The 72089-nt window shown below is 34.9% G+C and overlaps 2 protein-coding genes across 5 annotated transcripts; both read right to left on the bottom strand.

Annotated features, from left to right (window-relative positions):
• Positions 1-2064: 2064 nt before the first annotated feature.
• On the bottom strand, positions 2065-3450 carry LOC131163660 (uncharacterized). Its single transcript, XM_058120313.1, has 2 exons — positions 3158-3450; positions 2065-2720 (listed from the first exon to the last, which is right to left on the bottom strand). Exons 1-2 carry the CDS (start codon positions 3309-3311, stop codon positions 2320-2322), a joined length of 555 nt encoding a protein of 184 aa, XP_057976296.1. The 5' UTR covers positions 3312-3450; the 3' UTR covers positions 2065-2319.
• A 24952-nt stretch (positions 3451-28402) lies between these two features.
• On the bottom strand, positions 28403-33448 carry LOC131163659 (uncharacterized). Of its 4 annotated transcripts, none has more exons than XM_058120312.1 (2): positions 33102-33439; positions 28403-28921 (listed from the first exon to the last, which is right to left on the bottom strand). In XM_058120312.1, the coding sequence occupies exons 1-2, from the start codon at positions 33253-33255 to the stop codon at positions 28737-28739; spliced, it is 339 nt and encodes a 112-aa protein (XP_057976295.1). In that variant the 5' UTR covers positions 33256-33439; the 3' UTR covers positions 28403-28736. The 4 variants fall into 4 exon arrangements, with proteins under 4 accessions (XP_057976295.1, XP_057976294.1, XP_057976292.1 ...); XM_058120311.1 differs by lacking the exon at positions 28403-28921 and adding an exon at positions 30647-31090 and having other exon boundaries at positions 33102-33381; XM_058120309.1 differs by lacking the exon at positions 28403-28921 and adding an exon at positions 32224-32708 and having other exon boundaries at positions 33102-33448.
• Between the last annotated feature and the right edge of the window lie 38641 nt (positions 33449-72089).

Here is a 72089-nt window from a genome sequence, read left to right as displayed (position 1 = left end):
AGCATGGTTCCTCCATAAAACTTTTACCAACTGTATTTCTTTAGTACGTAAAGTCTGAACCTTCATGTTCAAAATCTGTACTGGTACTTCTTCATATGCCAACGAATCCTTAAGTTCTATCTCTGCATAACTGATGGTGTGGGATGGGTCTGGGACGTATTTTCGTAACATGTCAACATGAAACACGTCATGAATACGAGCCAAAGTTGGTGGCAAAGCTAGTCTATAGGCAACTGACCCTATTCTCTCAAGTATCTCAAAAAGGCCAATAAACCTAGGGCTCAACTTGCCATTCTTTCCAAATCTCATAACTCCTTTTAGAGGAGCTATCTTCAAAAATACACGATCTCCCATATCAAATTCCAATTCTCTGTGGCGAGTGTCTGCATAACTTTTCTACTGACTCTGTACTGTTTTGATTCTTTCTCTAATTAGCTGGACTTTGTCGAACGCCTGTTGTACTATATCTGGACCCAAAACTCGCCTTTCACCTACTTCATCCCAGAAAAGAGAAGAACGACATCTCCTGCCATACAATGCCTTGTATGGAGCCATGCCGATACTAGCCTGGTAGCTATTATTATAAGCAAACTACACTAACGGCATGTACTGGATCCAATTGCCCCCAAAATCAAGCACAACAAGCATGAAGCATATCCTCTAATATCTGGATGGTCCTTTCAGTCTGACCATCAGTCTGGGGATGAAAAGCAATGCTAAAAGCTAACTGCGTACCCATAGCCTCCTTTTGTTTCCGTATCTAATTTCTCTCCCTCTTATTATTAAAATCTTATTATTCTTCGAGTCACTACAGCACATCCGTTAGATGCCGAGCGAGTACCTTCATTGTCCTTAAGCCCCCATGCATCTTCTTACTATTAATGTTGTCGATGACAACCTTCTCTCTTAACTTGGATACCACAATGCGAACCTTTGAAAGTTTTAAAATAAGTAGGAGGAATTCACAAATCCTCCAAACAAAGAATGTGCAAGGCTTTAAATCCAAATACGTTACTTATAATGGAAGTAAAAGATATTCCTGCTTGGATGTCGGCTCAAAATCAACCTTATGAAAACTTTATAATCCCTGAGGAGGTTCTATCCCATGAAAATGCTCTTTTATGGAACTTTAACTAGTTACAATCGAGAAACTATCGGTTTCTTTTGGTAGGCCTAGGTGCTATTTAGTTCCACTTAGTTTGCCTTTAAATAGAGTTTTAAAGATTTTAATGTTTAAAATTCAATAATTAAATCAACCTTATTTTGTAAACCTTTTGGTTAGTGTTGAATTATTTCTGATTTAATAAGATGTTTATTAAGATGTAATTTTGGACATTTTTCCTCCTACATAATATAAATTCCATAATATTCCAAAACACACTTCTCTTTATTTTCCAAATCCATATATTAATGATTAATTATTTGCTAGTGACTGAAAATTCAGAATTTACGTTGCTTTTAATCTAAATTGTATTGTGTTTAAACCTAATCTCCACAAATTTAGATTCAAATCTTGAAATTAATGTCCCCAAACACTACCTTAAATTCATAGGCAAGTTCCAATTATATTTAGAATTCAGTTTTCAGATTCACAATTGCATTCAACATTTAACAGTTAATATTTAATTTTATCAAAGCAGCTAGAAGTTTGATTTTAATTATTTCGCCAAAAATTAATTAATAATAATTGTCAACTTAAAAGCCTAGTTACTCCTTTACTCCTAATTGCGAAGATCATGCATGTTGGAACATGTCTTTTGTATTTGCTTGCATTCTTCTATAATTTTTTTTCACCCAATTTTTCTGGGCAACCTTTAATTTTCTTGGCCAATTAAGATCTACATTGAACTTTAATTATACAATGATCGGCATCCTATTGACCTCTCATCTCAAGATTCAAACTTGATACTCCAACCAAAATTTTCATTTTTATTTCATGTTCTAGTGTTGTTATATGGAGTTTAGCGGTACTTAAATGAAGTATTCTTCTGAACTATTACTCGAAAAGCTTCTTCCAAAAATAAATTTAGTAATATTTAAGACTTAAATGTTAAAACCTTGAAAGATGAAAATACAAATTTATTAGCACAAAACATCTCATTGTACAAAAGGTGCATCAATTTTACATCTTCACATATTATATGATCAAGCACACACATACAAACATAGACATTTATATCTTCTAATTACTAGCTAGCTAGTCAAACATTAAAGCAATCCCACAATAACATCACTTTAAGAGTGATTCACAAATTAGGAAAGATAAATAAGCCAAATAATTATTGACTCTGTGTAATTGTGCATCTGATATCATTCAGCTTAGGGGTGCATGCGAGGGTGCTTGTGCCCGCTACCTAGTGGCTCTGTCAAGCGAGTACGTTTATTGCTATCCAGTGGCTCTGTCAAGCGAGTACGTTTATTGCTATCCAGTGGCTCTGTCAAGCGAGTAAGTTTATTGCTACCCAGTGGCTCTGTCAAGCGAGTCATTTTATTGCTACCCAGTGGCTCTGTCAAGCGAGTACGTTTATTGCTATCCAGTGGCTCTGTCAAGCGAGTAAGTTTATTGCTACCCAGTGGCTCTGTCAAGCGAGTACGTTTATTGCTATCCAGTGGCTCTGTCAAGCGAGTACGTTTATTGCTATCCAGTGGCTCTGTCAAGCGAGTACGTTTATTGTCCTTAAGCCCCCCATGCATCTTGTTGATGACGACCTTCTCTTCTTCTGTGCAATACAATTAATAACATGATTAATAATTATATACACATTCATTCCCTCTATTAATATTTGAGATTGGCTATTTGCTTTGCCTCAAGAGCAAGGCTCTTGGTAGTAAGAGGTAATTTCACAATCTCGCCGATCTTTCATTTATCATGAGGGAGTTGTCAGGTATATCGTGTCCTCTCCTGATTTATAACTCATTTGAGAGGACCTAAATGACTCATCGAAAGTGAAATCATGAATTAGCAAAAAAAGAAAGAAAGAAAGAAAATTAGAGGCCGGCTACATGCATATATATATATATATATATATATATATATATATTTATATGAATGTATGTAGAATATATGTGTGTATATGTGTATATACATATGTTCTGAAATTGAAAAAAATGATATATAGATAAAGAGTAGGCACAAAGAAGAGTTAATATGTATTACTTCTTGACTGCTGGGATGATACTAAAGCTGGTGGAGCTGCAAGCACTGTGGGGGATTGAATCAGCAGCTGGGTGGAAATTAGCAGGAGGGTAACACAGAAGATACTCAGAGAGGACTTAGCTGCTTCTGCTGCTGCCTGCTGACCAACCGCCATATCTCTGTATAGTTGCTGAGCTGTATGTGTTTAATTTCTCTCTTTGTTAAAGAGTACTACACCAGCTGCTGCTGCTATGGGCACTGAGGCCGCTGGGCCTTCGTTTATTTATAGCCATAGGGGATGACAACAGTAGTGTGTTTGATAATTGAGATAAGAAAGAAGAAACTAAAGCATCCAGTCAGCCCCACACTTACCATTGCTTTTTATTTAATTCCCACATCGTTGGGCGTTAATGGTCAGCCTTGTCATGCTAGAAGGTGCTTTCGTGGTTCTCTTTTCTATTTAAAAAAAATATGGGTCACCATATATACCAAAAACTCTTTCTTCTCATATCTTTCCATTTTATTAGAAGTATGACATAATTCATTAATATAACCTGACAAACACAAAATAATATGTAATAATAATGTAAAAAATATTATTTCTTTTAGAATTCGTTTAAAACTTCAAAAATATTAGAGAAAATAAAGAAAAATATCGAAAAATTCACATTTTCATGTTTATTTATCAAGGAAAGTGAAAAAGAAAATAAAAACTATAACAAATTTTTTAACAAAATTTTAATTTTACACATCGTTAATATTAAGTTTTTCTTAATTTCATTTTTTTTTTCTTTTTTTTCTCTAAGCAAAATCCTTAATCTAATTAGACCGCTAGAGAATAGATAAAGAGAAAAAAGGTCAAAAAAAAAAAAAAAGAATAACTTTTAAGGTACGCATCGAATATGAAATTATCTGTTATATTTTTATTTTTAATTATTTTTTGAATTTAATTATATATATAAATTTCATCAAAGCAGACCGGTCAGCCCCACACTTACTTATATATACATATATGATGATCCATGGCCTGTGATGGTATACATATACCATTGCTTTTAATTTAACTCCCACATTGTTGAGTATTAATGGTCAGCCTTGTCATGCCTAATAAATTATCAACTGGGCTCACCAGTCACCCAGCAAGTAGCTAGGAAGGTGCCTCTTTCTTATTTAAAAGGAGTGAATAGAATAAATAAAAGGTGTCATTACTTTTTCTTTTTGTTCTCCCAAGTGATAGAACAAGTCAATGAGTCAAGTTTCAAGTAATTAATTAATTGATGAACATTTAATAAATAGGATTTGCGTTGATTTGGTTCTAAATCAGTAGAAAAAAAAGTCTATTTTACATATTTTTAATATCTTACCATGTTTTAAACAGAATAATTGCAAAAAAATATATTTCATTCATTCTCTATATTCATTGATTTTCTCTTAAAATAATTTCAAATAAAAAGTAATCTTTAAATAATACATTTTCAAAGACATTTTTCCTTTTTTTTAATAAAAAAATGGGTCACCCATATATACCAAAAACTCTTTCTTCTAATATCTTTCCATTTTATTAGAAGCATGACATAATTCATTTAATATAACCTGACAAACACATAAAATAATATGTAATAATAATGCCAAAAATATTATTCCTTTTAGACTTCGTTTAGAACTTCAAAAATATTAGGGAAAAGAAAGGAAAATATCGAAAATTTTCACATTTTCAAGTTTGTTTATAAAGGAAAGTGAGAAAGAAAATAAAAACTATAACAAATTTTTTAACAAAATTTTGATTTTACACATTGTTAATATTTAGTTTTTCTTAATTTCCTATTTTTTTTCTAAGCAAAATCCTTATTCTAAATAGACTCTTAGAGAATAGATAAAGAGAAAAAAGGAAAAAAAATCAAATAAGTCCAACTAGTTGACTGACTTTGGATAAAAGAATAAATGGACATATTTAAAGAGACTGATAGTATGATCAGGTATAAAGGCAAAAATAAGTCCATCTAAAGAAATTTAACAAAATGACATAATCAAACAAGCCAAATAGGCCTAAATATAAAAAAGACCAAGTTAAACATATCAAATATATCTATTGAAGAAAATATGAAATTATAAACAAAATAATTTATAAACAAGTGAAGTTATTTTTTAAAAATTTTAAAATTAATATAACTATAATCTTTTTCGTCATTGCATACTTTTAAAATAAGAAATGAGATGTTACAACATACTTTGATTGAATTTGAATGATCTTACATAATGTTTAGAATATCTTTTTTAGAATATCTTTTAAGGTATGCATTGAATACGAAATTTTCTGTTATATTTTTATGCTTAATTAATTTTTGAATTTAAAAATTTTAATTATTATACTCTGCCTCGTAAATTTAGGAGTTTGAATTTTAAAATTCTAATTTGAACTTGTATAAATTTAAATAAAATATGTAGTATTAAAATATATTAAATTTTATCCAAAATTTTAAATATATTGAATTTTATCCAAATTAAAGATATGTCTTTTGTAATCCCCAAGCATGGCAAAAAAAAAAAAAAACCAAACAAAGGAGTGGTTTTTGTTTTGGGAATATGCCATGCACCACTCCTGATGTTTGGTAAAGGTCTGCGAAGTGAGAAATGGATCAGATGCTTCTGCTTGCTGCCGTCCTTTTCAAGGGTATGCTCCTTTTGCCTTTCTTTTATTATGTTTTTTATTTTAAATATAAAATTTAGTAATCTATATGGAATTATGCAATTTGATTCTTTTTGCCTTGGTTGATCAGGAAAAAGGCTATGGATTTGAGGTTAAAGAAACAAGAATTGCTCTAGGAGTATTCAGAAATTCAAGGAACCCTAGAATGACTGGAGGATTTTTCAGAAACCCAGTTACAAATTTTTCCTAGAATTGGAAAAATAAAGATGGCTACTTTAACCACTTGCTTCCTTTCTCAACACATGAAAAATCCTGTATGGGGAGACATGCAAGGTCCTTAGTTTAACCACTTGAATTTAAAAGCTGATGCTGTTAGATCATGCCAGTAGCTGCAACAATCAAAACTAAAGTAGCATCATGCATGCTTGCCAATTTGTGCAATCTGTGTTGCTGGTTCTACCAACATCAGTTTTGCTGAAAGTAGGAGGGCAATACAGATGATGAGAGAGGCCGCATGAGTCATGTTGATTGTTAATTATGACAAAGAAGTTGCTACGTGCATAGTGTTATTAGACTCTGTAGTAGCACTTCGCTTTTATAACTAGCTAGCTACTAGCTAGGTTGTTTGAGGAAGAACGTACATACAAGTGGGTCTTCTAAGAAATGATCCCTTTTTGTTGCGAATCTTTAATAGTTTTTTTTTAGGTAATTGTTTAATGTTTGCTCCACCCATTTTACTGCAGTACCAATCCGTCATACACCTTAAAATAAAACAGAAGAAGAAAAGCTGCAGGCCACTGTTAAATTTTAAAGTCATTTCTAACATTCAAAGTCTAACATAGGGGTTGTACTATTCATATGGTGGCTGTACTATTTATATGGTGACTGTACTATTCATTTGGTGGCTATACAAGTTTACAAAGGTGGCTACACTATTCATTTGGTGGTTGCACAAGTCTACAAATGTTGTTTTTTGTCATAAAAGGTAAGGCCATAATGTGCTTGACAGAATCATATACCAACCACTAGAGCTGTAGGGGGCTTATCATGATAAATAAGAGGTAGTTGCATGTATGGATCATCTTTAAGGACACATGAATAGAGATCTTTAGGCTAGTTTGAAACACTGATTCTAATCTCATCTTAAAAACCTCATTTTCTATTTCTTATTTAATCTCCATCAATCATTCAAAGTTAGGTATGTCTTTGGTTGCTGATTTTTCTTTTTGGGCTCTTCTTCTTTTCCCCCTTTTTCCTGGTAGGTGAGCAGAGCAATGGAAAAATTTATGTGGTGTTCATAGCTGGCCTAGTGAGTGGTATCTTCATCTACAACCTTTTCCTCTGATGGCCATGTAATTTGTTATTTGGGATTGGATAAAAGTTAAGTAAATGGAAGGGGAGTTTAGGCACAATGGAAAAGTTGTAATGAAGGTAGTGGGTTTGAGATGTGGAAATAGTCTCTTACAAAAGTGTTAGGGAAGGTTGTGTACTATTCACTCATTATGGTCTGCCCCTTCTTGTGACCTTGCATATGTGAGAGCTTTGTGCACCAAACTGTTCTTTTTTTTTTTCTTTTATAAAAATGTTAAGTAAATGAGAGGTTTTGGCATGACGATAAAAAATTAAGAAAATAAAAATCAGAAATGAAAACTAAAAATCAGGGATCAAAACTTCAAATCTAAAACCATAAAGTTTGATTAATATTTTTTAAAAATTAAAACAATTAAAAACATGATTAAACAAATGTTTATTTTCTTCCATGATCAAATAACAATTTAAAATATGTAAAATAATAATAATAATAATAATAATACAAAAATAATGCAAATTGAAAAATTTAATGAATAAAAATTAAAATTATTACAATTATTTTCCTTAATTATTCTATTTCAGAACTCACCTTTAAGCGCTACAAGAACAATTTTGTTGTACATGAAAATTAAATAATAGTAAAAATATTTTTAAATAATTTTTTTTTAATTTTTTGGAAAATTTATGGATGATAACTTATTTTAATTATAGATTAAATTCACAAGGTCATTTTATTTTAATGCTAACTAAAATCTATTTAATTTTAGATGATAAAAGGCAAATTGAACAACAATAAATTTGTTTTAAATTTTTTCAAAGGCAAAATTAGCAACATAAATAGAAAACTAGCAATGTAAACAAAGCACTGTAACACTTTGTATTTTCACCATACGGAAATGAAAATTGAAAATAAAAAATAGAAATGATTCGAGACAAGCTCCCTGCTTTCTTGGAGTTAGTTTGAAAGTTCAAAAATTTTCACAATATATAGTAATTTGAGAATTTTAGAATCCCAAGTGTTCATTTTCAAATTATTTTTTTTATCTTAGCTGCATCTTTTTTTTTTTTTTTCAAAAAATAAATAATAAAAATTTGTCTACTAGGATATTCATACTACTTTATTAATACCCATAGAATTGAGTTGTACACATTTTTTCAGTCCGGTTATTAATTTTTGACATCTGACTATTATTTTAAAATTGTGTCCTAATATCATTCATCCTGAATGACCCTAATATCATGGAAATTCAAAAATTAGGATGGGTTCTCTATTGTTTTGTTTTTTAATAAATTTATTTGAATTCCTTTTGTCATTAAACAAATAGTTCATATTTTAAATGATAGATAATGTTCTTATTCATATTCATTGATTGTTTAAAATTATTCTAACAATATCTTTCTTATTGCGTGTCTTTTCATCAAATTTCAAAGAAGACACTGTCTTTTTATCTATGTGACTTTTTACAATGTTTTTCTTCCTTTCAAATGATAGATAATGTTCTTATTCATATTCATTGATTGTTAAAAATTATTCTAACAATATCTTTCTTATTACAATTTTACGAGATTATTATTTATAAATAAACAATCTAAAAGGAAGAAAAACACTGTAAAAAATCGCATGGATAAAAAAGACATTGTCTTCTTTGAAATTTGATGAAAAGGCACACACCTTCAAAACCCCTTAAATGAATCCCTAGATGTAACCCATTTTGAGTTTCAAGCTTGGATCCAAACCATCTCTACCACACAAATCACAATTGTTTGGTCTTCTGTTGATGAAATTTTATGTTTAGGTTTGGATTTATGTGGATTTGGATAAAACACAATAAAAAGGTGTATTGAGAATTTCTTTCAAATCCAAACTTGAAATCCATGCCACTAAATATTATTCATTTCACAGAAACTATTATGATAGAGACAGAGAGAAGAGCGGGGGGCTTCTAGGTTAACAAAAAAAAAATAAAAAAGGTAAAATAAATACCGAGCTTTGATTTCAAGTGGATGGTTGAAACTCCTTTTTTGAAAATGAACATCAGATAGACGATAATGTAGATCTATACTACTGTTATTGGGTACATAATAAGAATTTTTGAATTGATAGGAGTATTGTGACATTACTAGGAAGGGACATGCATGAAAATAGAGGAGACTATAGAGTCTGAACTTGAAGGGTGGCTTTCCATTTGAGGAGATCTTTCGCTTTCTATGTAAAGGCTAAAGCAATCTTTAGTTAAGAAAACTCACTAAATTAGCAAAGCTAGCAAAACTAGGGAGAGTTAAATGGAGTTCTTAATTTTACTGTTTGCTTTTTTGTTTGTTTATGTTACGTAACTGTGATTATGTGCTTCCTTTCTTTCTTCATGTTGCATGTGTTCATGCAGTTCCTGCAAGCTTTGATGGTATTTTGTTATTGATGGCAAAGTAAAACATGGACTGAGGTAAGTGTTGATTGTGATTTGTGAAATCTAGTTTTGTGCTTGTTTTACACTTAATTTGGTGTCTATAATTTGGGACTTGCAGGTAATGTGGCCTCAATTTGTCCTCTCCACAACAAAAATAATGAAGGAGTCGATCATCTCTTCCTCCATTGTGCTTTCAGTAGGTAGATTTGGATCTCCGTAAGAAATCTATACTTTCATTTGCTATCAACGAAGCATCAAGTGTTTGTCTACCTGAGACAAATGCCAACTGCTGTTTGGAAATGATTAGTGGTAAAACTTCTTTAAGCCTGATTGAGAGGACCTTCACAAGAATTTTATATAAAATACCGACTAGGCTAATAGGCCTGAAATCTTTGATGTTTTCCACCCACCTTTCTTTGGGAAGTCTCAAGTTTTAACCGTATGTCTCTTAGGAGGTTAGTTTTCTACATAATGCATGGTGTGGAAAGGGAGTCTAAAATAATGAGTCATTCTTTAATTTAAGCTAATAAAGGAAATATTCGATAAATAATTGCTTAATTTATTGACAGATTCTAGGCTAACCATCAAGCAAACCTGCAATATCAGTTTGCTATTTAGTTTTCAAAATTTATTCAAAGTTTAATATGACTTTGTCCGTTTATTCTAGCAAAAAAAGTTTTCTTGGTTTTTAGACAAAGTTCTTGGATCGGATTCCTACATCTATGATGTATAGTACTCCACATCCATAAGATATTGAATGAGTATTTCTATTATCTCCGATCCCACTATTCGATAAGTATCGTAGCATATATGTATACATATGAAAAATCTATACATAGAACTTCTTAAGAATGATAGATGGGAGGGAGAATAAATTATTTGTTTGCTGTTAGAATAATAAGATCTAGGCTACAGGTAGATATTGAGATGAACCCATCAGTTGAGAGAAAAGCAAGAGGCAAGGTGGAAGATAAGGGAGGAAGCTTTTTATTGGCATTTTGCAATTTTCACTTTGAGATTTTGCCATTTAATATTTAGAAAAAAAAAACCTTCCTTCAAAATGATTATGCATTACCTAACTTGTATTAATATTTAATTATTATACGTCATACTTCTAGATTTGTAAAGTACTATATTGTGAGGACCATCAATGTCTCTGGGTATGCCCAAATTTGATGTAGTTCTATTTCTTATAGATAATACTTTGATTAGTTGGAGCTAAATGCTCCTCTTTCCTTAGTATGCCCAGTTGGAGCTAAATTATTTGTTTGCTGTTAGAATAATAAGATCTAGGCTGCAAGTAGATATCGAGATAAACCCATCAGTTGAGAGAAAAGCAAGAGGCAAGGTGGAAGATAAGGGAGGAAGCTTTTTATTGGCATTTTGCAATTTTCATTTTGAGATTTTGCCATTTAATAAGTAGAAAAAAAAAAAAAAAAAACCTTCCTTCAAAATGATTATGCATTACCTAACTTGTGTTAATATTTAATTATTATACGTCATACTTCTAGATTTGTAAAGTACTATATTGTGAGGACCATCAATGTTTCTGGGTATGCTCAGATTTGATGTAGTTATGTTTCTTATAGATAATACTTTGATTAGTTGGAGCTAAATGCTCCTCTTTCCTTAGTATGCCCAGTACGTGTAGTTGTACATATTCATTTTGATCTCATATAATTATAATTTTCAAAAAAAAAAAGGAAAGAGAACAACCAAATGTATTTATTCACATAAGGGCAAGTATATTGATTGGAGGAGTAATATGGTAACTAAGAAAAGTATGGGTGCTTGAGAATTGAATTAGTAGATAGTCATAAAGTCTTGTGTCCTTATCTTAGAAATGCTTTTAAGAGATAGGTGATAGCACCTTTATTCTTGCTTTAAGAAAATAAAATAAATATTTAATCTTGTTGTTGGGTTTCCCTCCTTGTGAGGCCCATGCCTTTGGAAAGGTGTTCTTTTATTTTTGAGTTGGCTTCTCTAGGAAGCTTGGGCAGCAACATATCTTGTAATTTTTCAAAACTCTCAGCGCAGTAGCCAGCGCATTCAATTTTATTATGCCATTTTGTTGCTCCTTTTTTTCTTCACGTTAGCACCGCACGTCTACAGCGCCACACCCACAGCAACTGCCTCTCCATTCTGGTTTTACATGCAGCAGCTCCTCACGTCTGCAAGGTTGCTTGTCTTCTTTTTGTAGCAGTTGCGACTTTTTTTTTTCAGCAGCAAGTTGCGGCCATTCCTGCTGCTATTCTGGCTGTGTATTATCATCATATTGGTATTTTCTAATTGTGCTCATTTTGGTTGGTTCTTTCGAACTTTGTTTAAAATATTTGGTGAGACATTTCCATCTTACTCTATTTATTGATACACTCTTGTATATTTGTAAGGCTTATGCCTTTGTTTCCACTTTGTACAACATTTTGGTGATAGTGGATTTGGACCACCATACCCCGTGGATGTACCTCAACATTTGAGGAAACCACGTTAAATTTCTTGTGTCTCACTTTTATTTATTATTTGCATTACTCCATTGATTTACTTGTGAGAATTAGTTCATATATGATATTTTTCTCAACAAGTGGTATCAGAGCCGTATTATTGGGACTCATTAGTTTAGTGTAAATCATGGATGGTAATATTGATTGTATGATTAGATTCAATGGAAGTAATTGGGTAACTTGGAAATAAAAAATGCAAGACCTTTTATTTTGCAAAGATTTGGATGGATCTATTGAGGGTGATAGTCAAAAGCCTAAAGACACGAGTGATGATGAGTGGAATAGGCTTAATAGAAAAATCATTGGTGTCATTCGACAATAGATTGATTATAGTGTTTTTCATCATGTTTCTACTAAAACTTCAGCACATGAATTGTGGAAAAAATTAGAGGGTCTTTATGATAGAAAGTCGACTACAAATCAAGCTTTTCTTTTCCGAAAATTGGTGAATTTGAATTATAAAGATGGTGGTCTTATTATTGAGCATTTGAATGAAAGGAAAAATATTATCAATAAGCTTGCTACTATGAAAATAGTTTTTGATGATGAATTGCAGACCTTAATGCTTCTTAGCTCTTTGCTAGAAAGTTGGGAGACTTTGCTTGTGACAGTTAGTAATTCGGCTCTCGATGGAATTGTTATTATGAACCAAGTAATTAGCAGCCTGTTGAATGAAGAAATTAGAAAAAAATCAGTTGGTTCTTCTCATTCAGAGGCACTTGTGACAGAAAACTGGGGGAGAGGCAAAAGCAAAAACAGATATTCTCACCGCAATGATAAATCAAAAGGCCGATCCATCTCATTTTCGAAAAAAGATATTGAGTGCCACTATTGTCATAAAAAGGGGCATATGAAGCGGGAATGTAAGAAATTGAAATTCAAGGAGCAAAACAAAGAGAAAAATTTTGAGAAAAAGCGTGAAACAATAACTTCAGTTGCATCTCATGGTGATATTATGATTGTTTGTGATGAAAGTTGTATTAATTTGACAAGTCAAGAGACTGATTGAGTTATTAAATCTAGTGCTTCATTCCATGTCACTTATCGAGAAGATTTCTTCACTTCTTATTCCAAAGGAAATTATGAAGTTGTTCGGATGAGAAATGAAGGTTTGTAAAAAATTGTTGGCATGGAAAATGTTTGTTTGGAAACAAATCTAGGATGTAAGTTTGTGCTAAAAAATGTGAGACATGCACTTGACATTCGGTTAAATTTGATATCTATCGGAAAGCTTGATGATGAAGGGTTTGACAACCATTTTGGTGATGGAAAATGGAAGCTCACAAAGGGTAATTTGGTGGTGACTAAAGGTAAGAAGACTGGTACACTCTATATGATTCAAGGTAAAATTGGTAATTGTATTGTGAATGCAATCGAGATTCACTCTTCCACCAATTTGTGGCATAAGTGGCTTGGGCAAATGAGTGAAAAAGGAATGCAGTTTTTATTCAAAAAGAAGCTCCTACCCGGGATGAAAGGTACTCCTCTTAAAGCTTGTATTCATTTGTTTGGCTGGTAAGCAACATAGAGCTCCTTTTCGTACAAAGTTTGATACTAAAAAATCTAATGTTCTAGATTTGATACATTCTGATGTATATGGTCCTTTGAAAGTTAAATCTCATGGTGGTGCACTTTATTTTGTCACTTTTATTGATGATTGTTCAAGAAAAGTTTGGGCTTACACTTTGAAAACTAAAGATCAAGTTTTAGATGTGTGTAAGTATTTTTAGGTTAAAGTTGAAAGGGAGACCGGAAAGAAGGTGAAATGTGTTCACTCGAATAATGTTGGAGAGTACATTGACTCATTTGATGCATATTGTTACAGTTAAGGCATTAGACATCAAAATACCGTCAAGAAAACCCCTCAACAAAATGGTATTCCCGAAAGGATGAACCGCACCATACTAGAGAGAATGAGATGTATGCTCTCTCATGCAAAGTTACCAAAATCATTTTGGGGTGAAGCAATGAGGACGTCGGTGGACTTGACTAATTTGTCTCCTTTAACTCCTTTACTTCGTGAAGTTCCTGAAAAAAATTTGGAAAGGTAAGGATGTCACTTATGATCATTTGAAAGTGTTTGGTTGTCGTGCATTTGTTCACATTCCAAAATATGAAAGATCCAAACTTGATGACAAGACAATGCAATGTATTTTTCTTGGTTATGGGCATGATGAATTTGGATATAGATTGTGGGATCCGGTTGACAAGAAAATTGTCAAAAGTCGGGATGTTGTATTTTTTGAAGATCAAACAATTGAAGATTTTGGCACAGTTGAGCAACCACAATCTAATGGGAATGATTTTGTTGACTTAGAGTCACCTTATCCACCTTTAGCATATGATGAAAATATAGAAGATGTTCTTCCACCTCTTGAAAATGTTGGAAATGATGAAATTATTTGTGATGTTGAAGATGAAATAAGGGAGAGCAACAAGTTCAAGAGCAAGTTCCATTGAGAAGATCTTCAAGAGAGGCAAGACCTTCAACTAAATATCCATTAAGTGACTATGTTACTCTAACAAAACAAGGGGAGCCAGAAAGCTATCAAGAAGCCATGAACCATGAAAATAAAGTTGAATGGATGGAGGTTATGCAAGAGGAAATGAAGTCCATAGTTGGCAATCACACTTATGATTTGGTTAAACTTCCTCTTGGAAAGAAAGCTTTGAAAAACAAATTGGTGTTTAGGTTGAAAAATGATGGAAGGAATCTTCGGTACAAGGCTAGGCTTGGGGTGAAAGGCTTTGGTCAGAAAAAGGGAATTGACTTTGACGAAATATTCTTACCGGTTGTGAATATGTCATCTATTCGGGTTGTTCTTGGCATGACAACATACTTGAATTTAGAAGTTGAGCAATTAAATGTGAAAACTGCTTTCTTACATGGTGAGTTGGAAAATGAAATTTACAAGGAATAACCGGAAGGCTTCAAACAAAAAGGGAAGAGAATTTAGTGTGTAAATTAAAGAAAATTTTGTATGGGTTGAAGCAAGCACCACAGAGATGGTACAAGAAATTTGATTCTTTCATGATTGATCATGGTTACTCAAAAACCTCTTCGGATGATTGTGTGTTTGTGAAAAAATTTTCAGATGGTACTTATATTATTCTCTTACTCTATGTTGATGATATGCTTGTTGTAGGAGAAGACTCGTCCAAGATTGACAAGTTGAGGTTAAGCAAGTCTTTTTCTATGAAAGACTTGGGACTGGCGAAGCAAATTCTTGGCATGAGTATATTTCGTGATCGTGAAAAAGGGAAAATTTGGTTGTCTCAAAAAAGGTACGTTGAAAAAGTGCTTAAGAGGTTCAATATATGGATCAAGCAAAACTTGTTGGTTGTCCACTTGCTAGTCACTTCAAGTTTCGTACAAAACAAAGTCCTACAAGTGAAAATGACAAAGAAGAGATGAAGAAAATTCCTTATGATTCGGCTGTTAGTTCATTAATGTATGCAATGGTTTGCACTAGACCGAATTTAGCTCACGCGGTTGGAGTTGTTAGTCGATTTCTCTCTAATCTGGGAAAAGGAGCATTGGTTAACGGTAAAATGGATTCTATGATACCTTAGAGGCGCTTCAAAGGTGTGTTTGTGTTTTGGAAATGGTAAATATATGCTCCATGGATTCACGGATGCTGACATGACGGGTGATGTTGATTCTAGAAAATCCACTTTGGGTTATTTTATGACTTTTGTAGGGGGAGCTGTGGCATGGAAATCTAAATTATAGAAGTGTATTGCTTTATTAACTACAGAAGCCGAGTTTATTGCCATTACGGAAACTTACAAAGAATTACTTTGGTTGAAGAGATTCTTGAAAGAGTTGGGTATGAAACAAGAAAGGTATGTTCTTCATTATGATAGTCAAAGTACAATTCATTTGTGTAGTAACCGGGAAAATTAAAATTAAAAAAAACATATAAATAAAGAAAAATAATAATAATAAAATAATAAAATAAAATAAATTAATTAAAGTAATTGTGATATTAATATATATATATATAAATATATTGCAAGCTTCTCCAAGAAGCTTTATTTCAAATTCATCAAATCCAATTTGAATTAGATTCCTTTCCTGGGCCAGTGCACTCTCTCTCTCTCTCTCTCTCTCTCTCTCTCTCTCTCTCTCTCTCTCTCTCTCTCTTTGATTCTGGGCCAGTTTTACGTCGAATCAACAAACCGAAGCCACCACGATGCTCCTGGCAAAGTTCTCTACAAATCTGCCGGAGCGAATCGTTGGAGAAAATAATTTAGAAATCATCCCTAAGTTGAGGTAAGACTTTTTAAGTCAAATTTGAAGTTGTGATAGTTAAGAAAAGTGTTATACGCGTTGAAATATTAAAGTTTAATACTAAAAGTTTTCATTTTCAGGGGTGTTGATTGGGAAGTTGGAAATCATCCCTAAGTTGAGGTAAGACTTTATATTCAATATTCGGATTTTTGACAGTTGAAGAAAATGATATGCGCGTAAAAATACTGAATTTTAATTCTGCGAGTTTTCATTTTCAGGGTGTTGAGTTGAGAACCCTGTAGGTACGGGAAAAATTTTCTTAGGAGCTTTTCAGGAATCAAGTAAGGGGATAAACTAAATTTGTTTTGTTTTGAGAAAATGCATGTGTATATATATATAGCATCTGGTTTCAAGAAAAATAAATATATTTATATATATGATTTATATTTGGAAAATACTGTGCAAATGATGATATGTTGAATACGTGGAAAATTTGTTCAGTGTGGCATGAGTATAAAAATGTTGTGAATTACTGTTTTCTGGGAATGGAGATGATATGGATTTCTATGATGGAAAAATCGGTGTACGGGTCGAGATATTTATATATATATATATATATGTGATTTTTCGGCATACGGGTCGTGTTATGTGGATATGTCTGCCGGCGTGCATGTCGTGCTATGTGGATATGTTTGCCAGCGTATGGGCCGTGCTATGTGGATGAGATTTGCCAGCGTACGAGCTGTGCTATGTGATTTGCTGGCGTACAGGCCGAGCTATGTGATTTGCCAGCGTACGGGCTGTGCTATGATAAAATGTGTAATACCGACATACGGGCCGATGATTTTCATGATATACGTATATGTACAAATTGATATGATTGGTTGATAATTAATGATATGAGATTTTTATGTATCACGGTTGTCGCGACGTCCCGGCGCGCGTGTGCCCCGGGCAACAAAATAAAAATCAATTTTAAATTTTCAGAGAAAATAAGGAATGTCGAAGTTATTACTAACCTTTAGTGTGGTTAGAACACATGATTACTGCCCCGTTAGGGGTAGAATGGGCCTACGTTACCAAAGTTGGGCTCGGGAGTTCGGTTACGCGAGAGGAAGGTACGAGTATCCCCTATGCACCCGTTCTTACAAACGGTACCTAATCAATTTAGAATTATCCATAAGTTAATTTAAAAAGTCTTTAAATTACTACTTTTATGAATTTATAAATACACATGAAAAATAAATAAATAAATAAATGTAATATATACATATATATTCCCTCAGAACTTAAGGTACGTGAAGTCCGAAAATTCATACCCTAGCATTAAAATCATAGGGATAAAAAACAAAAATAAATAATAACATAAAATAAATATTGATATCGTAACACATAATACAAAATATAATTATACCCGAAAGACAAAAAAAATACTAAGAATATTAAATATTAGTAAATAAAAAAAATAACCATAATAGTAACAATTATAAAAACAAATCACTATAATAGTAACCCTATATTAATAATATCGTGTCAATAATATAACGCTATGTAAAAATATCACAATGATACTACATAAATAATTACAGTATATTGATTATATACTAGTAATAATAATACATGATCATAATAATATTCCCTTAGTATATATATGGACATATGTATGTATGATTATAATAAATAACAAGTACGCTAATATATGTATGATAATAATAATATACATATGTGTAAGTATATAATAATTATAGCAATCATTATATTAGTAATAAGAGGCCTACCTAAACACCGCAATACCTGCCTTAATCTTAACATGCAATTGATAATAACATACACAATATGGAAATAATTAATGAAGGAAACAAACCTAATTTAGAATTAAAGCACGGAAAATAATAACAGAGTAAGTAAATAATAAAAATGGAAATAAGTTACTTCTACAATGTGTATGGTCACCAAAGTTAATATACAACCCTAAATATACAAATATTACATATAAAATGAGTGCAATAATAACCAAAACCCTAAATAATGTAAAGAAACCTAGACATGCATAAAAACCTAAATAATATCTACACATGATATGATGACAATAAAAACATTACTTTGATAATACATAATAGACACAATTTAAATTTGAATATCTAATTATAAATCAAATACAATAACAATAAAAGAAAAACCCTAAATACAAATATACTATTTATTAAATAAATATATGACAACAAAAACTTTAACAATAATATTCAATTAACCATAATACTACTTATTTAACATATATACAATTCAAAATTTAAAAATTGAAACCAGCCCCAACAAATAAAAGGAAACATACAAAAATAAGAGAAAACCAATTAGTATTTATAGTAATTACTACAAAAAATCTAAACAAATATCGCAGCAGTAAAATGAAACCTAAAACACAATATTTAAAATTTTAACGTATATACAATAAAAAGTCTAGCTGTGAATATTAACTACATACTACGACAAATAATATATTAATATAAGTACCTATACAATGAAGTCTTAAGCTTTAAATATTAAAACAAATCAAAATAAGAAAAAAAAACAGAAAAATAAATAAGTAAACAAATAGCTAAATAAATAAACAAAAGGAAAAAAAATAAAATAAAATAAAATAAAATACACATGCGCGTGTGTGCTGTGTATGTATGTGTGTGTGGGTGTGTAGATATACAGCAGAGGGACTTACAGAGAGAGGGGGGGGGGGGGGGGGGGGTGGAGCAGAGGAGCTGTCATGGCTGTGCTCTGCTGTAGGGTGGCTGGGTTGTGCCTCGGAATGAAGCTGGTGGTGTGGGAGGTTGCTCGGTGGGCTGGAGCTGCTGGGGAGTTGCTGAGGCTGCCAGTGTTGGTATCTTGGTTGGAGCAGGGGATCTGCTGGTGGAGCAGACGGCCGGGGGCTACGATGGTTGCTGTGCGTGGCCGTTCTGTTGTGCTGGTGAGACAAGATCTGCAGAGAGACGTATGGAGAACGACGACGCAGCTACTGTGTGCGGCGGTGGGCGTCCTGCGGCTGGAGTTGGGCAGCGGCAACGAAGGAGGAGATGGTGATGGCGGAGCGTGACTGTGCAGCGAGAGGGGCAACAATGGGGGCTGCTCGTGTCTGGGGTGATCGGGTTTGGGAGCAGCGGAGAGGGCTGAGGGATTGCAGAGAGATGGAGATAGATGGGAGTTGTAGCGGCTATGGGTCGGTGGAGAGAACTGCTCGGGAAGAAGAAGAAGAAGAAGAAGAAAAACAGCACTTTTTTTTATTATTTCTTTAGCTGTGCTCCGTCCGCCCCCCTTGTGTTTGTGCCGTGTGTATCACCATTATATAAAAAAAAATTTTAAGAACCCTAAAAATCCTTCCTTTTTGATTTTATTTTTATTTTTCTTTTCTTTTTCTGCTTTTACTCTTATGGTAATAATAAACATAGAAATAATAATAATAATACTACAACTACTAATAGTAAATAATAATAAATAATTATAGTAAAAATAAAAATAAAGATACTATCGGTAAAATAATAATAATAATAATAATATTAAAAAAATAAAGTAATAATACTAATATTAAAAGTAATAAATAATAATAATAATGATAACATTACTAAAAATAATAAAAATAATAATAGCCAAAATAAGATAATAATAATAATAATAATAATCCAGAATAATTATAATAAATTGATAATAATAATAATAATAAATAATAAAAATAATTATAAGAAAGTAATAATAACGATAATAAAAATACTAATAATAGTAATAATAAAAATAAAAATAATAAAATAATAAAAGGGAACCCCTTGTTCTATTTGGTTAGGACAAAAATAGGGTGTCTATAACATTTTCAGTATATATTATATGATATCAGAACCTGGTTGGCTTGGTCTAGGCTAGCACTTGCACGGTACCGTTGCTATGTGTCCATGGTCTTCGTGATCATGAAATTTGTGTTAACGCCGCTGTACGGAGTGGTGTGAGATTGGATGGTCGATGTGGTTATTTTCAAGAAGTGTGCTGTTATCGCCCCTGGTGTACGGAGTTGTCTGGGTAGACCCATCGAACCTACAAACTACTGTTTGACTTGGCAGTGGTCGACCAACCATTGTCAGGTCCCGCCTTCGGGCCACACAACCCAGTCATGTGAGGGTAATAGATGACAACAGCCAGCTAACCTACTTGGATTGTTTTATGTTATTATTATGATATGAGATGAGATATGTTTATGAAATGCAATATGTTTTGCCATGTTTTGATATACATATGGATTTGATAAACAGTACTAAATATGTTATATATGATACATGTAGAACATGGATTACTCATGTTGCCACACACTGATATTAGTTTATTTCTTTTACTGAGAGGTGTCTCACCCCTAAATTTCATAAACTTTTCAGAAGCCTCAGATAGGAGAGCGGGAAAAGCCCTACTAATCTAGAGCAGTGTATTAGCGCTTTTTGGAAGGGTAAGTTTTTGGTAGGGACATTTAAGTTCTGTGGAAATTGTCCCTATATTCCATTTTTGGAATGTATATACTGAGAGATAGTGATTGTAGTACTCTAGTATGTTGTATTGCACATTATGATGAAATGTATATGATTATATACTTTCTACTGCGTAGGCTTCTGCTGTATGTTCTGTTAGATTCCTGGTACCAATAGGTCCAGATGGATGGTGACCTGCTGAGCTGGATTGTGAGATGTGTGGTATTGATTTTATGATTTGATGTTGATTTTATTATTTAAAAAAAATATATATGTGTAAAATGAGCAAGTCGTGACAGCTTGGCATCAGAGTCTAGGTTACTAGGTTCTATAGACTTTAGAGTGCAGTGAAAATAATACCAGAGTTTAGGAAATGATTATTGGTTTTGTCCTACAGACTAAAGGCAGGACTTCCGTGGTAGTTTCTGTGTTTTTCCTGGGGTGACGATTTTAGAAAACCATAGTAAGTTATTGTCGGGTCGTGTTCCTAAAATGTAGGACTGGGGATTAGAAATGAGTTAGAAATGTTGAGATAAGTGGTGAGGATAGGTGGGTAAATTATGAGGATAGGATTACTGAATTGCAACAGCTATTTTTCGGGATGGATCCAAAAGGAAATAGTGCCCATGCGAGGGGCAATGATGGAGCAGGACCATCAGGTGCAGCTGGGACCGACTCTGACGCGGTATTACGTTGCGTGGCTCAGCAGGTTATGGCTGAGATCGCTAGGAGTTAGAGGGAGCAGAGTGGTCCATCTGCAGGCCAAGGGTGCATCATAGAGAAGTTCACGAAGATGAATCCTCCAGCGTTCTCAGGCAGAGTTGATCTTGTAGCCGCTGAGAACTGGATGCAGGGGACTGAGAAAATATTAACTATACTGCAGTGTACTGAGGAACAGAGGGTCCTCTTTGCCACCTATAGATTGATAGGAGAGGCTGAGAGGTGGTGGACTGCAGTGAAACTATTCGAGCAGCAGAGGGTGAATCCGATAGATATGACATAGGACCGATTTAAAGATTTATTCTTTGACAGATATTTTCCAACTACTGTGAGGGAGGCTAAGGTAGAAGGGTTCCTGAATCTGAAGCAGGGACAACTATCCGTCTAGCAGTATGCAACACGTTTTATCGAGCTCTCTCGTTTCGCCCCATACATTGTTCCTGATGAGGTGAAGAAGGCAAGGCAGTTTGAGAGAGGCATGAGGCGGAGTATATTCAAGCAGGTAGTGGTGCTGCGGATCTAGGACTTCGCGGAGTTAGTCGATAGGGAAGATAAGTCTTTTTATACATGTACAGTACCATACCAGAGTTTATACAAAGGAGTCTAACTCCACAAAATACAACACAAATCCAGGTGGCAGTCAAAACCCCTAATAGACCACCCAGCATAAGCTTAGGACTTATCCAGGTGCTTCCTGCAGTACACCAACACTGCACTCCTACACCAGGTAGCTAGCTCCGATTATCTGAAGGACCTGAAAAATATGTACGTACAGCAGGGGTGAGGCACCTCTTAGTAAGGTAGATACATGTTATATCGATGTATAGCATTTGATTATTATCATGATATCCAAATATACACAGTAAAATGTAGCTCCAGCACTTTTACAAAATAGTGCATACACGTACACACACATGATAAAGTTACCCGGTGTCATCACACCCTCAGGCCCGAAGTAGGCCCGCGATAGCCAACCCGCAATACAGCATCCCCAGCACATGGCGAATCTCAAATTCCTATGGCATCGTACCAGTACAAACTGGTGGATCCACACCCTTCAGTGATCAACCGGTAAGGCTCAAGCCCTTGGATATAGAGTTAGACACTCTTGCCAAACATGACAGACGATAAACACACGCCCTCAGATATAGAACCAAACACTCTTTCAGAACTTGGAACAACTTGAAACCCAATTCCTATTGCATTTCATCAAAACACAACCATGCATGCTCATATAACCAAACAAACCACACCCATTTGGTAATCTATAAATCATGATTTTCCAAGCATATACAGTTTAATAAAGTCAAGGCACGGCCATCCGTAACACAATACATAACACCGTATGGTTCGTATACCAAAGGTTTTCCAACAAAACTAGGGATTGTAGCCCAATACCCCCTTTTTCTCAAAAACTGTTACATGAAAAACCCACAGTTCACTCGTTGGATTTCTCCAAATGAGTAACCAAACACACACAGGACTGTGAACCACAGTTCTACCTAGTTCGATTTCAAAAATATTTAACATAAACTGAATCCCCTTACCTTTTCCCAAATGACAAATCTCGAACTCCAAGGCTCCTAAACTACGAACCGAGTTCCAAAACCTACAACCCACAATACAAAACTTGCTCACAACTTTGTTACCTACAAGATTACTAAATCAGAGCTGAAAACCGAGACTTACCTCTATTTTGGGCCAAAATCCGAGAATGCCAGAAACGAAAATCCAATCCGTAGAACTTGTAGAGAATCCTTCCCTGATCCTCGTGGTAACGTCGGATCTATGATTCCCGCTACATACGACGAAGAATTCTGGAGAGATAGAGAGTAGGTCGAGTTTCTAGAGAGATGGAGAAAGAATATGAGTTTTCTTAACTGAGAAGTCATGAAAATATCTATTTATAACCCTTATCTTAATTAATTAATTCCTTATATCACGGTTCGGGTTCTTACATGTTAAGTGTAGAGTTTTGGCCTGATTGGTGGAGTTGTCCCCATAAGTCAAGAGGGAGAGATTTGTTGGGTTTCTGTAACGACCTGCTCATTTTTCACACACACACACACATATATATATATATATATATATATATATTTCATATTAACATCATCATAAAATCAATACCACACATCTCATATATTAGCTCAGCAGGTCACCATCCACTTGGACCCGTGGGTACCAGGGATGCATCAGAATGTATGTATAGCAGAAGCCTACGCAGCAGAAAGCATACAATCACATATATCTCATCATAACATGCATTAAAACATACTAGAGTTACTACAATCACTATCTCTTAGTATATACATCCCAAAAATGAAATCTATAGACAATCCCCACAAAACCTAACTGTCCCTACCAAAACTTATCCTTCCAAAGAGGGCAAACAACTGTTCTAGATCAGCAAGGCTTTTCCCACTCTCCTATCTAGGGCTCCTGAAAAGTTTATGAAATTTAGGGGTGAAACACCTCTTAGTAAGGGAAATAAACTAATACTAGTGTGTGACAACATAAGTAATCCGTGTTATACATATAACATACATAACATATTCAATACTATTTATCAAATCTGGGAAAACATAAGTATATCAAAACATGGCAGAACATACTGCATTTCATAAACATATCTCATCTCATATCATAATAATAACCTAAAAACATCCCTGGTAGGTTAGCTGGCTGTTGTCATGTATTACCCCCACATGATTGGGTTGTGTGGCCCGAAGGCAGGACCTGACAATGGTTGGCCGACCACTGCCAAGTCAATAGTCTAGTCTATAGGTCCGATGGGTCTACCCAGACTGGTTCGTACACTAGGGGCGATAATAGCACACTTCTTGAAAATAACCACATTGACCATTCAATCTTACACAACTCCGTACAGCGGCGTTAACACAGATATCATGATCACGAAGCCCATGGACACAGAGCAACGGTACTGTGCAAGTGCTAACCTAGACCAAGCCAACAAGGTTCTGATATCATATAACGTATACTAAAACTGTGATACATAGATATCTCATATCATTTATTTTCACATCAATCATATCATTTCACATATATACGTGTATCATGAAAATCATCGGCTCGTATGCTAGTATTACACATTTTATCATAGCTTGGCCAGTACTCTAGAAAATCACATAGCATAACCTGTACGCTGGCAAATCACATAGCTCGACCCGTATGCCGGCAAATCACATAGCACAGCCCGTACGCTGGCAAATCACATCCATATAGCACGGCTCGTACGTCAACAAACATATCCACACATATATATATATATATATATATATATATCTCTTGGCCCAAACGCCGGTTTTCCATCATAAAAATCCATACCATCCACATTCTCAGAAAACAATATTTCATAATATTTTTATACTCATGCCACACTGAACAAATTTTCCACGTATTCATCATATCATTATTTAAACAGTATTTTCCAAACATAATTCATATATATATAAATATATTTATTTTCTTGAAACTAGATGCTACATATATATTTATACATGCATTTTCTCAAAAAGAACTAGCTTAGTTTATCCCCTTACCTGATTCCTAAAAAGCCCCTAAGAAAATCTTCCCCATACCGGCAAGGTTCCTAACTCAACACCCTGAAAATGAAAACCCCCAGTATTAAATTTCAGTATTTCTATGCATAGAACACTTTTCTCAACTGTCAAAACTCCAAATATGGCTTAAAAAGCCTTACCTCAACTTAGGGATGATTTCCAACTTCATTTCCCTGACGATCTGCTCTGGCGAACTTGTAGAGAACTTCGCCAGGAGCATCGTCGTAGCCTCAAATCTTCGATCCGGCGACTGGCGGAGACAAAATTGAAGAGAGAAAGAGAGAGAAAACCGAAGAGGAGAGAGAGAGAGAGAGAGAGAGAGAGAGAGAGAGAGAGAGAGAGAGAGAGGGAAAGTTAGCTTCTTAAAGAAGCATAAAATTTTGGATTTTCATATTTATAGAACAGGAGATTTCGTCGACGAGCTCGTCCTTCGTTGACGAATTCTCATTAATTTCGTCAATGAAATGCAGTCCTTCGTCGTCGAAATTTAGTCTTCGTCGACGAATTTCCTTAAGCCTTCATTGACGAATCCCTTGTATTTGTAGACGAAGTCGACTACTCTCTTCTGTTTCTGGATGCCATTTCTCCTTTCTTTTATTATTTAAATACCATTTTTATTCGGGTTGTTACCGTTTCCCTCCTTGTGGGGCCCATGCCTTTTGAAAGGTGTTCTTTTATTATTGAGTTGGCTTTTCTAGGAAGCTTGGGTAATAGCAAATCTTGTAATTTTTCAAAGCCCTAATGCGTAGTAGCCAGCGCATTCAATTTTATTCTGCCATTTTGTTGCTCCATTTTTTCTTCACGTCTGCACTGCACGTCTACAGCGCCACACCCACAGCAACTGTGTCATGCCCCAAACCTCGAAATGGGACCCAAGGGTGATAATGTAAACTAACCTGTCCCTGTATTATACAAATCATCACCGATAGAGTACAGTGGGTGAGGGTTCGACCCCGTGGGGTTCCCAAGAACCCTAAACACATCCAATCATAATCATATACGCAGCGAAAAAAGTCTTACTATATCAACATATGCAATATCATACCAGAGTCTATATAAAAGCAGAACATGACTCTAACAAAACGTACAAACTAGGTACCCAAATACAAATCAAAATAGCAACCCAACAAACTACAGTCCTAGCACTTACCCAAGTGTTAACGCAGTACACCGGCCACTACGCTCCTTACACCAGGACTCTAGTTCCAGTTACTCGAACGACCTATAAAAATGTACGTACAGCAGGGGTGAGACACCTCTCAGTAAAGAAGAACACTATATCGGTGTGTGGCATTTGAGTGTTATTATGATACAACATACACGCAGTTCAATGCAATCCAGTACTAATTCACACAATGCATACACACACATATACAGCGGCCATTTATACGCAATCCCATTACAATACACACGCATAATCAGAAAACACAGTGTCATCACACTCATCGGTCCGAAGCCGGTTCGGCATTCCAGTGTAGGCCCATAGCCAACCCGCGAAGCACGGCGCCATCAGCACATGGCTAGTCCTCAACTCGCATGGCATCGTACCGACGCTAACTGGTGGATCCACACCCTTCGGTCTGATCTTCCGGAATAGGCTCACGCCCTCGGATATAAAGTCGGCCACTCTTGCCTACATGGCTGGCAATACACACGCCCTCGGATATAGAGTCGACCACTCTGAGTACCTGGATCATTTTGGAATCGCGATCCTATCAGCAATTTTGGAACCGCGCTCCTATCAACCTTTGCGCATATCACACATACATGCATGCTCATATAACCAAACAAACCACACTCATTTGGTAATCTAAATCATGGTTTTCCAAACAAATATAGTTTAAACAAGGTCAAGGCACGACCATCCCAATATCACAGTATAAATCACACATATACTCGATTTTCAACAAAACCCGAGATTCAGCCCATCGCCCCCTTTTTCCCAAAACTGCAACAATGAAAAACCCATAGTTTTCCCCATTAGATCCCCCCAAATGAGTAGCCAAAACACACACAGGACCGTGGACCACAGTTCCACCGAGTCTGATTTCAAAAAGAACTAATATAACACAGTTTCCCCTTACCTTAACCCCATATAACAAATCCCAAACTCCAAGGCTCCTAAACAGCAAACCGAGTTCCAAAACCTACAAATCACAGTACAGAATATACTCACAAGATCATCCTCTACAAAACTACCAGATCAGAAATGAAAACTAAGCCTTACCTCGATTTTTCGCCAAAACCCGAAAACCTTTTAAACGAGATTCTGATCCGTAGAAGTTGTGGAGAATCCTTTCACAATCCTCGTGGTAAACTCTGATTTCCGATTCCGTCAATGATTGGCCAAGAATTCTAGAGAGAAGGAGAGAGTAGAGAGAGTTTAGAGAGAGAGAGAGAGAGAGAGAGAGAGAAAAGAGAGAGAGAGAGAGAGAGAGAGAGAGAGAGAGAGAGAGAGAGATATTTAAGAAACTTGATGAAGAAGAAAGATAATTTCGTTTTATAGCCCTTGACCCGGCCGGATTTTGTCGACGAAATGGAACTTTCGTCGATGAATCTTTCACTAATTTCGTCGACGAATCGGTGGCCTCGTCGATGAAGTCTGATATTTCCAAATTCCCAGACCTCTCAGCTTTTTCTCGTCGACAAGGCTCTGAGTTTCGTCAAAGAGAAAAGCACACACTTCGTCGACGAAGCCTGGTAAATTCCAATTTTGCCCCTTTCTTAATATTTAAATCCAATTATCACAGTTCGGGTTCTTACAAACTGCCTCTCCGTTCTGTTTTTACACACTGCTGGTCCTCACGTCTTCAGGGTTGCTTGTCTTCTTTCTGTAGCAGCTGCGACTTTTTTTTTTTCTCCAGCAAGTTGCGGCCATTCCTGCTGCTGTTCTGGTTGTGTATTATCAACATTTTGATATTTTCTGATTGTGCTCATTTTGGTTGGTTCTTTGGAACTTTGTTCAAAATATTTGGTGAGACATTTCCATCTTACTACATTTGTTTATACTCTTATGTATTTGTAAGACTTATGCTTTTGTATCCACTTTGTACAATATTTGGTGATAGTGGATTTGAACCGCCGTACCCCGTGGACGTATCTCAATATTTAAGAAAATCACGTTAAATTTCTTGTATCTTATTTTTATTTGTTATTTGCATTACTGCATTGATTTATTGGTGAGAATTAGTTTGTATATAATATTATTCTCAACATCGCTGCCCGCAAGATCATGCCCTTCACCCACCATTTTTGTTTGCATGCATGCAACACGTGCATGCATTTTATTAGCTATTAGAAAGAAGAGAAAAAGATAAAGAAGGAAGGTGCATGGTGGGTTCTGCTGCTGCTTTCCATTGACATTTCCAATTGCGTTTTATTTATATTAATCATTGAAAAGATTTTTTTTTTTCTTTTTTAATCAAGATTCTATTTTGATTTTGATTTTTTACTTTAGTGATCGATGAAGTCACTAAAAATATAAAAAATGAGATCCTGGTTAATTGGTACTGATTCTGCATCGGTGCCACTGAAGTGGATCTCCTTACCAAGCCCTATCTCACAATGCTTTCGACTGATATGACCGACACAAATTACAAGCTGCGCTAAGTGGCTAACAGTTGTAAATTATTGCTTCTGGGCTGTGGGGTTCTGGTCTTCAAACTATCTTCGTCTGTCGGGCTCTGGTCTTCAAAATTATTGCTTCCACTATTTTCGTCTTCTTTGATATCTTTTGGTTCTTGCAGATGATGAGCGTCTTTCGAGATATGCATGGTGCCCATCATTTCTTTTACCATCTTTGCTACAGCTGCCTCTAATAATTTCATCTGGTTGTTTTCTTTTTCTTTTTTTCTGAAAAGCTTTCTTCTTACGCTGTCTCTTACTACTCTCAGCTGTATGGAAATAATTGTTTTTGTAGAAAATTGAGAAGAAACATTATATATAAAATGATGTTTTCTAATTTTTTGTACAAATTTGAAAAATTATCTAGTAATCTTGGAGTCACTTCTATGATTATGCTACATATTTCAATTCTTCATTTACCGTTGCCTTTTGTATTAATTTTGTTTAAAGGTATTTAGTGTTTGATTACCTATTGATGAAATTGTGGTGAGATTTCGTCCTTAATATTAAGCTTTGTGTAGTGAAATAATCTCCACAGTTACAAAACTATTTAATATTAAGGCTAGATATGATAATTATAATAAAATTCGGAAACACAAAGCATAATCATTCATGTCACTATTCAATAATATGAAGGCTTAAAATTAAATATCGTAGGAAGAGTTGGTAGAAAAATCATAATTATTTAAGTTCAAAGATAATGATTAGCAAGTTAAGTATTATTCGTGAAGTGGAGATGTAGAGGGTATTCATAGCATTTTATTATATGATCATACTCTTAAACCTAACCCTACGTAATTGTGTAGTGGGGATTATTGATTTCTAGAATTAATTTAAATTTGCACTTAGAGGCTAATCGATCAATAAGTAGGTGATTGATCTAATTAACTGTACATAGGTAAATATGTTAGTGGCGACTACTTGACCACATCAACATAGTCTCTCATCCTATTCTTGTGATCTCCGTTTGATTGTGACAACATGTTTTTTTTATTTGCTTGTGACTGCATGTTTTTATGGGCTATTGGGGCTTAAGGTTGTTTTTTAATTAGGGTTTATGCATGTATTTATGCGCTCTTTAGTCGCCTTTAAAAAGAGTTCAAATTCTTGAAGTTTAAAATTCAATTAATTAAATCAACCTGGTTTTGTAAACCTTTTAATTAGTAAGTGTTGCATTACTTCTGACTTGATGTTATAATTGTTAAGAGAAAATTTTGGACATTTTTTCTCCTAAATAATATGAATTCCACAATACTTCATGACACACTTCTCTCTATTTTCCAGATCCATATATATTAATGATTGATTTGTTGCTAGCAATTGAAAATAACATTAACACTACTTTTGAGAGCATGAAATTTAGGGTTTAGATTTAGATTTGTGCAAATTTGGGCAAATTTTAATATAAAATTGCATTGAACTTCTACCCAATCTAAAAAAATTTAAATTCAAAGTCCTAAAATCAATGCTACCGAACACTCCCTTAAATTCATAGGCAAGTTCCAATTATATTTGAAATTCGGTTTACAAATTTAGAATTACATTCAACATTTAACACTTAATTTTATTAAATTTCTCCTTAGACGGCAACAAGTTTAATTGTAATTAGTTCTCCAAAAAATTAATAATAATTATCAACTTAGAAGCTTAGTTAATTCCTTTACTCCTAATTATGATGGTCATGCATATTGTTGGAGCATTGTCTTCTTTATTTGCTTGCCTTCTTCTATAACTTTTTTCTCCCAAAATTTTTCATAACTTTTGATTTTCTTGGCCTAAAAAAAATTACATTGAACTTGAACTAAACAACAGTAACAACTATATCAACCTCTCACCTCATCTCAAGATTTAAAACTGAGACTCCAACCAAAATTGTCATAGGTGGAGTATTTTGGTGACACTCAGAAGAAGTATTCTTTTGACTTGTTACTTGAAGTGCTCCTTAAAAAAAAAAAATCAATAATGTTTGGGACTTACATGTTGAAACCTTCGGAGATGAAAGTAGGAATTTATTAACACAAAAACATCTCATCATACAAGCATGCATCAGTTTTGCATGTTCACATATTATATGATCAGGCACACACAAACAAATAGACATTTATATCTTCTAATTACTAGCTAGCTAGTTAAAAATTAAAGCAATGCGACAGTGATTGCACTTTAAGAGTGATTCACAAATTAGGAAAGATAAATTAGCTAAATAATTATTGACTCCATGTAATCGTGCATTTGATATCATTCAACTTAAGGGTGCCTCTGTTCATTATTTGATGGGCAACAAACTCGTTTTCGGCCTTCATTGTATGACTTTCCAGGACCTAATGTGTCTAGTGCTCCACATCCATTAGATGCTGAGCAGGTACCTTCATTGTCCTTAAGCGCATAATGTTGTCGATGACGACCTTCTTTCTTAACTTGGATACCAAAATGCGAACCTTCGAAAGTTTTAGAATAAGTAGGAGGAATTCGCAAGTCCTCCAAACATAGAGCGTGCAAAGCTTTAAATCCAAATACGTTACTTATAATGGAAGTAAAAGATATTCTTTCTTGGATGTCGACTCAAAATCAACCTTATGAAAACTTTATAATCCCCGAGGAGGTTCTATCCCATGAAAATGCTCTTTTATGGAACTTTAACTTGTTACAATCGAGAAACTATGGGTTTCTTTTGGTAGGCCTAGGTGCTATTTAGTTGCATTTAGTTTGCCTTTAAATAGAGTTTTAAAAATTTTAATGTTTAAAATTCAATAATTAAATCAACCTTATTTTGTAAACCTTTTGGGTAGTGTTGAATTATTTCTGATTTAATAAGCTGTTTATTGAGATGTAATTTTGGACATTTTTCCTCCTAGATAATATAAATTCCATAGTATTCCAAAACACACTTCTCTTTATTTTCCAAATCCATATATTAATGATTAATTATTTGCTAGTGACTGAAAAATAAGAATTTACGTTGCTTTTAATCTAAATTGTATTGTGTTTCAACCTAATCTCCACAAATTTAAATTCAAATCTTGAAATTAATGTTCCCAAACACTACCTTAAATTCATAGGCAAGTTCCAATTATATTTAGAATTCAGTTTTAAGATTCACAACTGCATTCAACATTTAACATTTAATATTTAATTTTATCAAAGCAGCTAGAAGTTTGATTTTAATTATTTCTCCAAAAATTAATTAATAGTAATTGTCAACTTAAAAGCCTAGTTACTCCTTTACTCCTAATTGCGAGGATCATGCATGTTGGTACATGTCTTTTGTATTTGCTTGCATTCTTCTATAATATTTTTTCACCCAATTTTTCTGGGCAACCTTTAATTTTCTTGGCCAATTAAGATCTACGTTGAACTTAAATTATACAATGATCGACATCCTATCGACCACTCATCTCAAGATTCAAACCTGATACTCCAACCAAAATTATCATTGTAATTTCATGTTCTAGTGTTGTTATATGGAGTTTGGCGGTACTTAAATGAAGTATTCTTCTGACCTATTACTCGAAAAGCTTCTTCCAAAAATAAATTTAGTAATATTTGAGACTTAAATGTTAAAACCTTGAAAGATGAAAATAGAAATTTATTAGTACAAAACGTCTCATCGTACAAAAGGTGCATCAATTTTACATCTTCACGTATTATATGATCAAGCACACACATACAAACATAGACATTTATATCTTCTAATTACTAGCTAGCTAGTTAAACATTAAAGCAATCCGAGAGTAACATCACTTTAAGAGTGATTCACAAATTAGGAAAGATAGATAAACCAAATAATTATTGACTCTATGTAATTGTGCATCTTATATCATTCAGCTTAAGGATGCATGCGAGGGTGCCTGGGCTTGCTACCCGGTGGGCAAGGACCTCGACGAATTCCAGGAGCATTTGTGGATGGATTTCCAAGACGTGCTCGATTGTATGCATCTCCATGACCTACTGCTTCTAGTGCTCCACATCCATCAGGTGCCGAGCGACTACCTTTATTGTCCTTAAGCCCCCCATGCATCTTTCTACTATTAATGTTGTCGAACACGACCTTCTCTTCTTTTGTGCAATACAATTAATAACATAATTAACAATTTTATACACATTCAGTCCCTCTATTAATATTTGAGATAGGCTATTTGCTTTGCCCCAAGAGCAAGGCTCTTGATAGTAAGAGGTAATTTCACAATCTCATCGTTCTTTCATTTATAATGAGAGAGTTGTCTGGTATATCGTGTCCTCTCCTGGTTTATAACCCATTTGAGAGGAGGAAAGAAGGAAAGAAAATTGGAGGCAGGTTACATGCATATATATATATATATATATATATATATATATATATGATTGTATGTATTATATATGTGTGTATATGTGTATATACATATGTTCTGAAATTGAAAAAAATGATATATAGATAAAGAGTAGGCAAAAAGAAGAGTTAATATGTATTACTTATTGACTGCTGGGATGATACTAAAGCTGGTGGAGCTGCAAGCACTGTGGGGGATTGAATCAGCAGCTGGGTGGAAATTAGCAGGAGGGTAACACAGAAGATACTCAGAGAGGACTTAGCTGCTTCTGCTGCTGCCTGCTGACCAACCGCCATATCTCTGTATAGTTGCTGAGCTGTATGTGTTTAATTGTATGTGTTTAACTTCTCTCTTTGTTAAAGAGTATTACCCCAGCCGCTGCTGCTATGGGCACTGATGCTGCTGGGCGTTCGTTTATTTATAGCCATAGGGGATGACAACAGTAGTGTGTTTGATAATTGAGATAAGAAAGAAGAAACTAAAGCAAACAGGTCAGCCCCACACTTACTTATATATACATATATGATGATCCATGAGTGCTAATGGTCAGCCTTGTCATGCCTAATAAAGCATCCGCTGGGCTCACCAGTCACCCAGCAAGTAGCTAGGAAGGTGCCTCTTTTTTATTTAAAAGGAGTGAATAGAATAAATAAAAGGTGTCATCACTTTTTCTTTTTGTTCTCCCAAGTGATAGAACAAGTCAATGAGTCAAGTTTCAAGTAATTAATTAATTGATGAAGATTTAATAAATAGGATTTGCATTGATTTGGTTCTAAATCAGTCAGTAAAAAAGTCTATTTTACATATATTTTAATATCTTACCATGTTTTAAATAGAATAACTGCAAAAAAAGTAATCTTTAAATAATACGTTTTTGAGGATATTTTTCCTTTTTTTTAATAAAAAAATGGGTCACCCATATATACCAAAACTCTTTCTTCTAATATCTTTCCATTTTATTAGAAGTACAACATAATTCACTATTATAACCTGACAAACACATAAAATAATATGTAATAATAATGCAAAAAATATTATTCCTCTTAGAATTCGTTTAGAACTTCAAAAATATTAGAGAAAAGAAAGGAAAATATCGAAAATTTTCATTTTTTCAAATTTGTTTATCAAGGAAACTGAGAAAGAAAATAAAAATTATAACAAATTTTTTAACAAAATTTTGATTTTATATGTCGTAAATATTTAGTTTTTCTCAATTTCTTATTTTTTTTCTTTTTTTTTTTCTAAGCAAAATCCTTAATCTAAATAGACCCGTAGAGAATAGATAAAGAGAAAAAAGGAAAAAAAAAATCAAATAAGCCCACCAACTAGTTGACTGACTATGGATAAAAGAATAAATTGACATATCTAAAGATACTCATAGTATGATCAAGTATAAAGGCAAAAAATAAGTCCATCTAAAGAAATTTAACAAAATGACATAATCAAACAAGCCAAATAGGCCTAAATATGAGTTAAACATATCAAATATATCTATTGAAGAAAATATGAAATTATAAACAAAATAATTTATAAACAAGTGATGTTATTTTTTAAAATTTTAAAATTAATATAACTATAATCTTCTTCGTCATTGCATACTTTTAAAATAAGAAATGAGATGTTACAACATACTTTGATTGAATTTGAATGATCTTACATAATGTTTAGAACAGCTTTTAAGGTACGCATTGAAGGTATGCATTGAATACGAAATTTTCTGTTATATTTTTATGCTTAATTATTTTTTGAATTTAAAAATTTTAATTATTATACTCTGCCTCGTAAATTTAGGAGTTTGAATTTTAAAATTCTAATTTGAACTTGTATAAATTTAAATAAAATATGTAGTATTAAAATACATTAAATTTTATCCAAAATTTTAAATATATTAAATTTTATCCAAATTAAAGATATGTCTTTTGTAATCCCCAAGCATGGCAAAAAAAAAAAAAAACCAAAAAAAGGAGTGCTTTTGGTTTTGGGAATATGCCATGCACCACTCCTGATGTTTGGTGAAGGTCTGCAAAGTGAGAAATGGATAAGATGCTTGCTGCCGTCCTTTTCAAGGGTATGCTCCTTTTGCATTTCTTTTATTATGTTTTTTATTTTAAATATAAAATTTAGTAATCTATATTGAATTATGCAATTTGATTCTTTTTGCCTTGGTTGATCAGGAAAAGGGCTATGGATTTGAGGTTAAAGAAACAAGAATTGCTCTAGGAGTATTCAGAAATTCAAGGTACCCTAAAATGGTTGGAGGATTTTTCAGAAACCTAATTACAAATTTTTAGGGTTTTTCCAGAAACAGTAACCAGTAATGCCCAGTTTGTTAATTCTTTTAATACACAAGTAAATGAGTGGGGATTTGAGGGTGAAGAAATTGGGGAGCTGGTCTTACATCCTCAGGGAACTTCAGACTGAAAGGTTCACTCTATAAATTTAACTAGGAACTGAGATTCTAATATTTGGGTGCTGAATATTCAATTTATTTGTGTTTCCTTTTTGCTTTGTTTTGTTTGCAGACTCTTTGTTTGCACCACTAATAGATTTCATCAATTCATAAAGCAAGAGAGAGAGAGTAGAGGCTGCAAAAGGTGACATAACTTAGAGCATTGATTCTCTCTCCTATATACACACCACCTCAAGTGTTTTTTGTTGACACATCTATTTTGTGCTACTACTGCATTGCATTTTTTTTTTTTCTAATCTGCTAAACTGGGTAAGAGTCAGCATGTTAAAAACGCTAGTTAAAGCAATTTGAAATAATTTATTTTTGTACTGAAAATCTGGCCATACAGTCTCTTGTAGTACCCTGTTTCTTTCTTAATGTTTGCACAATGATGTGATTTTCTGCCTCATTTTGGCACTTACAGAAGCTTAACCATTAAAGTTAGGCTGCTTGTTTTATTTTTTCTGGCCCAAGCATGAAGGATCTGCTAATTGCATTTGGCACTTATCAAGTGAATTTCAGGGACCTAAAATGCAATTTCATCCCTTTATTCCCATATTTTATTCATAAGTTATACGTACAAGATAGGAGGTGCGTAATGGTTGTGACCTGAGTGTTTGAACCCAAAATTTTTGTGCATAATGATGGCTAGAGAATTTATAAATGTTCTATTTGTCGGAGGACATGGCCACATGCATATGTTGAACAGTGATATTCAAAAGTGTCCATTAAATAGGTGTAACAGATAATGTATGGTTTGTTCAAATTAATTAAAAATTAAACAGTAATTTGTGGGTTCTCCCTTGCTGCTGCGTTTTGTTAGGCTATGAATTAAAGGAACAAATGTAGTTGAATGAGACAGTGGGCGGGTTACACATTCCACTGTGCTGAGGTGTGAGGTGCACGTGGTGATGATCACCCTGGGATATGCGCTAGTGCCCTTGATAGGCACTCCAGGGCCCGCCAATGTGCGTGAAAACCAGGGTCAGTTGATACTTCGTTCATCTAACTGGAGATGTGGATAACGAGGCCTCCTTCACCACCTTATTATATTTCATGGGTTGTCCTAATTGCTTTTGCAATTGATTTATAGTAGTGAATTTCATGTTTTGATGAGGCTGATTTCCAAAGCTCCCTTTTGATGGGAGGTGTTGTTGCCAAAAATTGATTGATGTACATAGATTGATCTTCGACTGCGATCACCTGTAAGAATTCAAACAAGAATGACTTGGAGAATCTAAAGTGTACTTTGGGGGATCATTCCGATGCATAAGTTAGGGATTGTAGGAGGTTTAGGTTGCAACAGTAAGAGAGAATGAGTAAGAATGAGATGCTTACCTCCTCTCGGATCCTCTCAGAGTACCCTTTTATAATGGTGGAGGGATGTCTTTCTTTAATTTAGTATTTATGGGCATATTATTACAATTATGGGGGAGGTTATGATGATTTAAGGGCATTTACACGAGGGTGTCAATAGTGGTTTAATAACTGGAACCCTTTATGAATATGCCTATTGACTTTCGGTATATCAGTTATGTAGGGGTATTGATGATGGTTTTATAACCTCCGTCCTCATGAATGTGCTTGCTAAGTTTAGGTATTCAATTGCCCCCCGTTACTCTCGAATTTTTGAAGTAAGCTTCTTTTATCGAGAGTGTGTTTTGTGGTCCCTTCTCGAGCCAATTTGGGGAGCTTCTAACACAATCCGAGCCAGTTGCAGAGCATCTTGGCTCAATCTGAGCCGGTTACTGAGAATTCCAGCTTCATCTGAGTTGGTTATAATGTTATTTGGCTCAAGGCGAGCTGGTAATCTCACCATTTAGCTAAACCCAAGCCAATTACTGGACGTTTCGGCCCAATCCAAGCTAAGTGGCTTCCTTTTTGGCTCAATTTGAGTCGCCTATTCAACTCAGCCCGAGCAGGTTGTTTGGCTCAGTCTGAGCAGGTTGTTCAGCTCAACTCGAGTTGATTCTCTCAAAGGTCAGCTCAATCTAAGTCGAATGCTTTCCTACTCGACCCCCCCCCCAAGTCGAGTCTCTCAAAGTCTGGCTCAATCCAAGCTAAATGATTTCCTATTCGACTCACTTTGAGTTGGTTGTTCAGCTCCATTCGACCCGGTTTTCTCAAAGTTCAGTTGGATCTGAGCCGAATGCCTTCTTGTTAGGCCTTGTCGAGCTAGTTATTCGGCTCCATTGGAGTGAATTGCTTTCTTATTCGGCCCAATCTGAGCCGAATGCTTTCCTGTTCTGCCCATTCCTTATTTGGCCCAATCTCATGTGGCACAAGTTTGAGATGTTTACCAGATTTAACTTGTGGTTGAAATGAAGAACTAGACTGAGAGAGAGATCCTGAGGTTAGATATTGGGACTGAGTACGCTGGTTCAGTTCAAGGAGTTTTGTGAGCAAGGCAGGTTATATACTTGGCTTGTAGAGAACTTCTTGGTGAAGTTAGTGAGTATGACGCATTTCTTATTTAACTGATCACCGAAGGTATCAATAGACGGGAGAGTTGCAGGAGAATTGTGGGCAAATTTTGCGGTGGACTGCTCGGATTTGAGTGGATGTCCATAGGTGCACATTTCTAGTGATGTTGGATTTAGGTTTGGTGTTATGTCTGGATAGTACATCTTTCTGGGGTATAAGAAGGGTGAGTTCAAAATGTGTGATCATATGACAAACAAGGGGGTGATTAGTGGAGATATGACTTTTGGTGAGAAAGTTATAGGGCGGCGTACTCAAGTAAAGGAAGAGAAACAAATGTTAGAAAACTGTAGCAGCAACAAACATATAATTCAGGTGGAGTTAGATACTCAGGGCAGAAATGCAGGGAGTTCTATCTTAGGTCAACAGTATCACAGTATAAATGGGCATATGATGTAGGTGGAGCTACAGACTTAGGGTAGAGATGACATTGTTCATATTGAGAGAGAGTTTTAGCTTGGGAGACCAGCAAGATCACGATGAATCTAGGTGCACTATCAGACCACCACTCATGTTTAAATTTGGCATCTTGGTGTTTTATGCATTCATTACTACCAACAGTAAGGTTCCTACTATTTTTCAAATTGCGGTGCACAATAAAGGTAAAAATAGATGGATGAGTGTTATGGTAGAGGAAATGAAGTTACTGCATAAAAATCAGATGTGAGAGTTGGCGAGGCTTCTAGTGGGGAAGAGGGTGATAGGATGCAAGGGAGTGATGTATCTATTGTTTGTGACTGACATGTTGTTAGCTGGGGAAGCTTTGATTGAGGTTTATCAGTTGGAAACTCTGTTGAAAGGTTTTGTCATGAATGTTTTGGGTTCTACCAAGAAGGATTTTGGTTTGAAGATTCGCATAAATAGAGCTGTAGGGAGATTAGTGTTATCTTAGGGTGACTTTGTGGATAGAACTGCTGGGAGATTGGTGTTATCCTAGGGTGATTTTGTGGACATAAGTGTGGGGAGACTTTGTTTGTTGTCTTAGGGAGGTTATGTGGATGCCATGCAATGACCGCAAGAAGGGCATCAAGATTCGAGAGAAATAAAATTAATATTTAAATCATACCTTAACTATAAGAGACGACCTATCAGATGAAAGGCTAAAATTCATTTTGTCTACATGGGCAGGCTTATCGCATTTCAAATTAATTTTGAAAAGAAACTCCGGGTAAACTAGATAAAGCCCCTCCATTCATTGTATATACACTGCAAATGATATGCCCACTATCAAAAATAGAAGTTATCAAAAGTAGACTTAAAATTATATAACAAACCCTTCTCAATGACGGAAAAATCTAAGCTAAGGATAGTTAAATTATGTCTCCTTGAACCTTTTTACACTTTTAGGAAACATTTGATAATGTTGTTTGGTCCTAAAGTATTGTATACTATCAAACAAGGCAATCGCCTGGGGATGAAAAGATGTAAACAAAAACTAAAATTTCTTGAGCTCAACATAAAGTTAGCTACTAAAGAAACATTAATGATCCTTAAAAGAATAGATCCTATAAAAACAATGGGCTTGCATACAAAATAAAGTAGAATTGACAGAAAAAATATATATTACCAATGCAATTTCCTTGATTTTTCTTATTTCATTTTCCTTTCCTTCGTCTAGTTCATCTTCTAATTCATTTATACCTCGTGTTCAAACACTATTATATAAATCTAAAATACAATGTACCCATTATTATTGACTAGCAAAATTTTTAAAAATGCTTAAAAAATGTATATATTTTTATGCAAGATTTGAAATTCATTCATTTCAAATTATGATCTCAAAATTGCCTTAAGAGAAACCCCAATGGTACAGAAAACAAAACAAATAAAAATATTAAAAACAAAAACAGAACACACTAACCCCTTTAATTGTCAAAAATACAAAACATCTTTCTTAAGACTTTGAGAAAATTTGCAGCAACTTCAAAAATGCAAATCAATGGCCTAGTTGCAAGCTCAAATCTCACCTTTAACCAAGCTGCAATGAACCAATTCTTATTAACCATGGAAATGGTCAAGCACCAGAGGGCGGCGGCGACGGGAAGAGATTAATTAATTACTAGGTTATTGCTTATTAATTTTTCATATATATATATATATATATATTTTGGGATACAAGCAAGACAAGCCTGACTAAGAGTGATGAGACCCTCAAAAGGAAATAACACACCTTTCCACCCATCCAAACAGTTAGAAACACTCTCGACCACCATATTCTAAAAAGCCAGGGACCTAGAATTACCCCCCAATAAAACACCTAGATATGACAAGGACCTCCAAGAGACACACTAACGAAGCCAACTCCCTTGACCTACTAGATGTCTAGTAGGTCTATACCACTCTTCCCCAAATTGATGACTGCTATACCACTCTTCCCCAAATTAATTTTTTAAGCCCAAAAACCTTCTCAAATATTTGAGTCTCAAAATGTTCAACAAAGAATATCTATGATCACAGATTCACAAATAGAAAACATAGTATCATTAGCAAACTAGAGATGGACAGACAAACCCCCTCCCTACCCACTTCCAGCCCTTTAACTAAACCCTTAAAAACCACCCTCTCCAGCATTCTAAACATCAACCAAAACAAACAGACAAGGAGATAAAGGATCCCCTTGTCTAACCATAGATTTTTCAAAATCCAGTTTAAAAATAATGCTCTTCTTCCTTTTCCTACAAACCTCCTCCACAACCTCATTAGCAACCACCACAATCAGCCAACCCCCCACAAATGCATTTTGAGCCTTAGAAATAGCATCATCTAATACCATGTCAACCTATCAACTAGCAATTTGGCAATGATCTTATAAACTGATATTACCATCTTTCGGCTGGTTACATCATAAAAGGCATAGACCAAATTTTTAATCATCATTCAAGAGATGACAGCAGAAGGTCCTATATGGAACAACCAATAGTTTCACCTTGGAACTCCCACCATAGAAGTTCCACAGTTCAAACTTGCTTTGGGATGGCTAGAGCTGCAAATGAACCAAGGGAGCTCGCTCATTTGAAGCTCATTCAGGCTCGTTTATTATCTTAATGAGCATTCCCAAGCCTAATTTTCAAGCTCGGTAAACAAGCTGAGTGTGAACACAGACGGGCTCGTTCATTTTGGCTCATGAACAGCTCGGTAAAAATTATAATGTATTATTAAGCAGGGCCATCTTATTTAAATATACATAATTAAGACTAAGTATTACTATTAAAAATTAAAAAATAAAGTGATAATATGTATTTTTGAAAGCAAAAATTTTGAGTTTAAATGTAGATTTCTATATATTAAAATAATTCCATACAAAAACTAAATTATGTCTAAATCTAAGCAAACCAAGTAAAAATTTTCCATGCTCCCAAAAACACGGTTAGGGATTGACTATTTTAAAAATAAGAAATAACCCTAGAAATTTAATATATTGTTGAGGTTCCAGCCAAAATAAAAATAAAAATAAAAAAATAAGAAAGACTAGGGAACAAACCTAAGGTGTGCGATGAGAAGCTAAAGTCGTTAGTCAGCTGGGAACATCAAGAGCTAGACTGGGAAAGGGCCGGGTTCGACGGGGTTCACAGCGGGAAACTAGGAGCGGGTGTACCAGGCCGTCAGTCCACTAAAGCTCCAATGAAGCCTTTGACGTTCGGTGAAGTTGAGCACACCAGGCCGCGAGAGAGCAACGGGAGACTAAGAGAGACGATCGCGCCACGGGGAAGAGGAGAAGCCAAGAGAATAGGAAGGAAAATATCCCGTGGATAGGGATAAGAGATTTTGGGCATTAGTGACGGTTTCAAAACCATCACTATTATTCTCCATCCCCCCTTTTTTTTTTTAAATGACATAGCATTAGTGACCATCCACAATTTGTCACTAATAATGGCATAGTAGTGACGAGTTTAGAAATTCATCACTAATCAAGAACCAATGGTGACGAATACTCTGAACTAAAATTTTTTTTTATTTGTTTTAAAAGAAGGCATTATTAGTAACTAATTTTTTTTTATATATTCATAAATATTAGTAGTGACGGTTGGTTAATCGTCACTAAGAAGTGACTTTTAGTCACGAATTTAATCCGTCACTAATACCATAAAATTGTCAATAATATTTTTCTAAAAAAAATTTTGCGCGAAAATTGTTTATAACGCAGTTTTTAGTGACGAAAGTATTAGTGACGAATTTAAAACCGTCACTAATAGTGTTGTATTAGTGACGACTGCTAAAACTGTCACTAATGCGTGCACTATTAGTGACGGTTTTAAAACCGTCACTAATACTTTCGTTACTAAAAACCTATTTTTTTGTAGTGTTGATCAAGTACAAACAATGTTTGAACTTGATTATTGTCACCATCTTGGTCAACATATCTGCGGTATTTTCAGTTGTAGTAATCTTTTGAAGAAGTATCTTGCCTCTATCAATAATATCCTGCATAAAATGAAACCGAACGTCGATATGCTTCATTCGTGAATGGTAGACTTGGTTTTTTGCCAAATGAATAGCACTTTGGCTATCACAGAACACAACAATGTGCTTTTGAACAACTCCCAAATTTTTAAGTAAACCCTGCAACCAAATAACTTCCTTAACAGTCTCTGAAGCTGCCATGAACTCTACTTCTGCTGTAGACAAGGCAATGGTAGACTATAAGGTAGACCTCCAACTCACTGGACCATTAGCAAATGTAAAAAACATATCCAGTAGTTGATCGATGTTTATCTAGATCACCTGCAAAATCAGAATTCACATATCCAACAACACGTTGATCAATAGTAATGTTTTTCTCAAATACCTTACCAACATCAATCGTATTAATAATATATCTCAAAATTCATTTCACAGCTTGCCAATGTCTTTTACCCGGATCATGCATATACCTGTTCACCATACTAACAGCTTGTGAAATATCAGGTCTAGTACAAACCGTTGCATACATCAGACTACCAAAAACACTTGCATAAAGAATCTATGACATATACTTACGTTCCTCATCTGATTTAGGAGATAAAGCCGCGCTAAGTTTGAAATGAGGAGCAAGAGGAGTGCTTACTGGTTTTGACTGCTCAGACATGCCAAAACTCTGTACTACCTTCTTCAAATACTGTTTCTAAGACAAACTAACTCTTCCTCTCATTCTGTCTCTACGTATCTCTATGCCAAGTATGTTCTTTTCTTCACCAAGATCTTTCTTCTCAAACTCTTGATTTAACTGAATTTTCAACTTGTTGATTTTTTCCCTATTCTTTGAAGCCATCAACATATCATCAACATACAAGAGTAAATATATAAAACATCCATTTTGTAGTATGCGAAAACAAACACAATGATCATGTTTATTTCTGATGTACTTTTGACCCATCATAAACTAATGAAATCGTTTGTACTATTGTCTTGGAGACTGTTTTAAACCATACAATGATTTACCAAGTTTACATACCCAATTTTCTTTTCCAGCAACCTGAAATCCATCTGACTGAGTCATATAGATTTCCTCTTCTAAATCACGATGTAAAAATGCAGTTTGTACATCGAGTTGAACTAGTTTAAGATCAAATTGTCCTACCAAAGCCAACAAAATTCGAATGGAAGAATGTTTAACAACTGGAGAGAATACCTTATTATAATCAATGCCTTTCTTCTGTGCGTAGCCTATAACTACCAATCTTTCTTTGAAGCGAACATTATTTGCATCTGGAAATCTTTCTTTCTTTACATAAACCCATTTGCAACCAATTGCTTTCTTACCCTTGGGTAGTTGGGCTAGCTCCCAAGTCTGATTCGGATGAAGAAACTGCATTTCTTCATCCATTGCTCTTTTCCACTTGTCTGATTTAGAGTTCCTCATTGCTTCTTTGAAAGTGTAAGGAACATTATCATCCACAACTGGAAGTGCATAGGCCACCATATTAGTATAATGAGCAGGTTTTCGAATTTCTCGTCTTGGCCTTTGAGAAACAATTGATTCTTGTTGCTGCGAAGATTCTCGAACTGAAATCTCCTCTTCTTGTAAACTATTCCCCATCGTAATTGGAGAGTTACCTTGTGTAGTCTCATTTCTCACTGGGTTTCCCAAAATTGTCTCAACCTCAACCTGTTGTTGAGTACCACTGGCCTTCTCTTCAACTCGTGACTCCTTGCGTATTGTTTTCTTCATCATCGCAAGTTCATCAAAAGTTACATCTCTACATAAAATCATTTTTTTCATGTCTAAACACCAAAGACTGCACTTATCCCCAAGAATATTGCTTTCTTGGCTCTTGGATCCAACTTAAATTCTTTAACATGATAATAAGCCATAATACCAAATACATGTAAAGAATCATAATCACTAGCAGGCATTCCCGACCATACCTCATAGGGTGTTTTTCCCCCCTATGGCAGATGATGGTAGACGATTGATAAGATGACACGCATATCTAACAGTCTCAGCCCAAAACCTTTTGTTTAACCTAGCATTAGACAACATACATCGAACTTTCTCCAGCAAAGTCTGATTCAAGCGCTCTACCACCCCATTCTGCTGTGGTGTATTTCGAACTGTGAAGTGTCGAGCAATACCTTCATCCTAACATACCTTCATAAACGGGTCACTCGTGTATTCACCACCATTATTTGATCTAAGCCGTTTAATCTTTTTTCCAGTTTAAGTTTCAACTAATTTTTTCCACTTAAGGAAAATATCACACACTTCATTTTTATGCTTCATAAAATACACCCAAACTCTTCTAGAAAAATCATCAACAAAAGTGAAAAAATAATGCATACCACCCAACGAAGCCGTTTTTGTAGGCCCCCGTAGATCTGTATGGATGTTGTCTAAAATACCTTCAGTCTGGTAGATTGCTGTGCCAAATTTCACTCTAGTTTGTTTTCCTAGAATGCAGCAACAACAAAAAAACCAAGCCTTAGTCCCACTAAGTGGGGTCGGCTATATGAATCCCTTTCCGCCAATTTATGCGATCATGGACCATTTCTTTTGATAGATTCAAGGATATTAAATCCTTACTCACTATCTCCTCCCAAGTTATTTTAGGTCTACCCCTACCCTTTCTACTGCCCCCCACAGTAACTAAGTCACTCTTCCTCACAGGTGCACTATAAGGCCTATGTTGCAAATGTCCATACCATCTGAGTCATTCTTCCTTTATCTTATCTTCTATAGGAGCTACACCTAACTTACACGAATATGTTCATTCCTTAATTTATCTTTCAATGTTATACCACTCATCCATCTAAGCATCCTCATCTCGGTAACTTTTACTTTTTGGATATTATGTTTTTTCGTTGCCCAACATTCTGATCCATATAGCATAACTGGTCTTATAGTTGTCCTATAAAACTTCCCTTTCAATTTTAAGGATATTCTACGATCACATAGAACACTTGAACCACTTCTCCATTTTACCCAACCTGCTTTAACTCTATGCATTACATCATCTTCAATTTCTCCTTCTACTTGCATAATAAATCCAAGGTATCAAAATCTACAAGTGCTATTTATTTCTTCATCATCAAGTTTAACTTTGTCTCCAATATTCCTCCTATCATTACTAAAATTACATTTCATATATTTTGTTTTATTTCTACTTATCTTAAAGCCTCTAGATTCCAAAACTTCTCTCCATAATTCTAACTCAGCCTTTACTTCATCTTTAGTTTCGTCAATTAATACAATATCACCTGCAAACAACGTACACCATGGAAACTCCTTTTGAAAACTCTTTGTCAATTGGTCCATCACTAAAGCAAAAAGATAAGGACTCAAAGCAGATCCTTGATGTACACCTATGGTAATTGAAAATTCTTTAGTTTCTCCATCTATAGTCTTTACACTAGTCATTACACCATCGTACATATCCTTAATGACGTCGGTATACCTACAATATACACCTTTTTTTTCTAAAACCCACCATAGAACTTCCCTAAGTATCTTATCATATGCTTTCTCAAGGTCAATAAATATCATATGCAAGTCCCTCTTCTTTTCCCTAAACTTTCCTATTAATCTTCTTAAAAGATAAATAACTTCTAAGGTAGATCTCTCAAGCATAAAACCAAATTGATTTTCTGAGATATTTGTTTCTAACCTTAATCTTTGTTCAACTACTCTTTCCCATAATTTCATCGTATGACTCATCAATTCATATCATAGTGATCTGACAAATTTTATGCTGGCTGTCAGCTACCTAACGCAAAATTCAAGTTTGCACACCTTTGCACCCTTTAACAAACCTCACTTAGTTAGAATGCAATGCTCACAAAATTCAAGTTTGCACACCTTTGCACCCTTTAACAAACCTCGCTTAGCTAATTGTTGCAAAGATTTTTCTCTTACATGTGCTAATCGCATATGCCATAACCTGGTTGAATCTGAACCTGCATCTTTCTGAGAAACAACAGTTGCTGTGCCAATAATTGTACTACCTTGTAAATAATACAAGTTATTTTTCCTTATTCCTTTCATCACCACCAACGCACCTGATTTAATCTTTAAGGTTTTATCTTTCAAAGTGATAGTGAATCCTTTAGATTCTAAGGCTCCCAATGAAATCAGATTCTTCTTTAGGCTTGGAACATACCTAACATCAGTCAAGGTCTTAATGGTTCCATCTTGACATTTCAAATGTATTGATCCTATTCCAGTTGTTTCACAAATATTATCATTTCCCATAAAAACAACCCCACCATCTAATTCTTCAAAATTAGAAAATCATTCCCTATTGGGACACATGTGATAGGAACAACTAGAATCCAAAATCCACTCACCCAAATAATGTGACGAAGATGCTCCAACAAGAGAAAAATCTGACTCACTTCCATCATCATTGGCTATATTGGCATTAGAATGTGTTTTTCCCTTATTCTTCAACTGTAATTTAGGGCAATTTTTCTTCCAATGCCCTCTATCACGACAAAAAATGCATTCATCTTTAGCAAGTCTCCCACGAGATTTACTCCTCCCATGAGATTTACTCTTCCTTCCAGGCATACGACTCTGAGAACGTCCCCTTATTGTTAGTGCTTCTGCTGTTTCCTTATAGACCCTCTGATCCTTCTTTCTACTTTCAGTACTAATCAATGTAGTACAAACAACATCATAAGTAACTTTATCTTTCCCATACAATAAAGTGGTAGTCAAATGTTCATATTCATCAGGGAGATAATTCAGTAACAATATGGTTTTACCCTCATCTTTCACCTTTTCATCCAAATTTAACAAATCGGCTAAAATTTTATCGAAAGCATTTATGTGGTCATTAATCGAAATACCTGGTTGATACTGGAAGCGAAACAATTTCTTTTTCAAATGGAGCTTATTTTCCAGACTTTTGGTCATAAATGTATCTTCCAATATCTTCCCAAATTTCTTTGCAAATGTCTCCCTCATAACATAATATTTCTGATTTTTGGCGAGACACAGACGAATCGTACCACATGCCCGACGATTGATCTTTTCCCAATCTCTGTCACCCATATCTACTGGTTTATCATCGAAAGCAATATCTAGTTTTTGTTGATACAAGATGTCCAATACCTCACATTACCACATACCAAAATTATTGGTACCATCAAATTTCTCCACCTCAAACTGAGCATTAGCTATCGTCTTTGATGATGATGTCGAAGCCGAAGGGGTTGGAGTTCGTGTGGACAGTATTTCTTCTACTGCTGCACTAGTTTCTGCCATCTTCTATATATTCAATAGCAACCAACAAAGCAAAAGGCTTAGGATGAATAGTACGTACCAACTGTGTCTACTCTGTTTTATCCTATGAAATTTCACTTTGACCAGGCCGACCTCTAGGGAGCGACTGAGCCGCAATGGTCTCTAAGCACTCGCTTAAATAAGGTCTTTCCTAGGCATCAAACGTAGAATCAAGGATCCTAACACAGGAACACCTCCATATCAACACTATTCAATCTAGCTCTGATACCAATTGTTGTGCCGGGCACCCCACTTGTGCCAAACACTTATACTACAACTATTGCTATTGAATATATAAGAAATTAAAATAATGCAGAAACTAATAATAAAACAATAAAAAGAACAACACAAGAAATTTATGAGGTTCGGTATAGAATTATCTATGTCCTTGAGTGCCAATAATCAATCTACTACTTTCTTGACAAAGTACAACTTTGAGGTGTGTTTTACAAATGAAGAGTTGAACTCTTTATATAACTTCAACCTCAAGTTCAAAAAACACTTTTCTCCAATGTGGGACAAATAATATAAAAAATTCAAAACAATCTTTTATACTAATGTGGAACTATTCTACCAATGTGGGACAAAAAAACAACATGATTTTAATTATTTCTCCAAAAATTAACTAATAATAATTGTCAACTTAAAAGCCTAGTTACTCCTTTACTCCTAATTGCGACGATCATGCCTGTTGGAACATGTTTTTTGTATTTGCATGCATTCTTCTCTAATTATTTTTCACCCAATTTTTTTAGGCAACCTTTAATTTTCTTGGCCAATTAAGATCTACGTTGAACTTAAATTATACAATAATCGGCATCCTATCGACCTCTCGTCTCAAGATTCAAACATGATACTCCAACCAAAATTTTCATTGTAATTTCATGTTCTAGTGTTGCTATATGGAGTTTGGCATACTTAAATGAAGAATTCTTTTGACCTATTGTAGACACCCCATTTTTACCCAGGCCCAATATATGTATTACTATTATTATTATTATTGTTATTATTAATTTTCACTAATCTTATTATTATTATTATTTTTATTATTATTATTATTTTCTTTATTATTATTATTTTTCATTAGTATTATTAATATTACTTTTATTTTTATTTTTATTTTTTACATCTATTTTATTATTATTATTATTTATTATTATTATTATTTTTAATTTTTATTATCATTATTATTAGTATTTTTATTACTATTATTACTATTATTTTATTTATTATTATTATTATTATTATTAGTTTTCATTAGTATTATTATTATTACTTTTATTTTTATTTCTATTTATATTATTATTATTATTATTATTATTATTATTATTATTATTGACATTATTTTTAATTATTATTATTATTAGTATTTTTACCTTTATTATTACTATCATTATTATTATTTTATTTATTTATTTATCTTTGTTATTACTATTATTACTATTATTTTATTATTATTATTATTTTTACCTTATTATTATTATTTTTATTTTTATTATTACCATAATAGTAGTATATATTATTTCTAAAAAAAAGAAAAATATCATAAAATACAAAAAACCAAAAAATGAAAAGAGGAGTAGGGTTTCTAAATTTTTTTTTTTATAAAAGGTCTCTTTTGGCTTCTCTCAAGGGGGGGAGGGCGGCGGCGCGCAGCCGAAAAAAAAGAAAACCATAGCTCACTCTCACACTCTCCATCTGTCCATCTGCTCCCCGGCTACCTCCACCCAAGCTGCGGCCAAAGCAAGCTCATAGGCCGCAGCAATCACCCCACGATCCCATCTTCACCTTCATAAACCCCACACGGCCACCAGCACAGTGTCGCCATATCTCAACTCTGCCACTCGCGCCGCTGCCGTAGGCGTTGTTTCCGTCATCCTCCTTGCTGTGGCAGCCCAACTCTGCACCGCAGCCTGGCGTCGTCTCTCTCCCATCTGTTCACGACTCCTCGGCCAGCCCCTGTTCCAGCAATCGGCACCGTCGCCGACGCCCCCCACCACTCGCCGTTTCCGTCATCTCCGGCGTCTGTCACTGCAACGACCCAGCAGAGCCACGCCCCTCCCTTCAGCCACTCACCACCCAGCCCAGGCATCACCGTCGCTGTCGTCTACACTCCGACGATCCTATCTCCAGCAGCGGCCACTCCTCCGGTGTCCCCCTCTGTGAGCTCTCTCTAACCACACGCACACATGCGAACACTGACACACACATGCACATGTTTACTATTATTATTACTTTCTGCATTATTATTGTTATTTGTTAATTTGTAGTATTTGTGATGATTTTTTTTTTATTTGTTTTAATATTCAAAGTTTGAGACTTTAGTATATTAATATATTATTTATTGTGGTATTTGGTTAATATTCATATCTAGGCACCTATTATATACATGTTAAAATTCTAAATATTGTGTTTATAATTTCATTTGATTGCGGTGATATTCGTTTATATTTCTTGAAATAACTACTGTAAATGCTAATTGATTTTCTCTCATTTTTGTAGGTTTCCTTTTTATTTATTGAGGCTGGTTTCAATTTTTAAATTTTGAATTGTATAAATGTTAAATAAGTAATATGATGTTTTTTTTTTATTATCAAATGTATGCTTATATTGCGATTTGTTATTTTGTATCATTTTTAGTCATATATGTGTTCTTAGGGTTTGTTATCTCATATTGTCACCACATAGTTATTATAGTGTACCCTTTGTTATTTTCACTAAATATTTGTTGTTCATTATTTGTAAAAAGCTTTGCTTAGGTATTCATGTTTTGTATGTCATTTAGGGCATTATTATTGTTAATATTCCATCATTGTTACACAAGCATTTTTTTATTTTTATTATTTGTATATGTGTTTAGGGGGGTTATATGACAATATATTTATTTTTATTTGTATATTTAAGATGTCGACATTAATGTTTAATATGCTTTATCCTTATTATATATTTGTGTTTATTGATATAGTATATCATGGCATATTTAAAATGATTGCATTACTGTTATATATTTTTAATATTGTATATCATATTCTGATTTATTGTATTACAATCATTGATTAATGTTAATATATATATATATATATATATATGCATGTATGTACATATATATTTTATATTGACTATATTATTATTGTTATCTGTATTTTATTAATAATATTGTTATATATATGATTCATGTGTATTTATTTTGCATATTATTATTATTATGTGACATATTTATTTTATATATATTTTTACATACTTATGAGATTGTTGTTATTATGACCTAATATATTTATATTTATGTTATTATTGGTTGCATATTTTAATTGTATATCTAATTTGCATGTATATATATCTACGTAATATTATTGCCTATTATGTATTCCTGTGATATTCTTGTTTATTATTGTTGTAATTATCATGTTAATATTTAGTTGATCTTATTATATAGTTATTTTATGGTTTTCATCATTGTCATATTGATATTGTATGTTTTGGGTGATCATTATTGTAATAGTGATATTGTATATTAGGGCAGTTATATGGTTATAGGGTTTTCGATTATTATTATACATTATTTAGGATTGATTTGTTGCCTTAATTTCATTAATTGTTTTAAATATATATTATTGTTTATTAACATGTTAATTTTTAGGTCGATTTGTTTCCATAATGTCAGTTATTTCCATATTTGCTATTTTACCTTTTGCACATTAGTTTTAGGGCAGATTTGCTTCCATAATTACATTAGTTGCTTCCATATTTATTATTGCATTTTGTACATTTATTTTAGGGTTCAAATTGTTTCCATAGGTATTAGTTGTTTCCATATGTGTATATATTGAATATTAACTTTAAGGTTTTGATTATTTCTAAGTTGTTATTATTGTATTTATAGGATGTTAATATATTATTATATGGTAGTGTATTATTGTCATTATTAGTATTATGGTTATTATTATTACGTAGGATATAGTATCATTATTATTAGTATTCTAAGTTTAGTATTATCACGATATGAGTTACATTATTATTATCCTTATTATGCGTGTATTATTACTTTCTATTAGGTTGGTTTATTATTAGGATAAGTTATTAGGTGTTATAAACAATTTATTATTATATAGTATATATAGCATATATGTATCCCTATTATTATTACATGTATTATGGTAATTTAATTTCTTAGTTTATTATCTTATTAATATATATTAAAACCTCCCATACTAGTATTTTCCTATAAAAATTTTATATATAATTTCAAAATTTTGGGAGTGTATTTTCTTAATTATTATCCCTATGATTTTATTGCGGGGGTATGAGCCTTCGGGCTTTACGTACCCTAAGCTCTGAGGGAATATATATGTATATATTATCTTTATTTATTTATTATTTTATTTGTTTATTTTTTCACATGTATTAATAAATTCATAAAAATGAGTAATTTAAAGATTTATTAGATTAACTTAGGGATAATTTCAAATTAATTAGGTACCGTTCGTAAGAACGGGCGCGTAGGGGGTGCTTGTACCTTCCCCTCGCGTAACCGAACTCCCGAGCCTAACTCTAGTAACATAGACCCATTCTACCCCCAACGGGGTGGAAATCATGTGTTCTAACCACACTAAAAGTTAGTGGCGATTCCGACATTCCATATTTTCCTTGAATATTAAAAAATGATTTTAATTTCGTCGCCCGGGGCACACGCGCTCCCGGGACGCCGCGACACCTATTACTCGAAAAGCTTCTTCCAAAAATAAATTTAGTAATGTTTAGGACTTAAATGTTAAAACCTTGAAAGATGAAAATAGAAATTTATTAGCATAAAACATCTCACCGTACAAAAGGTGCATTAATTTAACATATTCATATACTATATGATCAAGCACACACATACAAACATAGACATTTATATCTTCTAATTACTAGCGAGCTAATTAAACATTAAAGCAATCTGACAGTAACATCACTTTAAGAGTGATTCACAAACTGGGAAAGATAAATTAAGTCAAATAATTATTGACTCTGTGTAATTGTGCATCTGATATCATTCAGCTTAAGGGTGCATGCGACTATTCTTGTGCCTGTTATTCTCTGGGCTGTGTCCACTTGAATCCGATTTCGAGCGAGTAACTTTATTGTCCTTAAGTCCCCCATTCATCTTTCTACTATTAATGTTTTTGATCACGACCTTCTCTTCTTCTGTGCAATACAATTAATAACATAATTAATAATTATATACACATTCAGTCCCTCTATTAATATTTGAGATAGACTATTTGCTTTGCCTCAAGAGCAAGACTCTTGGTAGTAAGAGGCAATTTCACAATCTCGTTGATCTTTCATTTATCATGAGGGAGTTGTCGGGTATATCATGTCCTCTCCTGATTTATAACTCATTTGAGAGGACCTAAATGACTCGTCGAAAGTGAAATCATGAATTAGCAAAAAAAAAAAAAAAAAGAAAGAAAATTGGAGGCAGGCTACATGCATATATATATATATATATATATATATATATGAATGAATGTATTATATATGTGTGTATATGTGTATATACATATGTTTTGAAATTTTAAAAAATGATATATAGATAAAGAGTAGGCACAAAGAAGAGTTAATATGTATTACTTATTGACTGCTGGGATGATACTAAAGCTGGTGGAGCTGCAAGCACTGTGGGGGATTGAATCAGCAGCTGAGTGGAAATTAGCAAGAGGGTAACACAGAAGATACTCAGAGAGGACTTAGCTGCTTCTGCTGCTGCCTGCTGACCAACCGCCATATCTCTGTATAGTTGCTGAGCTGTATGTGTTTAACTTCTCTCTTTGTTAAAGAGTACTACACCAGCGGCTGCTGCTATGGGCACTGAGGCCGCTTGGCCTTCGTTTATTTATAGCCATAAGGGATGACAACAGTAGTGTGTTTGATAATTGCGATTAGAAAGAAGAAACTAAAGCGGACCAGTCTGCCCCACACTTACCATTGCCTTTAATTTAATTTCCACATTGTTGAGTGTTAATGGTCAGCCTTGTCATGCCTAATAAAGTATCCGCTGGGCTCACCAGTCAGCAAGTAGCTAGGAAGGTGCTTTCGTGGTTCTCTTTTCTATTTAAAAAAAGAAAATGGGTCACCCATATATACCAGAAACTCTTTCTTCTAATATCTTTTCATTTTATTAAAAGCATGACATAATTCATTTAATATAACCTGACAAACACATAAAATAATATGTAATAATAATGCCAAAAATATTATTCCTTTTAGAATTCGTTTAAAACTTCAAAAATATTAGAGAAAAGAAAGGAAAATATCGATAAATTCACATTTTCATGTTTATTTATTAAAGAAAGTTAGAAAGAAAGTAAAAACTAGAACAAATTTTTTAACAAAATTTTGATTTTACACATCGTTAATATTTAGTTTTTCTTAATTTCTTATTTTTCTTTCTTTTTCTTTTTTCTAAGCAAAATCCTTAATCTAAATAGACCCTTAGAGAATAGATAAAGAGAAAAAAGGTATAAAAAAAAAAAGAAGAATATCTTTTAAGGTACACATTGAATACGAAATTTTCTGATATATTTTTATGTTTAATTATTTTTTGAATTTAAAGATTTTTATTATTATACTCCGCCCCATAAGTTTAGGAGTCTGAATTTTAAAATTCTAATTTGAAATTTTATAAATTTAAATAAAATATGTAGTATAAAAATATATTAAATTTTATTTAAAATTTTAAATATATTGAATTTTATCCAAATTGAAGATATGTCTTTAGTCATCCCCAAACATGGCAAAAAAAACCAAAAAAGGAGTGGTTTTGGTTTTGGGAATATGCCATGTGTTAGGGTGTGACAATGTAATGGGGAAAATGGGGGAGTGAGATACTACTATAATTGTATTCTTCAGGGATTTGGAATGAATATATGAATATCTGTGTTATCGCTTGTATGGTGATTCTCTTGTAGATGAATAATACAAGTAGTTCTTTTCATTGTGGTGTTCTGTTGCCTTCGATTATGATGTCTCTGATTGTTATAGTCTTATTCGGTGTATAAGAATATATTGCTCATGTGAAATCCTATTGTTTCTTGTTTTCCTTGAGTATTGAGATTCACCTGGTGCTCGTGCTTGCAGGCTTGAACGTGTGAGAGTTGGCTGACTTGTCGAGGGAGAGCTCTCAACGAGTGCCACACGGCCCTTGCTTGAGTCCCATTTTGGGGGTCCGTGACAGTTGGTATCAGAGCACAGTGTGTGCGAGCACCATGCGTGGGATTAGGAGAAATAAGTCAGGAAGAGTGAAGCGCATTGAGGCGCTTGAGACAAAACTCGCAACCCTGGAGACAACGTGTGGTGACCTCCAAGGGTTGGTGCCAACATTGATAAAAGAGAAAGGCGTGCCAACAGAGCTTGAGGCCGCCGAAGAAAACCCTAGAGAAAATCTCTATGGGGTATCAAAAGTCATAGAGAGACTTGAGGAACTTGAAAAATTCATTCCAAGTGTGAAATCCCTAGAGAAACGGCCAAGAGAGCTTGAGGCCTTCCAGAAGAGTATCGAGCAGTTGGAAGCCTTTGAGAGTTGGCTACAACATATTGAGGGCATATTGCCATCTTTTTCGTCCCAACGGGGAGAGCCAATAGAGCTTGAGGCCTCCTTACGGGAGCTAACGGATAATCTTGATTTCCTTACAGAAGATGTTAAAGTGTCCATTACTGCTTTGAAGGGAGATTTGAAGGAGATGGGCAATGTCCAAAGTGCGGTGGTCCAAGTCCAGAGGGATTTACAAGAGATCACTGCGAAAGTGAATGCAGTGGCACAGTTAGCCCGATGGCCAGTTGCACATCCAAATGAGACTTCTCGACGGAAGGTACCGAAACCTAAAAGTTTTGGGGGTACACGAGATGCAAAGGAGCTAGACAATTTCTTCTTTGATATGGAACACTATTTCACGTGCTCCCGAGTGGATTTAGAAGTGGACCGCGTCAATATGGCAACGGTATACCTGGTTGGGGATGCAAAATTGTGGTGGAGAACTAAATGGAATGATATTCAGCACAATAGATGTGTCATTAACACATGGGAGGGGTTGAAACAGGCGTTGAAGGCCCAATTCTATCCAGAAAATGTGGAGTATATAGCAAAGTGTAAAGTAATGGAATTGCAACAGACGGGCTCGTTAAGGAGTTATGTAAGGGAATACCAAGCCTTGATGTTGGACATTGTAGACATGACTGAATCGGATAAACTGATTCATTTTCTTTGGGGTTTGAAGACATGGCCAAGAAATGAAATACGTCGGCAAGGTGCTGGTGATCTCTCTTCTGCCCTCGCTGCTGCTGAACGGTTGGATGATTTTTCAGATACTTCTGGGAAGCGAAATTTCCCTACATCCGCCAATAATGATTCCCGTCCCAACAAAGTGTATAAGCCCACAAATGGGGGAAGGGATAAGGAGACAAATAGTTCTTGGAAAGATAAAAGAGCGCCCATGAATAGGGAGTGGAGGGGCGGACGAACAGGGGGTGGAGAGCGTCGACCGATCTCTTGTTTTCTTTGCAGTGGACCACATCGAGTGGCGGAGTGCCCCGATCGTAAGGCTTTGAATGCTATGAAGGCCCTTCGAGGGGAAACCGAAACCTTGACAGCAATTCCAGAAGAACAACCAAATATGGTGGGAGCCTTGAGATTTTTGGGGGCATTAGAGCGTCAAGTAATTCACAACAAGTCTCAGGAGAAGGGACTAATGTATGTGGATCTACTTTTGAATGGAAAGAAAATCAGGGCCATGATTGATACAGGGGCCACCCATAATTTCTTTGCTGATTCTGAAGCTCAACGGTTAGAATTGCAAGTAGATAAAGATGTGGGCAAGATAAAAGCAGTGAATTCTCCAGCATTAACCACGGTGGGGGTGGTACCTAAAGTGGCATGCCAAATGGGATCATGGTCTGGAACAGTTGATTTCACTGTGGCACCCCTTGACGACTTTGATGTGGTATTGGGGATGGATTTTCTTAAAGTGACACGCTCAATGCCGATCCCAGCTGCGGATTGTCTTGTGATAATGGGAAGTGCACCTTGTGCGGTCCCCGCAGCCTACAACAATTTTGATGAGAGGAAGTTGCTCTCAGCCCTCCAATTCAAAAAGGGAGTAAAAAGGGAAGAATCTTCTCTCGTGGTTCTACCAATAGTCTCAGAAGATGCAGAAGTAGGGAAATATCCACTTGAGATTAAGGAAGTCTTAGAAGAGTTCAAGGAGGTGATCCCGGAACAGCTACCCAGGGTTTTACCACCTCGACGACAGATTGACCACGAAATTGAACTTTTGCCAGGAGTAAAGCCGCCAGCACGTGCCCCTTATCGAATGGCGCCGCCTGAGTTAGCTGAACTTAGAAGGCAACTGAATGATCTTATTGCCGCAGGGTTCATCCGGCCTTCAAAAGCACCTTTTGGGGCCCCAGTGTTATTTCAGAAGAAAAAAGATGGTAGTTTGCGCTTGTGTATAGATTATCGGGCTCTTAATAAGGTGACCGTGCGCAACAAGTATCCTATTCCACTGATTGCTGATATTTTTGACCAGTTAAGTACAGCTAGATATTTCACGAAACTGGACTTAAGGTCGGGATATCATCAAGTGCGCATTGTTGAGGGAGATGAACCGAAGACCACTTGTGTCACACGGTATGGAGCATTTGAATTCCTTGTCATGCCTTTTGGGCTAACAAATGCACCCGCTACCTTTTGTTCTCTAATGAATCAGGTTTTTCGAGACTACCTTGATCAGTTTGTGGTTGTTTACCTTGATGACATAATGGTTTTCAGCGCATCCTTAGAAGAACATAAAGATCATCTTCGAAAGGTTTTTCAAAAACTCAAAGAAAATCAGTTATATGTAAAAGGGGAGAAGTGTGCTTTCGCTCAAAAGCGTATTAAATTCTTGGGGCATATCATTGAGGAGGGCCAGATTCGGATGGATTCAGCTAAAGTAAAAACTATCAAGGAGTGGCGAGCACCTACATCCGTTAGAGAACTGCGATCTTTCTTGGGTCTAGCCAACTACTACCGAAAGTTTATAGAGGGGTACTCTAGAAGAGTTGTATTGTTAACGAATTTATTGAGGAAGGGGGTACCATGGGGGTGGTCAGAAGAGTGCCAATCAGCATTTGTTGAATTAAAGGAAAAGATTGTAGGAGATCCTGTGCTAATCTTTTCTGATGTGACAAAACCGTTTGAAGTGCAAGTAGATGCCTCAGACTTTGCATTAGGGGGAGTTCTCTTGCAGGAAGGGCATCCAGTTGCTTTTGAAAGTAGAAAATTGTCGGGTGCCGAACGGAATTATACAGCACAAGAAAAGGAGCTTCTTGCAGTGGTACATTGTCTTCGGGTGTGGAGGCACTATCTTTTGGGGTCCAAATTTGTGGTAAAAACCGATAATGTAGCAGTTACTCATTTTTTGTCACAACCTAGACTAACGTCAAAACAAGCCCGTTGGCAGGAGAAGCTAGCTGAATTTGATTTTGCTTTTGAATATAAAGTGGGAAAGACGAATGAAGTGGCCGACGCTTTAAGTAGAAAAACTGAATTGGCAGCATTGAAAATCGTCAGTCATCTATCAACTAGTAGGGTGGCGCTACCTTTGAAGAATCTTATCAAGGAACATTTAAGTACAGACCAGCAGGCGCAGTCACTAAGCAAACTAATAGACGAAGGGAAGACACGACAATTCTGGATAGAAGATGGACTGATAATGACTAAAGGCAGGAGAGTCTATGTGCCTAAAGCTGGAAACTTGAGGAAAACCTTACTGAAAGAGTGCCATGATACGTTGTGGGCTGGTCATCCGGGATGGCGAAGAACTCATGCTTTGATTACACAGGGGTACTATTGGCCAAATATGCAAGATGATGTGATGAGTTATACTAAAACGTGCTTGATCTGTCAACAAGACAAGGTAGAAAGAAAGAAGACCTCAGGTTTATTGGAGCCATTGCTAGTTCCTGCTAGGCCATGGGAGAGTGTCTCTTTGGATTTTATTTCCTCGTTGCCAAAAGTAGAGGAGTTTGACACAATTTTGGTGGTGATTGACCGGTTCTCAAAGTATGCAACTTTCGTACCAGTCTCGAAGCCGTGTTCAGCAGAGAAGACAGCTCAGTTATTCTTCAAGCATGTGGTGAAATATTGGGGTGTTCCAGAAAGCTTAATTAGTGATAGGGATGTTAGATTCACGGGGGGATTTTGGGGTGAACTCTTTCGCTTGATGGGTTCAAACCTTAATCTTTCCACGAGCTATCACCCACAGACAGATGGTCAAACTGAACGTTTTAATGGGATGCTGGAAGAATACTTGCGACATTTTGTTCACTCCAATCAGAAGAATTGGGTTACTTTACTTGACACGGCACAATTCTGTTTTAACTCTATGAAATCTTCTGCAACTAATAAAAGCCCTTTTGAGATTGTGACAGGTCAACAACCGACTCTTCCACACACTCTAGATGGTACATACAAAGGAAATTGCCCAAAAGCCTACCAATTCACGAAAAATTGGTTGCAAAACATCGAAGTCACCCGAGCTCAGTTAGAAAAAGCATCCAAGCGCATGAAGAAATGGGCTGACAAAGGGAGACGACCACAACAATTTGAATCTGGAGATCTGGTTCTTGTAAAAGTGCCACCGAAGACATTTCGCTTTCTTCGTGGCAAGGATAAAAGGCTGTTACGTCGTTACGAAGGTCCAATCAGAGTAATCGAAAAGGTGGGACATGCATCTTATCGGCTTGAGCAACCCGAGTGGATGAAAAGCCATAGACGTCCAGTTCATCCCGTGTTTCATGTAAGCAATTTAAAGCCATTCCACACAGATGAAGCAGATCCGCACCGACAAAAATTAAGGAGATCAACAATTTCCAGAAGGCATCCTGTCACCAAAGAAGTCCAGGAGATCATTGCAGACAGAGTCGTCAATCTAGAAGGTCATCAAAAACAACAATTTCTGGTTTAGTGGTTAGGACTGGGGGAAGAAGAGAATAGTTGGGAAACAGCAGACAACCTTCAGCATGCCATACAGAAGATTGAAGATTTCAGAAATTCGTAGTCAACGACATCTACATCGACATCAGAAGAGTGAGAAGGCCGTCTACAACACATCGACGAGGACGTCGATAAATTGAGTGGGGGAGGATGTTAGGGTGTGACAATGTAATGGGGAAAATGGGGGAGTGAGATACTACTATAATTGTATTCTTCAGGGATTTGGAATGAATATATGAATATCTGTGTTATCGCTTGTATGGTGATTCTCTTGTAGATGAATAATACAAGTAGTTCTTTTCATTGTGGTGTTCTGTTGCCTTCGATTATGATGTCTCTGATTGTTATAGTCTTATTCGGTGTATAAGAATATATTGCTCATGTGAAATCCTATTGTTTCTTGTTTTCCTTGAGTATTGAGATTCACCTGGTGCTCGTGCTTGCAGGCTTGAACGTGTGAGAGTTGGCTGACTTGTCGAGGGAGAGCTCTCAACGAGTGCCACACGGCCCTTGCTTAAGTCCCATTTTGGGGGTCCATGACACCATGCATATTCATAAAGCAATGTTCAGTTTTGTTTAATACTAAAATGTAACATATTTTAGCAACGTTATTAGTAATGTTCAGTTTATTAATTCTTTTGATACACAAGTAAATGAGTGGGGATTTGAGGGTGAAGAAATTGGGGAGCTGGTCTCACATCCTCAGGGAACTTCAGACTGAAAGGTTCACTCTATAAATCTGACTAGGAACTGAGAGTCTAATATTTGGGTGCTGAATATTCAATTTATTTGTGTTTCCTTTTTGCTTTGTTTTGTTTGCAAACTCTTTGTTTGCAAATGGATAATAATAGGTGATCCTGCAAATGACACTCTTGCACCACTAATAGATTTCATCAATTCATAAAGCAAGAGAGAGAGCAGAGGCTGCAGAAGGTGACATAACTTAGAGCACTGATTCTCTTTCTCCTATATACACACAAACTCAAGTGTTTTTTGCTGACACATCTATTTTGTACTACTACTGCATTGCATATTTTTTATTTCTAATATGCTAAATTGGGTAAGAGTCAGCATGTTAAAAAACACTTGTTAAAGCAACTTGAAATAATTTATTTTTGTACTGAAAATCTGGCCATACAGTCTCTTGTAGTACCCTGTTTCTTTCTTAATGTTTGCACAATGATGTGATTTTCTGCCTCATTTTCGCACTTACAGAAGCTTAGCCATTAAAGTTAGGCTGCTTGTTTTATTTTTTCTGGCATTGTGTTATAAATTGTAATGTCAAGCATGAAGGATCTGCTAATTGCATTTGGCACTTATCAAGTGAATTTCAGGGACCTAAAATGCAATTTCATCCCTTTATTCCCATATTTTATTCATAAGTTATACGTACAAGATAGGAGGTGCGTATTGCTTGTGACCTGAGTGTTTGAACCCAAATTTGTGTGCATAATGATGGCCAGAGAAATTATAAATGTTCTATTTGTCGGAGGACATGGCCACATGCATATGTTGAACAGTGATATTCAAAAGCGTTAATTAAATAGTGTAACAGATAATGTATGGTTTGTTCAAATTAATTAAAAATTAAACAGTAATTTTTGGGTTGTCCCTTGCTGCTGCATTCTGTTAGGTTATGAATTAAAGGAACAAATGTAGTTGAATGAGACAGTGGGCGAGTTACATGTTCCACTGTGCTGAGGTGTGAGGTGCACGTGGTGATGATAGGCCATGTTGATTGTTAATTATGATAAAGAAGTGTTGGGAATAAACAACAAATTTCCGAAACCTGTGAAAAACAAAATAGAGAAAAATAACGCCAAAGAAAAATCAATCACACGCACAAGATAATATTTACGTGGTTCGTCAATTTTGCCTACGTCGACGGAGTTGTAGGAATTTTAATATTATCAGGAAGAAAACACAGAGAGTACGGCGATACAATGCTCTCCCTCTCGCTCTCTCGCAAGTACAACCACACAAACCCTAATCACCCGAAAGCAATCCTTTTTATATGTTGCGGCTTGGGCCTTCGCTCCATGGACTAAACCTTAGGATAGAAATCTCTAATTAAATAGGGGTCGAGTCGGGATCCAAATTAAAACACAACTAGACTCCACAAAAGCCCAACAAGAAGTTGCTACGTGCAAAGTGTTATTAAGCTCTGTAGTGGCACTTCGCCTACTAGCTAGGTTGTTTGAGGAAGAACGTACATACAAGTGGGTCTTCTAAGAAATGATCCCTCTTTGTTGCGAATCTTTAATAGCTTTTTTTAGCTAATTGTTTAATGTTTGCTCCACCCATTTTACTACAGTTCCAATCCATCATACACCTTAAAATAAAATAGAAGAGGAAAAGCTGCAGGCCACCACTATAATAATGGGGGGTGGGGGTTGTTTTCTGCAATAGAAGGTAAGGCTATCACTTAGCAGCTATGGTCATACATCGTGCGTCCACTCCCGCCCAAAGTAAATCATCTCTAGGGGGCTTGATGAATTTTTTTGGGAGCTTTTCTTCCACAATTATTGGCACCTCGTGGGAGAGGTCCTCTTTTCTATTCAATCCTTCTTCAACCCAAAGTTTATTCGTATTCATATATAGGATACTACTCGGGCCTCTAGTTTTTCACCAAGGGTATGCAATGTTTGGATCTTGGAAAATACCAAGGAAAGAAAAATATGAAAGAAATTGTATTTTCATGTTTAGTTGTCAAGAAAAGTAAATTTTGATTCTACTCATAATCAATATCTGATTTTTTCATATTTTCAATCAGATTAAAATAAACTTTTATTTTCAATAGTATTTAACATAGAAAGGAAATATAACGGAAAATGAGTTTTCTCTTTTTTTTTTTCCCAAGTAAAATCCTTATCCAACAAATCCTAAAATGATTATCTAATTCGCAGCACTAAGGCCAGACATAGTTGCCCATCTGTTGCACTGACATATGAGTTGCGCCCTCAGTCTGCAACCAGAAAAATTCATGCCTTGTTCCTTAATTTTTCTGTTTGGTAACGTTTTCTGAGGCCTATTGAATATATCTCATCACTTATTCAAGGTGTGTTTGGGGTAGCTTTGGAGCACAAATGATTTCAGTGCAAAACTACTTCTAAGCTAGGATACAACAATTTCAGGTAAGTGATTCAATCAATTTCCAACTCCAAGAATGTAATTCATTAACCAGTTTTGATGGCTCACCTATTAGTTTTTTTTGCACAATGAAATAGCTCTCAAATTTTCAATTTTTGTGCTGTCTAAGCTTGAACAGACAGTTAATAGCTTAGCCAAGCTTAATTTTTCTTTTTTCTTAAAAAGCTTACTTGTCTAATATAAGCAAAGACGGGATAAATAGACTCAAACCTGTTTTTGTACCTTCTACTCTTTCTATCTAATGGAAGTATTGTAAATTATATGATAGACTTTATCCCAAAGATGACAACCTACACAGCACTACTTCACCAGCTTTTGAAAAAGAAAGATGTGCCTCTTTAGGAAGCTAAACACACAGAAGCGGTAAAATCACTCAAAGAAATGACCAGCTTCTTTCATTGTCAAAAAGAAAAAAGAAAAAATTGTTTCATTGCAATGGGAAGTGACTAATAATGTTCACATACAAGCTGCATAGTGGTCTTTTTTTTTTTTTTTTCTCGTTTACTATCGCTGATCTGCTGATTGTGATTATGAGCTATTTCTATTTGCGCTTGCTGTACGATGTGTGCATTTCTGCAAACTTTAAAAGTGTTCTCTGGCAAAATAAAATGAGGACTAAAAGTCTTGTTTGTGAAATCTAACTTGTGCTTGTTTTTTTCCTTTGGTGTCTTTATTTTCATGTTTGCATGTAAGAAGTGCATGTTAATTAACTCTAAGTTAAAGAAAAGAAAGAGAGAAGGAAAGGGGGGCAGGGCATAGATGGATTCTGCTGTTGCTTTCTATTGACACAATAGTGCCCCCTCCAATTGCATGAATTATTGAAAATTACCTGTTGGGAAGATATATTTATTTATTTTTTTTTGGGGGGGCCTATACAACATTATTGATTCCCCGTAATACACAATATGGAAGGTGGTTTAAAGCAAGTCATTTTATAAGATTGAATATAAGCCAGAGGACTTTGAGTCAATCATTATTGTTACCGTGTCATATTCTTTTTATAGTGATTTGAAATGACATGTATGGATCATCTTTAAGGACACATGAAACAGTTTGAAACACTGATTCTAATCTTATCTTAAAAACCTCATTTTCTATTTCTTATTTAATCTCCATCAATCATTCAAAGTTAGGTATGTCTTCGGTCGCTGATTTTTTTTTTTTTTTGGGCTCTTCTTCTTTTCCCCCTTCTTCCTGGTAGGTGAGCAGAGCAATGGAAAAATTTTTGTGGTGTTCATCGCTGGCCTAGTGAGTGGTATCTTCATCTACAACCTTTGCCTCTGATGGCAATGTAATTTGTTATTTGGGATTGGATAAAAGTTAAGTAAATGGAAGGGGAGTTTAGGCACAATGGAAAAGTTATAATGAAGGTATGTGGAAATAGTCTCTTACAAAAGTGTTAGGGAAGGTTGTGTACTATTCACTCATTATGGTCTGCCCCTTCTCATGACCTTGTATATGCGAGAGTTTTGTGCACTAAACTGTTCTTTTTTATAAAAAAAAACACGTTAAGTAAATGAGAGGTTTTTGGCATGACGATAAAAAATTAAGAAAATAAAAATAAAAAATGAAAACTAAAAATCAGGGATAAAAACTTCAAATCTAAAACCACAAAGTTTGGTTATTATTTTTAAAAAATTAAAACAATTAAAAACATGATTGAACAAATGTTTATTTTCTTCCATGATCAAATAACAATTTAAAATATGTAAAATAATAATAATAATAATAAAATAATGCAAATTGAAAAATTTTATAAATAAAAATTGAAATTATTACAACTATTTTCCTTAATTATTCTATTTCAGAACTCACCTTTAAGTGCTACAAGAACAATTTTGTTGTTCATGATTATGCATTACTTAACTTGTATTAATTTTTTATTATTATACGTCATACTTCTAGATTTGTGAAGTACTATATTGTGAGGACCATCAACGTCCCTGGGTATGTTCGAATTTGATATAGTTCTGTTTCTTATAGATAATACTTTGATTGGTTAAAGCTAAATGCTACTCTTTCTTGAGTATGCCCAGTACGTGTAGTTGTACATATTCATTTTGATCTTATATAATTATAATTTTTAGATAAAAAAAATAGAAAGAAGAGAACAACCAAATGTATTTATCCACATGGGAGCAGGTATATTGATTGGAGGAGTAATACGGTAACTAAGAAAAGTATGGGTGCTTGAGAATTGAATTAGTAGATAGTCATAAAGTCTTGTGTCCTAATCTTAGAATTGCTTTTATGTGATAGGTGATAGCACCTTTATTCTTGCTTTAAGAAAATAAAATGAATATTTAATCTTGCTGTTAGGTTTTCCTCCTTCTGGGACCCATGCCTTTGGAAAGGTGTTCTTTTATTATTGAGTTGGCTTCTCTAGGAAGTTTGGGCAGTAGCATATCTTGTAATTTTTCAAAACCCTCACTCGCAATAGCTAGTGCATTCAATTTTCTTCTGCCATTTTGTTGCTCCATTTTTTCTTCACGTCTGCACCGCACATCTACAGCGCCACACCCATAGTAGCTACCTCGCTGTTCTATTTTTACACGCAGCAGCTCCTCACGTCTGCAGGGTTGCTTGTCTTCTTTCTGCAGCAGCAGCATATTGGTATTTTCTAATTGTGCTCATTTTGGTTGGTTCTTTGGAGCTTTGTTCGGAATATTTGGTGAGACATTTCCATCTTGCTACATTTGTTTATACACTCTTATGTATTTGTAAAACTTATGCTTTTGTATCTACTTTGTACAACATTTTGGTGATAGTGGATTTCGACCGCTGTACCCTGTAGACGTACCTCAACATTTGAAGGAACCATGTTAAATTTCTTGTGTCTCATTTTTACTTATTATTTGCATTACTCCATTTATTTACTTGTGGGAATTAGTTCATATATGATATTTTTCTCAACAAGTGGTATTAGAGCTGTATTATTTGGACTCATTAGTTTAGTGTAAATCATGGATGGTAATGTTGGTTGTATGATTAACTTCAATGGAAGCAATTGAGTAACTTGGAAAACAAAAATACAAGACTTTTTATTTTACAAAGATTTGGATGGATCTATTGAGGGTGATAGTCGAAAGCCTAAAGACACGAGTGATGATGAGTGGAATAGGCTTAATAGAAAAACCGTTGGTGTCATTCGACAATGGATTGAGGATACTGTTTTTCATCATATTTCTACCAAAATTTTGACACATGAATTGTGGAAAAAATTAGAGGGTCTTTATGATAGAAAGTCGACAAAAATAAAACTTTTTTTTTTCGAAAATTGGTGAATTTGAAATATAAATATGGTAGTCTTATTATTGAGCATTTGAATGAGATGAAAAATATTATCAACCGGCTTTCTACTATGAAAATAGTTTTTGATGATGAATTGCAGGCCTTAATGCTTCTTAACTCTTTGCTAGAAAGTTGGGAGATTTTGGTTGTGACAGTTAGTAATTCGACTCTCGATGGAATTGTTACTATGAACCAAGTAACTAGCAGCCTGTTGAATGAAGAAATTAGAAAAAAATCAGTTGACTCTTCTTATTCAGAGGCACTTGTGACAGAAACCAAGGGAAAGGCAGAAGCAAAAATAGATACTCTCACCGTAATGATAAATCAAAATGCCGGCCCAGCTCATTTTCGAAGAAAGATATTGAGTGCCACTATTGTCATAACAAGGGGCATATGAAGTGGGAGTGTAAAAAATTGAAATTCAATGAGTAAAATAAAGAGGAAAATTTTGAGAAAAAGCATGAAGAAATAACTTCAGTTACATTTGATGATGATCTTATGATTATTTGTGATAAAAGTTGCATTAATTTGACAAGTTAAGATACTAATTATGTTATTGATTCTAGTGCGTCATTCCATGTTACTTTTCGGGAAGATTTCTTCACTTTTTATTCCAAAGGAAATTATGGAGTTATTCGGATCGGAAATGAAGGTTTGTCAAAAATTTTTGGCATGGGAAATGTTAGTACGGAAACAAATCTGGGATACAAGTTTGTGCTCAAAGATGTAAGACATGTACCTGACATTCAGCTAAATTTGATATCTATCGAAAAGCTTGATGATAAAGGGTTTAGCAACCATTTTGGTGATGGAAAATGGAAGTTCACAAAGGGTAATTTGGTGGTGGCTAAAGGAAAGAAGACTAGTACACTCTATATGATGCAAGGTAAAATTGGTAATGGTATTGTGAATGCAATTGAGAGTCACTCTTCCACCGATTTGTGGCATAAGCGGCTTGGGCACATGAGTGAAAAATGAATGCAGTTTTTGTTAAAAAAGAAGCTCCTACCCGAGATGAAAGGTACTTCTCTTAAAGCTTGTGTTCATTGTTTGGCTGGTAAGCAACATAGAGCTCCTTTTCGTACAAAATTTGTTACTAAAAAATCTAATGTTCTAGATTTGATACATTCTTATGTATGTGGTCCTTTGAAAGTTAAATCTCATGGCGGCGCACTTTATTTTGTTACTTTTATTGATGATTATTCAAGAAAATTTTAGGCTTATACTTTGAAAACTAAACATCAAGTTTTAGATGTGTTTAAACATTTTCAGGTTAAAGTTGAAAGGGAGACTGGAAAGGAGGTGAAATGTGTGCTCGGATAATGGTGGAGAGTACATTGGCCCATTTGATGCATATTGTTACAGCTAAGGCATTAGACATCAAAAGACCATCAAGAAAACCCCTCAACAAAATGGTATTACTGAAAGGATGAACCGCACCATACTAGAGAGAATGAGATGCATTCTCTCTCATGCAAAGTTGCCAAAATCATTTTGGGGTGAAGCAATGAGGACGACGGTGGACTTGATTAATTTGTCTCCTTCAACTCCTTTACTTGGTGAAGTTTCCGAAAAAATTTGGAAAGGTAAGAATGTCACTTATGATCATTTGAAAGTGTTTGGTTGTCGTGCATCCAAAAGATGAAAGATCCAAACTTGATGACAAGAAAATGCAATGCATTTTTCTTGGCTATGGGCATGATGAATTTGGATATAGATTGTGGGATCCGGTTGACAAGAAAATTGTTAGAAGTTGGGATGTTGTATTTTTTGAAGATCAAACAATTGAAGATTTTGACACGATTGAGCAATCACGATCTAATGGGAATGATTTTGTTGACTTAGAGTCACCTTTTCCACATTTGGCTCATGATGAAAATATGGAAAATGTTCTTCCACCTCTTGAAAATGTTGGAAATGATGAAATTCCTAGTGATGTTGAAGATGAAATAAGGGAGAGCAACAAGTTCAAGAGCAAGTTCCGTTGAGAAGATCTTCAAGAGAGCCAAGACCTTCAACTAAATATCCATCAAGTGACTATGTTACTCTAGCAGATTAAGGGGAGCCCGAAAGCTATAAAGAAGCCATAAACCATGAAAATAAAGTTGAATGGATGGAGGTTATGCAAGAGGAAATGAAGTCTATAGTTGGCAATCACACTTATGATTTGGTTAAATTTCCTCCTGGAAAGAAAGTTTTGAAAAACAAATTAGTGTTTAGGTTGAAAAATGATGGAAAGAATCTTCAGTACAAGACTAGGCTTGTGGTAAAAGACTTTGGTCATAAAGGGAATTGACTTTGACGAAATATTCTCACCAGTTGTGAAGATGTCATCTATTCGGGTTGTTCTTGGCATGACAGCATACTTGAATTTAGAAGTTGACCAATTAGATGTGAAAACTACTTTCTAACATGGTGACTTGGAAAATGAAATTTACATGGAATAACCGGAAGGCTTCAAACAAAAAGGGAAAGAGAATTTAGTGCGCAAATTAAAGAAAAGTTTGTTTGGGTTGAGCAAGCACCATGGAGATGGTACAAAAAATTTGATTCTTTCATGATTGATCATGGTTACTCAAAAATCTTTTCGGATGATCGTGTGTTTGTGAAAAAAATTTTCGGATGGTGCTTATATTATTCTCTTACTCTATGTTAATGATATGCTTGTTGTAGGACAAGACTCCTCCAAGATTGACAAATTGAAGTTGGAGTTGAGCAAGTCTTTTGTTATGAAAAACTTGAGACTGGCAAAGCAAATTCTTGGCATAAGAATTGTTCGTGATTGTGAAAAAGGGCAAATTTGGTTGTCTTAAGAAAGGTACATTGAAAAAGTGCTTAAAAGGTTCAATATAGATAAAGCAAAACTCGTTAGTTGCTCATTTGCTAGTCACTTCAAGCTTCGTACAAAACAAAGTCCTACAAGTGAGAAGGATAAGGAAGAAATGAAGAAAATTCCTTATACTTCGGCCATTGGTTCATTAATGTATGCAATGGTTTGCACAATACCGTATTTAGCTCACGCTGTTGGAGTTGTTAGTCGGTTTCTCTCTAATCCAAGAAATGAGCATTGGTTAGTGGTAAAATGAATTCTCCGATACCTTAGAGGCACTTCAAAAGTGTGTTTGTATTTTGGAAATGGTAAATCTATGCTCCATGGATTCACAGATGCCGACATGACTGGTGATGTTGATTCTAGAAAATCCACTTTGGGTTATTTGATGACTTTTGATGGGAGAGCTGTGGCATGAAAATCTAAATTACAGAAATGTGTTACTTTTTCTACTACGGAAGTCGAGTTTATTACCATTATGGAAGCTTGTAAAGAAATGCTTTGGTTGAAGAGATTCTTGAAAGAGTTGGGCATGGAACAAGAAATGTATGTTCTTCATTGTGATAGTTAAAGTGCAATTCAATTGAGCAAGAATTTTATCTTCCATTCAAAGTCAAAACATATTGATGTTAGATATCATTGGATTCGGGATGTGTTAGATAAGAAATTGTTACAACTTGACAAAATGCACACCGATGATAATGGTTTGGATATGATGAGAAATAGTATTGTCTAGGGACAAACATGTGAAGTGTAGAGTTTTGGCCGAATTGGTGGAGTCATCCCCATAAGTCGGGAGGGGGAGATTTGTTGGGTTTCCCTTCTTGTGGGGCCCATGCCTTTTGAAAGGTGTTCTTTTATTATTGAGTTGGCTTCTCTATGAAGCTTGGGCAGCAGCATATCTTGTAATTTTTCAAAGCCCTAACGCGTAGCAGCCAACGTATTCAATTTTAATCTGCCATTTTTTTGCTCCATTTTTTCTTCACGTCTGCACCACACGTCTACAGCGCCACACCCACAGCAACTACCTCTCCGTTCTTTTTTTACATGCAGCAGCTCCTCACATCTGCAGGGTTGCTTGTCTTCTTTCCGTAGTAGCTGCGACTTTTTTTTTTTTTCTCCAGCAAGTTGCGGCCATTCCTGCTGCTGTTCTGGCCGTATATTATCAACATATTGGTATTTTCAGATTGTGCTCATTTTGGTTGGTTCTTTGGAGTTTTGTTCAGAATATTTGGTGAGACATTTCCATCTTACTACATTTATTTATACTCTTGTGTATTTGTAAGACTTATGCCTTTGTATCCATTTTGTACAATATTTTGGTAATAGTGGATTTGGACCGCCGTATCCTGTGGATGTACCTCAACATTTGAGGGAATCACATTAAATTTCTTGTGTCTCATTTTTATTTATTATTTATATTATTTCATTGATTTACTTGATACATAATATTTTTCTCAACACTTGCTGCCTGCAGGATACTGCCCTCCACCCACCATTTTTGTTTGCATGCATGCAACACGTGCATACATTTTATTAGCTATTAGAAAGAAGAGAAAAAGAGAAAGAAGGAAGGTGCATGGTGGGTTCTGCTGCTGCTTTTCATTGACATTTCCAATTGCGTTTTATTTATATTAATCATTGAAAAGATACTTTTTCTTTTTTAATCAAGATTTTATTTTGAGTTTTATTTTTTACTTTAGTTATTGATGAAGTCACTAAAAATATAAAAAAAATGAGATCCACCAGTTTTTTGGAGAATGGTTTAGAGTGGACAGAATCGCGTTGCTCATCTTTTTCTTGCTTAATTGGTACTGATTCTGCATCGGTGCCACTGATGTGGATCTCCTTGCCAAGCCCTATCTCATAATGCTTTCGACTGACTTGACCGACACAAATTACAAGCCGCCAAGTGGCTAACAGCTGTAAATTATTGCTTCAGGTCTGTGGGTTCTGGTCTTCAAACTATCTTCGTCTGTGGGGTTCTGGTCTTCAAAATTATTGCTTCCACTATTTTCGTCTTCTTTGATGTCTTTTGGTTCTTGCTGATGATGAGCGTCTTTCGAGATAGGCATCGTGCCCACCATTTCTTTTACCATCTTTGCTACAGCTGCCTCTAATAATTTCATCTGGTTATTTTCTTTTTCATTTTTTCTGAAGAGCTTTCTTCTTACGCTGTCTCTTACTACTCTCACCTGCATGGAAAACCGGTGACTGGCTTTTTGGCAAAGCCACAGCCTTCAACGGATTTGATGAGTCTTTACCGGCTACCCTTTGAACCGGACTAGTCGATGACATTTGGCCTTCATCGATAGGCTCTTTGAGTTTCAGAGAGGAAACTCCACTCGGCACACCCGTGTTTTGTGAAAAAACCGGGAAAACAAGAGCATTCTCGCCTACAGTGATTAATCTTCATTCTAATTCTGCAATCTTCCATACTAACTAGTTTATGAAATAATTATGAAGGCAATCCGGTTCTCTTTCTCTTTATTCATTGGCTGGTTGGACTTGACAGGGACATTTTGATGGTAAAAGCCTAAATTTCTTTAAGTCTTATATTAGAATTATAAAATGATTAGTGGAAAGTGATTCATATTAAAGTCTACTGCACATTTGTGAAGAGAAATGAACTACTTAGTAGTCAAAAATAATTTTTAAATTTTTTTTAAATAATTATTGAAGTATCACATTGTTTTTTAGAAAATTGAGAAGAAACATTATATATAAAAAGATGTTTTCTAATTTTTTGTACAAATTTGAAAAATTATCTAGTAATCTTGGAGTCACTTCTATGATTATGCTACATATTTCAATTCTTCATTTACCATTTGCCTTCTATATTAATTTTGTTTAAAGTTTAGTGTTTTAGCTTCGTGAAGTGAAATAATCTCCACAGTTACAAAACTATTTAATATTAAGGTTAGATATGATAATTATAATAAAATTCGGAAACACAATGCATAATCATTCATGTAACTATTCAATAATATGAAGGCTTAAAATTAAATAAAGTAAGAAGAGTTGATAAAAAAATCATAATTATTTAAGTTTAGAGATAATGATTAGCAAGTTAAGTGTTATTCGAGTGGAGATGTAGAGGGTATTCATAGCATTTTATTATATGATCATAGTCTTAAACCTAGCCCTACGCAACTGTGTAGTCGGGATTATTGATTTCTAGAATTAATTTAAATTTGCACTTAGAGGCTAATAGAC

Source organism: Malania oleifera, chromosome 9, assembly GCF_029873635.1.
Source record: "Malania oleifera isolate guangnan ecotype guangnan chromosome 9, ASM2987363v1, whole genome shotgun sequence".
Taxonomy (NCBI): domain Eukaryota; kingdom Viridiplantae; phylum Streptophyta; class Magnoliopsida; order Santalales; family Ximeniaceae; genus Malania; species Malania oleifera.
Note: the sequence above shows the minus strand (reverse complement) of the source record. Positions and strands in the feature narration are given on the sequence as shown.

Bases quoted from the DNA above. Each gene is read 5' to 3' on its own strand.
- LOC131163660 (XM_058120313.1), bottom strand. From the start codon at position 3,311: ATGGCGGTTGGTCAGCAGGCAGCAGCAGAAGCAGCTAAGTCCTCTCTG. The intron at 2,721-3,157 runs GTAATACATATT...TGTATTGCACAG, and splicing joins ATCATCCCAGCAGTCAAGAA to AAGAAGAGAAGGTCGTCATC.
- LOC131163659 (XM_058120309.1), bottom strand. From the start codon at position 33,255: ATGGCGGTTGGTCAGCAGGCAGCAGCAGAAGCAGCTAAGTCCTCTCTG. The intron at 32,709-33,101 runs GTAATACATATT...ATTGCACAAAAG, and splicing joins ATCATCCCAGCAGTCAATAA to AAGAGAAGGTCGTGTTCGAC.